Source organism: Erinaceus europaeus, chromosome 3 (assembly GCF_950295315.1).
Source record: "Erinaceus europaeus chromosome 3, mEriEur2.1, whole genome shotgun sequence".
In the NCBI taxonomy this organism is placed as follows: Eukaryota; Metazoa; Chordata; class Mammalia; order Eulipotyphla; family Erinaceidae; genus Erinaceus; species Erinaceus europaeus.
In genome coordinates this window covers 68,999,591-69,054,703 of record NC_080164.1, presented here as the reverse complement: position 1 = coordinate 69,054,703, position 55,113 = coordinate 68,999,591, and the positions used below count along the sequence as shown (strand labels likewise).

Genomic DNA, 55,113 nt, shown 5'->3' with positions numbered 1-55,113 from the left:
CAAAAGTAGAAGAGACACTGCTTCTTTAATACAAGAAATTCCATAAGTGTTTCAGAGTGCCTATGTTCAAATTAACTGGGGAATAAGGGCTTTTCTTTTTATCTGAGTTTTATATTTATAGTTGCTATTTGGGAGTTGGGTGGTAGTGCAGCCGGTTAAACACACGTGGCACGAAGTGCAAGGAGTGGTTTAAGGATCCTGGTTCGAGCCCCTGGCTCCCCACCTGCAGGGGGGGGGGGTGACTCTTCACAGGCAGTGAAGCAGGTCTGCAGGTGTCTATCTTTCTCTCCCCCTCTCTGTCTTCCCCTCCTCTCTCCATTTCTCTCTGTCCTATCTAACAATGACATCATCAACAACAATAACTACAACATCAATAAAAGCAACAAGGGCAACAAAAGGGAAAATAAATAAATATAACAAAATAAAGTTGCTATTTGACTGAAATTTGAAGGCCATATTATATACACTAAACTATATAAGCATTAGCATGTAATCAGTATCACTGATGTCAGGAATAGTATTAAATATTCACTGGAAATCCTGACTGTTCTTTTTTGAAAAGCCTGTGAAACATTATCTGCCCTGCAAGTCATTGGACATTTCTGACTTATTGAAATGTGTTAAAGAGAACAAGCATTTAAAAAAAATTCTTGGGAGTCAGGCCATATCACAGAGGGCTAAGCGCATATGGCACAAAACACAAGGACCGGTGTAAGGATCCTGGTTCGAGCCCCCAGCTCCCCACTGTGGGGGAGTCACTTTACAGGCTGTGAAGCAGGTCTGCAGGTGTCTGTCTTTCTCTTCCCCTCTCTGTCTTCCACTCCTCTCTCCATTTCTCTCTGTCCTATCCAACAACAATGACATCAATAATAACTACAACAATAAAAACAACAAGGACAACAAAAGGTAATAAATAAATATATATACAAATTTAAAAAATTCTTTATTGGGGATTTAAAGTTTTACAGTTAACAGTAAAATAAAATAGTTTGTACATGCATAACATTAATTTTTTTTTTCAGCAACATTCAGAGCCCTTTTGATCTCTTTTTAGTTAAAGGGATTTGAACATCTTTCTTGACATCCAAAAAACAAAACAAAAACAAACAAACAAGCAAAAAACTTGTCACTATTTGATAACTACTTGATGATGGCTTCTTTTATCTGAAACAAGTTGTTGTATTTATAGTATCGCACATTAACACTTAGTGAATGATTCTGTGTCTTAAAGATCTGCAAACATAAGTTTAAGGAAGAAATAATTTTGCATTGCTCAAGATTATAAATGCACTAGTATCCACTGAAAAGGTGTATTGCTTTGTGAATTTTCTCCAATTAAAAATATTTTCTGAAAATAAGTTTTTCATGTGGAAATTTAAAAAATATATTTATTTATTTATTTATTTATTTATTTATTTATTGCCTTCTGTTGCCCTTGCTGTTTTATTGTTGTAGCTATTATTGATGTCGTTGTTGTTGGATAGGACAAAGAGAAGTGGAGAGAGGAGGGGAAGACAGAGTGGGGGGGAGAAAGACAGACACCCGCAGACCTGTTTCACCTCCTGTGAAGCTACTCTCCTGCAGGTGGGGAGCCAGAGGCTGGGATCCTTACGCTTATGCTTTGCACCACGTGCACTTAATCCGCTGCACACTGCCCAACTCCCTTCATGTGGAAAATTTATTTGATTACAATTTCACCTAGATTCAAGGATATTTAAAATACATATATATTTTTACTGCTAATAACAGTTTATATTTATTCTGAACAACTTCATAGATTTTAGATCTTGGATGATTTTTCTTTCCATTGAAGCTCATGGTTTTTAATCACTTGATAGCTGAAACAATATGTGGAGGATTTATTTGAATGACCACTTATGTAGACTGTTTTTTTGTCTTATTTTTCCACATTTATTTATTTATTTTTAAGTTTTATTGTCTATTTACTTATTGGATAGAGACAGTCATAAATTGAGAGGGAGAGAGACAGAAACAGAGACACCTGAGCCCTGCATCACCACTTGTGAAGCTTTCCCCCTGCAGGTGGGGACCAGGTGCTTGAACCTGGATCCTTGTGCACTGTAATGTGTGCGCTTAACCAGGTGCGTCACCACCCGGCCCCTCCACATTTATTTTGATGGTATCTTAAATTTTTTTTTTTTTTAGTAATTTAATAATGATTGATAAGATTGTAAGACAACAGGGATACAATTCCATACAGTTGCCACCACCAGAGTTTTGGGTCCCATCCCCTTCACTGGAAGCTTCCTTATATTTTACCTTTCTGGGAGTATGGACCAAAATTCTTTCTGGGGTTCAGAAGTCTGTAATTGCTTCTCCACTGGACCTGGATGTTGGCAGGTTGGTGCACACCCTTCAGGCTGTTTCTATCTTTCCCTAGTGGGGTAGGGCTCTAAAGAGGTAAAGTTCTGGGACACACTGGTAAGGTCATCTGCCCTGGGAAGTCAGGATGGCACCATGGTAGTGTCTGCAACTTTATGGCTGAAAAGTAGTAATATATAAAGCAGGAAAAATAGTTCAATAAACAGGAAGGAATAGAGTAAATGAAACTAGGGGTCTTCCTTTGGGAAGGAGCTAAGAAGTCTATTTTAGGCATGTTCCAAGAGGCCTATGACTTTAGTAATTTTTGCCTGAATCTGATGCAGGTGGACTAAAAGTATTGTCTGGGAAGATGGTGTCAGAGTTGAGAAGAGGATCAGAAAGTTGGATTAGGACAGAGAGTAGTTCCCAAAGGAAAAGTCAACCATGAACATTATGTACAAGTCTCAAATATTTATTATGTATACTTAAAAATTTCCATCTAAATTTTGTATGAAATCATTAAAAAAACTTGCAAAAAATCAAACCACATTTGTTAGTCATAATGAAATATGAGATGAATGCAAGCAGCTCTAAAACTGGCTCTTCATTACTTTTACTTATTCATTTTCACAGTTCCTGCCTCCACATAGAGCAAATTGTTCTTTTTCCAAAATAAAACTATTCAGAGGCACTTCAGGACAATAATATCTCACAGAAATTGCACTGTTCTCTCTCATTCATTATTCAGGATTTTTCTTTTTTTTAATTTTAAAAATATTTATTTCCTTTTTGTTTTATTGTTGTTATTGATGTCATTGTTGTTGGATAGGACAGAAAGAATACAAGAGAGGAGGGGAAGACAGAGAGGGGGAAAGATAGACACCTGCAGACCTGCTTCACAACCTGTGAAGGGACTCCCCTGCAGGTGGGGAGCCGAGGGCTCGAACCCGGGATTCTTCTGCAGGTCCTTGCGCTTTGTGTCACGTGCGTTTAACCTGCTGTGCTACCGCTTGACTCCCCAGGATTTTTGTAATGCCAGATTATGGGAGCTAGCTATTGAAACTTTGTTTGGAATCTGTAACTTTATATCTATTGGCAAATGTCTTTTATTACATTTCATCTTAAATATGTATATCAAAATTTATAGTAAATTGTTTTAACAAAGTATTTCTTAAAAGTAATACCAACCTTGGAGTAGGGCACCAAAGTACAAACCCTGGGGTGAGGGTAAGGGTGGACATTCGGCTTCCCAGGGCGGTGGGGGTGTGGGGGTGGGTGGGTGGGATGGGACACAGTCTTTTGGTGGTGGGAATGGTGTTTATGTACACTCCTATTAATTTGTAGTCATATAAATCACTATTTAATTAATATGAGAGGGGAAAAATTGATTGTATGTCTCAAACTTTTTAAAGCACAGACTGAATCTTTTTAATACATAGGCTGAGTCTTTGTTATGTTGACTCTTAAAAGCCTAGACCAGGGAGAACAGAAGTAACTGGTGACACAGCTATATACAAGATGTTGGGTATTATACAGCAAATCTTAACAAAGGGACTTTTCAAAGTTAACCCAATTACCAAATAATGTGATGATAACAATAACTATCTATTGACTTCTTGAACCCTAAGACAGCAGGAACCTCAGATTTCCACTATAGAGCCTTTATTTCCCCCAGTCCTGGAACCTTAGGGTGGGGCACAGTTTCCTGCATGCTTCTCTCAATTCATACCAAATAATATTGTATCTGCCGATCCCAACCTAATCAATGCAATGAGTGCCACTTCAGCATGCTTCACTTCAGACTGTGTCCAGAGACTTCAGGTGTGGAATGACAACCCTTCAGCTTCATTACTCGGGTGAGACCTTTCCTTTCATAGTATTTTCTAATTCTGTTTCAGGCGGTTCACTTCTGACAAAGTCCCAAAACCTAGATATAGACCAGGTTCCATGAGATAGAGCATATGTTTACACATATCCATAAACTAGGGCAAAATATATACCTGAAAGCAAAAGCACACAAGAGTCTGCAGTGAGTACCCCTCCAACACTTCATCTGCACTATTCCAGCCTTTAGGTCCATAATTGTTCAACAGTTTGTTTGGTTTTGTATGTTAACTCTCTTTTTAGCCACCAGGTTCCAGATGCCAGCATGATGCCAACCAGACTTTCCTGGACAGACAACCCCACCAACGTGTCCTGGAGCTCTGCTTCCCCAGAGACTCACCCTACTAGGGAAAGAGAGAGGCAGACTGGGAGTATAAACCGACCAGTCAATGCCCATGTTCAGCAGGGAAGCAATTACAGAAGCCAGACCTTCCACCTTCTGCATCCCACAATGGCCTTGGGTCCATACTCCCAGAGGGATAGAGAATAGGAAAGCTATCAGAGGAGGGGATGGGATATGGAGATCTGGTAGCGGGAATTGTATGGAGTTGTACCTCTCTTATCCTACGGTTTTGTTAATGTCTCCTTTTTTAAAAATAAATAAGTAAATTTAAAAAAGTAATACCTCTCCTATTTTTGCTACTTAGACATAAAGGGTCTGGCATAAAGGGTGAAAATTAGTTAATACTGCATGCCTGGTTGAGCGTACCTGTTACAACATACAAGGATCCAGGTTTGAGCCGCCGGTCCCCACCTGCAGGGGGAAAGCTTTGCAAGTGGTGAAGCAGTGTTGCAGGTGTCTCTCTCTCTCTCTCACCCCCTTCACTCACAATTTCTGGCTGTCCATATCCAATAAATAAATAATTAAGAAAATTAATTAATGCTATTTACAAAAAAATCATTGAACTTTACCCCATTTAATTTCATATTACAACAGGAATGTGCTTAACTATTCTACTTTAAGAACCAGATGTTCATTTTGGGTCATGAAACTAGACCTAAATAAGAAAAATAGTCAACATTAAATGACTCAGAAAGACTAAAAATAAAGGATGGACTAAGGTATATCTGATGACTAGAAAAATGAAGAGAAAAAATGCAGAAACGATGAAGACAGAGCTTTATTCTTTATCAATTGTGTTAGCAAAACTTTTGCTTTCTTAATTTGATTTTTAAACTTTTGGGGTGAAATGTTAGTTTTTAATTTATACCATGAGGGATAGCTAGATAGAAGAGCATGAATGGTGCCAGGGATTGAATTCCAGACTTCATGCTTTTAAGTCTAGAGCTCTATCACAGCTCCACCTTTCAGGCTGCAGAACTTTAAAAAAATTTTTTTTTTTTTATGGTGGTGCAGGGGATTGAACCTGGGACTTTGGAGCCTCAGGCTTGAGAATCTCTTTGCATAACTAATATGCCATCTACCCCATCTCTTGTCTGGCTTTCTATAAAACTCAATGCTGATATTATTTATTATTTATTTTTATTTTATTTTTATTTTTTATTTTATTTTTTATTTAAGAAAGGATTAATTAACAAAACCATAGGGTAGGAGGGGTACAACTCCACACAATTCCCACCGCCCAATCTCCATATCCCACCCCCTCCCCAGTAGCTTTCCCATTCTCTATCCCTCTGGGAGCATGGACCCAGGGTCATTGTGGATTGCAGAAGGTAGAAGGTCTGGCTTCTGTAATTGCTTCACCGCTGAACATGGGCGTTGACTGGTCGGTCCATACTCCCAGTCTGCCTCTCTCTTTCCCTAGTAGGGTGTGTCTCTGGGGAAGCGGAGCTCCAGGACACATTGGTGGGGTCTTCAATCCAGGGAAGCCTGGCCGGCATCCTGATGACACCTGGAACCTGGTGACTGAAAAGAGAGTTAACATACAAAGCCAAACAAATTGTTGAGCAATCATGGACCCAAAGCTTGGAATAGTGGAGAGGAAGTGTTAGGTAGGTACTCACTGCAAACTCTAGTGTACTTCTGCTTTCTTACTTTGGTGCCATACTCCAAACTCAGTCAATTTCTGCTTTGCGTTTCTACTTCTTTTTTTGATCTCACTCTCAAGCCGAAATTGAAAAACAAGATTAGAAAAGAAAACACAAGTCGAACCTGAAATGGAATTGGAGTATTACACCAAAGTAAAAGACTCTGGGGTGGGTGGGTGGGTGGGGAGAATACAGGTCCATGAAAAATGATGAATGAAATAGTGGGGGTTGTATTGTTAAATGGGAATCTGGGGAATGTTATGCATGTAAAAAAAAAAAAAAAAGAAGTCCAAACTCACTATTTTATCTTATTTTTTAGACAGGGTGTGGGTTTATTGTGTGATGAAGTAAGGGACATCTCTGAGGCTCTCGGGAGTGCAGGGCCCCCCACTTGTCCAACGGGTCACAGTTGGGGATGTATTTGACCCCACAGTCATCTGGTATGAGGCACTTTTTGGCTACCTAGTCTTCAAATTTATCTACATTAGTTTGGTGAAGGCCTGCCTCTTGGAGATGTGGATCTTCAAGGGAACTTGAATTTAAACTTGTGCAGGGACTCAATCACATGCTCCTTGTTCTGCAACTTAGTATAGATGGACACAATGACCTGGCTAATGTGGAGCCTGGCTACTACGCCCTGGGGTTTCCCAAAGGTACCTGCAAACCTGTCTGTTGTCTAAGACTAGGGATAGCAGGTGATTGGGTATGAAGTGAATATTCAACAGGGTACAGACACTACCCAGGAGGCTACTATTTGCAGCCATTGCACACCAGGCTCCATGGGGACATTATTTTAATTTAGATAGAGGGAAAGACAGAAAAGGCAAGGGACCACAGCACTGCCTCACCATCCATGTAGCTGCCCCTGGTGCCACATTGCTTCTGTGTGGTGCTGAAGCTGGAACCTGGGGCCCTTGCAAGGTAAGACATGTTCCCTACTAGGTGAGCTATTTCCCAGCCCCCAATAAAATTTTCCTGAGGTATTTTAAAAAAATATTGACAGTTGGGGGCCGGGCTGTAGTGCACCAGGTTAAGTGCACATAGTATGAAGTACAAAGACCTGAGCAAGTATCCTAGTTTGAGCCCCCAGCTCTCCACCTGTAGGGGAGTTGCTTCACAAGTGGTGAAGCAGGTCTCCAGGTGTCTATCTTTCTTTCCCTCTCTGTCTTCTCCTCCTCTTTCCATTTCTCTGTCCTATCCAGCAATGACAGCAAAAATAACCGCAACAATGATAAACAACAAGGGCAACAACAACAACAACAAAGCCTCCAGGAGCAGTGGATTTGTAGTGCAGGCACCCAGCCCCAGCAATAACCCTAGAGACAAAAACAAAACAAAACAAAACAAACAAACAAAAAAATCACTGGGATTGAATGATCCCAGGGTCTTATGCAATGATTCATAATAGCATCACTGACTACAGGCCAATTTTTTTTTTTTAAATCACTGTTGCTCAGTGCCAGCACTGCGAAGCCACCTTTCCTGGTGGCCATCCCCCCCGTTTTTTTATAACATTTTATTTATTTATTAATGAGAAACAAAGGAAGAGAGAGAAAGAACCAGTCATCAACCTGGTACATATGCTGCAGGGGATTGAACTCAGGACCTCATGCTTGAGAGTCCAATGCTTTATCCACTGTGCCACCTCCCGGATCATATCCCCCCATTTTTATTGGATAGGACAGAGAGAAATTGAGAGAGGAGAGGAAGACAGAGAGGGGAAGAGAAAGATAGATCTGCTTTACCTCTTGTGAAGTTCCCCTCATCCCCCATGGGGAGTGGGAGGCTTGAACTTGGATCCTTGTGGTTCATACCATGTGCACTTAATTAGGTGTACCACTGCCTGGCCCCAGTTTTTTTTTTACTATTTATGAAAGAGATAGAGATAGAAAGAGATATCACAGCACTACCACTAACAGCCATGGAGCCATGCCATATTCCACCCATGCATGTTGTGGTATTGGGACCTGAACCCAGGGACTTTTGCTCATTAAGGTAAATACTCTACTAGGAGAGCTATTTCCCAGCACACATTCTACATTTTTGATCTGTTGTATATGCCTCACACAACTCTGAAGAGTAATTTAGCTTCCCTGGTGCCTGTACGGAGGGTGGGGGTATCCTGATTATGATGTGCAAACACCTGAATCTGTGGGCACTGCCCTAGTCTCAGCCAGAGGCTTTCAGGACAGACTGCATGTCAGGTAGTCAGGATTTTTATCTCATGGACAAGAAGGAGACTGCAGACCCCAAGGACACTGCATCAAACAAAGAAATAAACACGAAGAGATATGGCTATCAGTGACTTTGGGAGAAGGGAGTTAGGTAAAATTTAAATAAAGAGATGTTTATGATAGCCTTAGAACAAATAAAGTTGTGTGTTAAGGGGACAGCTTTGGATCTAAACTGCAAGACTGGTTCAGAAAGCTGTGTTTGGAAATTAAGAAGTTGATTTCCAATGTCTTGTCTAGAAAATCCTGTCTGGAGCCTGTATCTGGCCAAGAAATTGAGGCTGTTTCATTATGTTAAAGATGATCTTCCAGTGAAAAGTAAAACACTTCATTTTTACTGGTTTTATTTCACAAAAACTGCTGACAACTGTTTTATTATTTATTTTTAGAAAGGGATTTATTATTTATTTTTTGACCAGAGCACTGCTCAGCTCTGGTTTATGGTGGTGCTAGGGATTGAACCTGACACCCCAGAGCCTCAGGCATGAAATCATTTGCATAACCATTATGTTGTCTCCCCAATCCAAGCACTTGTTTTAGAACAAGGGCTCCCAATAACAAAGCAGAAAGCTCTCAAAAGTATATGTGTGTGCATGATATTTTATAGCTGTCATATGTGACCTTAGGAGAAATATTGTTTCCATTTAACTTTGCAGCTGACATTCTGTCTACTATGCCAACCCGATTCAGGACAAGATAAATTTTTCCTTTCTCTAAACTTTTATTATTTATTTATTTATTAACATTTTTATTTATTCCCTTTTGTTGCCCTTGTTGTTTTACTGTTGTAGTTACTATTATTGTTATTGATATCATCATTGTTGGATAGGACAGAGAAAAATGGAGAGAGGAGGGGAAGACAGAGAGGGGAAGAGAAAAACAGACACCTACAGACTTGCTTCACCACCTGTGGAACAACTCCCCTGCAGGTGGGGAGCCTGGGGCTCGAACCCAGATCCTTATGTTGGTCCTTGCATTTTATGCCACATGCACTTAACCCTCTGTGCTACCGCCTGACTCCCTAAACTTTTAATTTTTATAAAAAGGAGAAATCAGCTACTTTGTAGAATGTAGTACACTTAAGTAAATATAATCAAAATACTTGAAATGTTTAAAAACAAAAAGATAATAATACTATTATTATTCCCAAATATTGTATATTTGCTACATGATTCTTTTAAAATATTCTTTTTAAAAAGTGAAATTTTTTTAATAAGTGAAATTAATATAAGATGGGACCAGAGGTGTGTGTCCACACTTAAATAATACATACATTTAATGACACAGAAAAATGTTCAGCATACATTGTAAAGAAAGTAAAAAACTTCTGGAGGTGGGGTTATGGAGCTGCAGCAGCTGTGTTTCTCTCCTCTCCTCTCCTGGGTCAACTAGGAACCAAAGAAAGCACCTGGGTCCACAACAAGGCAGGACTAGAACGACTTTAGGAACCCACCAAACCACCGGTGAGTGCAAACACGTGTGGCTCCTGAACAGGGAGGAGCCTAAGGAAAGATTGAACAGCTGGTAACAGTCCAGAAGATTACCAGTTGAGGCACCACCTCCAGTCTGTTTTACCAACAAAAAAGATTGCTGAAGGAAAGAGAGGACTCCCCTGAGATTCACCAAATGCAACTGTGAGTCTCCATTGCTACTGCCTTCAGAGGCTGGAGCAGCAGGAGGGAGGCCCTGTACTGACATCTGGGAACAGAGAACTGACCTGGAAACTCAAGAGAAGAGCTACACCTCGGTGGCCTAGCAATGGGGCTGTATAGTAGAAGACTTTCCACATTGTTCTCCTGATGAGAACATGGTGAATAATTGCCTCAGAACCTATAAACAGGACTTGTATAGAAACTCACAGTGCCCAGAAGTGCTGCCCAGCTTGGCAGAGAAGCTGAATTGAGCCCTGAGCTTTGGATTCCTGGGGTATGGGAGTCTCTTTGCATAAGCACAGTGGTATCTCTCCCCAACCCTGCTTTATCTCTTGGTCAGGAGTCAGTGATTAAGTTAAGAAGTCTACTTATAGTTTAAAAGCCCTTAGGTTCCCATAGCCTACAGAGAAGAAAGAGAATAAAAGAGGCTTTAACAGCCAATGTAATCCAACTCAGGGACTGAAGTAATATTGAAGCAACCGTTTATGTCCACAACTGTGAACTCTTTAATTACCTTACTTAGACACAAGTCAATCCAGGCAAGAGTGATCAGTAATTTGAAAAGTACTTAGAGAGGGACCTCATAACATACTATATAAAATGGTTAAACCAACAAGAAGAAATATTGGAGAAATGAACCAGGATAAGAATCCAGCTAAAAGCCTCCCAAAGGTTGAACCACAAAATAATGAGGTCAACATCCAAACAATAGTTAAGGAAATAATCACAGGAGTGAGTAAAGAGTTTGAGAGAATTGTCAACAGAAATGCAGAAACAACAAATGAGACTCTGGAAGAAAACACTAATTATCTCAAGATTATTAGAGAGATGAAAGCTGAAATAATTGAGCTAAGAACACAACTAGGTGAACAAGCTAAAACAGTATCAGAACAGGGTAACAAAATAGATGAACTCCAGAAAACAGTAGAGGGGAGAGAGAATAGAATAAATGAGGCTGACGACAGAATTAGAAAGATCGAAGACAAATTAAAAACAACTAAAAAAGAAGTAAGAGATCTCTATCCCCATCAAGATCCCAAGCACATTTTTTAGGAGAATAGAACAAATGCTACAAATGTTTATCTGGAACCAGAAAAGACCTAGAATTGCCAAAACAATCTTGAGAAAAAAGAACAGAACTGGAGGCATCACACTCCCAGATCTCAAACTGTATTATAGGGCCACTGTCATCAAAACTGCTTGGTACTGGAACATGAATAGACACACTGACCAGTGGAATAGAACTGAGAGCCCAGAAATGAGGCCCCACACCTATGGACATCTAATTTTGACAAAGGGGCCCAGACTATTACATGGGGAAAGCAGAGTCTCTTCAACAAATGGTGTTGGAAACAATGGGTTGAAACATGCAGAAGAATGAAACTGAAACACTGTATTTCACCAAACACAAAAGTTAATTCCAAGTGGATTAAGGACTTGGACGTTAGACCACAAACTATCAGATACTTAGAGGAAAATATTGGCAGAACTCTTTTCTGCATAAATTTTAAAGACATCTTCAATGAAACGAATCCAACTACAAAGAAGACTAAGGCAAGTATAAAACTATGGGACTACATAAAATTAAAAAGCTTCTGTACAGCAAAAGAAACCACTACCCAAACCAAGAGACCCCTCACAGAATGGGAGAAGATTTTTACATGCCATATATCAGATAAGAGTTTAATAACCAACATAAATCAAGAGCTTGCCAAACTCAACAATAAGACAACAAATAACCCCATCCAAAAATGGGGGGAGGACTTGGACAGAATATTCACCACAGAAGAGATCCAAAAGGCCGAGAAACACATGAAAAAATGCTCCAATCTCTGATTGTCAGAGAAATGCAAATAAAGACAATAATGAGATATCACTTCACTCCTGTGAGAATGTCATACATCAGAAAAGGTAACAGCAGCAAATGCTGGAGAGGGTGTGGGGTCAAAGAAACCCTCCTACACTGCTGGTGGGAATGTCAATTGGTCCAACCTCTGTGGAGAACAGTCTGGAGAACTCTCAGAAGGCTAGAAATGGACCTACCCTATGATCCTACAATTCCTCTCCTGGGGATATATCCTAAGGAACCCAACACATCCATCCAAAAAGATCTGTGTACACATATGTTCTTGGCAGCACAATTTGTAATAGCCAAAACCTGGAAGCAACCCAGGTGTCCAACAACAGATGAGTGGCTGAGCAAGTTGTGGTATATATACACAATGGAATACTACTCAGCTGTAAAAAATGGTGACTTCACCGTTTTCAGCCGATCTTGGATGGACCTTGAAAAAATCATGTTGAGTGAAATAAGTCAGAAACAGAAGGATGAATATGGGATGATCTCACTCTCAGGCAGAAGTTGAAAAACAAGATCAGAAAAGAAAACACAAGTAGAACTTGAAATGGAATTGGTGTATTGCACCCAAGTAAAAGACTCTGGGGTGGGTGGGTGGGGAGAATACAGGCCCATGAAGGATGATAAATGACATAGTGGGGGTTGTATTGTTAAATGGGAAACTGGGGAATGTTATGCACGTACAAACTATTGTATTTACTGTTGAATATAAAACATTAATTCCCCAATAAAGAAATTAAAAAAAAAAGAAGTAAGAGATCTCAAAAAGAGGTTAAGAGATGCTGAAAACAAGAACAGAGACCTATGGGATGACTTCAAAAGAAACAATATACACACTAGTGGCTTACCAGAGGGAGAAAGAGAGGGAGAGGAAGAAAACATTCTTTAGGACAAAATAGCTGAGAACTTCTCTAGTCTAGACAACATCAAAGACATAAAGGTTCAAGAAGCCCAGAGGGTCCCAAACAGAATTAACTCAGACTTAAAGACACCAAGACACAGCCTATTTAGAATGGAAAGGAATAAGGATAAAGAAAGGATCTTGAAGGCTGCAAGAGAAAAATAAAGAGTCACCTACAGAGGAAATCCCATAAACGCTGCAGCAGACTTCTCCACACAAACACTACAGGCCAGAAGAGAATGGCAAGATATCTATTGAGTGCTCAGTGAGAAAGGCTTTCAATCAAGACTACTGTATACTGCTAGACTGTCATTCAGACTAGATGGAGGCATAAAAAACTTCTTAAGACAATCAACAGTTGAAAGCATCAACTATCACCAGGCCTGCCCTGAAAGACGTTCTGAAAGGTCTCCTATAGACTATCAGACCACCATAAATAGGCCATCTATGAGAACACTCTAAAACTTTACAAGAATGGTGTTAAAATATCTTCAATCTTTGATATCAGTAACTGTCAATGGCCTGAATTCACCTAGTAAAATGCAGAGTCGGAAGCTGGATCAGAAAACACAACCCAACAATATGCTGTCTACAGGAAACTCACCTAACTCAACAAGGCAAACAGACTCAAAGTGAAAGAATGGAAAACTATCATATAAGCCAATGGCCCACAAAAAAGGGCAGGAACAGCTATCCTCATATCTTACAAGATAGACTGTAAAATAAATAAAATTAAAAAAGATAGGGTTGGACATTACTTAATACTCAGAGGGTAAGTCAATCAAGAGGACTTAACAATTATTAACATCTATGCACCCAATGAGAAGCCATCTAAATACATCAAATGTCTACTGAAAAAGCTACAGCAATATAGTAACAGCAACACCATCATAGTAGGGGACTTCAACACCCCACTCTCTCAACAGGACAGATCATCCAGGCAGAAAATCAATAAAGACATAAGGGAGCTAAATGAAGAGATAAACTAGAACTATTGGACATTTTCAGAATCATTCATCCCAAGAAACTGGAATACACATTTTACTCAAGTCCACATGGGTCATTCTCAAGGATAGTCCATATGTTAGGCCACAAAGACAGCACCAGCAAATTCAAGAGCATTCAAATCATCCTAAGCATCTTCTCAGACCACAGTGGCACTAAAATAACACTTAACAATCGACAAAAGATTAGTAATAGTTGGGAGTCAGGCAGTAGCACAGCGGGTTAAGCACACATGGTGCAAAGCTCAAGGACTGGTAAGAATCCCGGTTTGAGCCCCCGGCTCCCCACCTGTAGGGGAATCACTTCACTGGCGGTGAAGCAGATCTGCAGGTGTCTATCTTTCTCTTCCCCTCTCTGTCTTCCCCTCCTCTCTATTTCTCTCTATCCTATCTAACAATGACAACAACAATAATAACTACAACAACAATAAAAACCAACAAGGGCAACAAAAGGGGAAATAAATAAATTTAAAACAAACAAACAAAAGATTAATAATAGTCCCAAAATGTGGACACTCAACAGTACACTACTTAACAACTACTGGGTCAAAGAGGAAATAAAGGAAGAAATAAAAATGTTTTGAGACTTCAATGAAAATGAAAACACAAGCTATCAATATATTTGGGACACAGCTAAGGCAGTACTGAGAGGGAAGTTCATAGCCATACAAGCACATATTAGGAAACAAGAAAAAGCACAAATAAGCAGCCTGATTGCACATCTTAAAGAACTAGAAGGAGAAGAACAAAGGAAACCTAAGGTAACCAGAAGGACAGAAATCACTAAAGTTAGGGCAGAAATCAATAACATTGAAAATAAGAAAACCTAAATGTTGGTTCTTCGAAAGAGTGAACCAAATCAACAAACCTTTAGGCAGACTCACAAAACAAAAAAGGGAGAAGACCCAAATAATTTGGTTTGTAAATGAAAGAGGAGATATCACAACAGACACCTCAGAAATTCAACATATCATGTGAGGCTTCTATGAACAACTATATGCCACCAAGCTAGAGAACCTGGTAGAAATGAATGATTTCCTAGATACTATGAATATCCAAAATTAAATAAAGAGGAACTAGATAATATGAACAGGCCCATCGTTGCTAATGAAATTTAAAGAGTTATCAAAAACCTTCCCAAGAATAAAAGTTCTGGACCAGATGGTTTTACCAATGAATTCTACATAACCTTCAAAGAAGAACTAATACCTCTACTTTTAAGTCTTCCAGAAGATTGAAGACACTGGAATACTCCCTTCCAGAAACTACCAGATACTTAGAGGAAAATATTGGCAGAATATTCTGCATACATTTTAAAGACATCTTCAATGAAACAAATCCAATTACAGGAGAAGCCACTACCCCAGCCAGACCTTGTAAAATGAATCTAATTACAAAGAAGACTAAGTCAAGTATAAACCTATGGGTATACATCAAATTAAAAAAATTCTTCACAGCAAAAGAAACCACTACCCAAACCAAGAGACCCTTCACAGAATGGGAGAGGATATTTACATGCCATACATCAGACAAGAGCTTAATAACCAAAATATATAAAGAGCTTGCCAAACTCAACAACAAGAAAACAAATGACCCCATCCAAAAATGGGGAGAAGACATGGACAGAATATTCATCACAAAAGAGATCCAAAAATCCAAGAAACACATGAAAAAATGCTCCAAGTCTCTGTTTGTCAGAGAAATGCAAATAAAGACAACAATTATATACCCTTTCACTCCTGTGAGAATGTCATACATCAGAAAAGGTAGCAGCAACAAATGCTGAAGAGGTTGTGGGGCCAAAGGAACCCTCCTTTGGTGGGGATGTCAATTGGTCCAACCTCTGTGGAGAACAGTCTGGAGAACTCTCAGAAGGCTAGAAATGGACCTACCCTATGATCCTGCAATTCCTCTCCTGGAGATATATCCTAAGGAACCCAACATATCCATCCAAAAAGATCTGTGTACACATATGTTCTTGGCAGCACAATTTGTAGTATCCAAAACCTGGAAGCAACGCAGGTGTCCAACAACAGATGAGTGGCTGAGCAAGTTGTGGTATATGGTATATATACACAATGGAATACTACTCAGCTATAAAAAATGGTGACTTCACTATTTTCAGTTGATCTTGGATGGAGCTTGGAGAAATCATGTTAAGTGAAATAAGTCAGAAACAGAAGGATGAATATGGGATGATCTCACTCTCAGGCAGAAGTTGAAAAACAAGATCAGAAGAGAAAACACAAGTAGAAGCTGAACTGGAATTGGCGTACTGCACCAAAGTAAGACTCTGTGTTGGGTGAGGGGGAAACTATAGGTCCAAAAAAGGATGACAGATGACCTAGTTGGGGTTGTATTGTTATGTGGAAAACTGAGAAATGCTATGTACAAACTACTGTATTTACAGTTGAATATAAAACATTAATCTCCCCATAAATAAAAGAAAGCAAGTCATCAAGTTCTGCTCAAGGTTATAGACTAATTTATATCTTTTTTTTACCAGAACACTGCTCAGCTGTCGCTTATTGTGGTGTGGGGCATTGAACCTGAGACTTCAGAACTTCAGACATGAGAGTCTCTTTGCATAATCATTATGCTATCTACCCCTGCCTAATTTATATCTTTTCCTTCCATTAAGGTTGCAGTTTAAAAGTACAAAGGAAAATCTGCATGGAAGAATAAATGGTTGAAGAGTCATTAGTGAGCTGTTTCCACTGAAGTCCTGAGAGAAACTGTACCTAGGATGTTGCCAGAGTAGAGTATATATATAGAAAACAGTCCCAAGTGGAAATGGGAGTTAGTCTTCTCAGAAACATTGTGGCAACGCTCTGCTACTTAACTTGGAAGGCCCAAAATGGGTGATGGGGGATAAATATGAGGTTTTTCTAATTCTTTTCTGAAATGAATATACCTCCTGATCTGAATATACCTCCTGATCTTCCTCATCTCATCACACAGGAAGAATTTAGGATTCCTGCCCAGACTGAAAAAAGGAGAGCACCTCTCTAAAGAAGAGCATTGTTTTCAAAGTGATTACAAGGTTTTATGATGAACTTGGGAAATGTGAGATATAATCTTGATGGGGAAAATGCTTTTATTTCTTCCATGAGAAACTAAAGTGAGGGGAAGGGGAAGGGAGAGCAGGTCATGATGTTCTCGCTTAAGAACACAGAGTACTAAGTGCAAGGATCAGTGAAAGCATCCAGGTTGGAGCCCCTGCTCCCCCACCTGCTGCAGGGACATTTTACAAGTGGTGAAGTTGGTCTGCAGGTGTCTCTTCCTCTTTTTCTCCCCTGTCCTCTCAATTTCTCTCTGTCCTATCAAATAAAATAGAAACAAACAAACAAACAAACAAAACCCTGCCATGAGTGGTGGGTTTGTAGTGCTGGCATGGAACCCCAAAGATAAGCCTGAAGGCAGAAAGAAAGAAAGAAAGAAAGAAAGAAAGAAAGAAAGAAAGAAAGAAAGAAAGAAAGAAAGAAATGTTATGAACATTTCTTTTCCCTACTTCTTCCTTCCCTCCCTTACCCCCTCCCTTCTTTCTTCCCTTCCTTCCTTCCTTCCTCCCGCCCTCCTTTCTCTCCCCTATGTCTGTCCTTTCCTCCCTTCCTTCCTTCCTCCCTCTCTCCCTTCCTTCCTTCCTTCCTTCCTTCCTTCCTTCCTTCCTTCCTTCCTTCCTTCCTTCCTTCCTTCTGGAGTACTGATTTATGGTGGTACTGGGAACTGAACTTGTTACCTCTGGGACCTCAGGCATAAAAGTTTGTTGTGTAAACTACTGTACTATATTCCTGGCATGAATTTTTTTTTTTTAAATGTAAACTATGAGTCAGTGTCTCACAGGGAAAACAGAAACAGTCTAGATAAGTTAAATAAATGAAGAGAATGATCCACAAAGGGAGTGGGAAGGCTTAAGAGCCAAAGATCCGGGGAAAAAGTAACAGGGAGGTGGGGGGAGGGGAGGTGTTCAAGGAGGACCTGGAGGTTGTGAGTCCACAGTTGCATTATTGTTCTTGTAAATGCTATTGAATTGAGTCTTGGATCACTATTTGATACTGAAAAATATTTAAATAAGCTTGTTGCTTGGTGGTTCAGAGCCTGACCTTGGAAGTCTGGAGTACCACAAGCTGCCACTGACTGCTTGCTATGTGACCTAGCAGGTTTTTTTTTTTTTTTTGGTTTGGCAAGTAGAATAAGAGGATCTACCCCCCAGGGTCACTGCAGGGGTTAAACAAGGTACATTTTGTGAAATTCTCCTCTGACTTATGGTCCTTGCACTTGCTGGAGCCAGCACCTGACTAAGTCTGAGGTCATGCCAGAGCTTTTCTCTGTATAATCATTTTGGTCAGCTTTCTGTACAATTCTGCTGCAATCACCTTCATGTGCTTGCATTGATAAGAAAGTCCTTCTACCCAGCTTCAAAACAATTTCATTAAAGTAAGTTATTAAAAACATTCCCAAACAAGTTCTCAGTTTTGGGGCTTGAAATCATGACAACAGAACACAACAGAGCACTTGCCAAACTGTAGTTCTCCTATGATGAATATGGATTATTCATATTATTTCTTGGATGGAGATAGATAGCCTGATGGTTATGCAAAGAGACTCTCATGCCCAAGGCTCTGAAGTCCCAGGTTCAATATCCCACACCACCATAAGCCAGAGCTGCACAGTGTTCTGAAAAGAACAATTTCATTCTTGTAGAGAGAGTGTGAAAAATAAGATAAACAGAGAAATGAAATACCTAGCTCATAGTAGAAATTTAGTTATACTAACTTCTGTAAACAAATAAAATTAATTTTCTGTATTTATTTGTATACATATTGAAAATAAAAAGAACTAGACAGTTGCATATAATTAAAATAGTCTGGTACTTAATTCTAAATAGTGCCATGAAATGTCATGAAGTATTTGTTTCTGTCCTATCATCAAGTATAGGAAAATATTTACCTGTGTGTTTGCAAAGGGAAGAGCTTGGTGTGCATGTGTCACCAGGGAGACATCATTGAAGGCGGCTCCAGGCTTCTAGTCTAAGGATTCTTTTTCACCAGGATGTGGGGCATTAGAAAGGCGAAATCCGGCAGCTGGGAGGTAGCGCAGCGGGTTAAGCACAAGTGGCACAAAGCGCAAGGACCAGCATAAGGATTCCGGTTCAAGCCCCCGGTTCCTTACCTGCAGGGGCGTCACTTCACAAGCGGTGAAGCAGGTCTACAGGTGTCTTTCCCTCCTCTCTCCATTTCTCTCTGTCCTATCTAACAATGACATCAATAACTACAACAACAATAAAAACAAGGGCAACAAAAGGGAATATATATATATATATATATATATATGAAGGGGAACTCCCTTTATCTAGCCACCAGATGGCACTATCGTTCTTTGCTAGGGCTGTAGTACAATTTCACCACGTTTTTACCAGGAAACACTTGAAGATCTAGTAATTCATCTGGAAGTGATCAAGTATATGGGTGACCTCACTGGGGGACAAGAAGGCTTGGGAGGAGAGTCACAACAAGAGGAGAAAAGAGATGTGATAGGAAGAGGTACACTGAGACCTATGAAGCGGCTCGGGTTGAAAGGCCACCTGTGCATTCTGCAACCATTTGCCAAACACTCTAAGCTGAAAACAGCAGTGCGTGTGAGGTCAGTCCCCTCAGGCCATCCAGTCTTGCTATGGAGACTGACCCAGGCACAGATGACTAAAATACAGACACCACTCTGGTACATGTGCTGCCAGGGCTTGAGAGAGTCAAGCGCTTTATCCATTGCGCCACCTCCTGGACCACACAGCATTTGATTAAAAAAAAAATTTGTTGTGTACAAAAACTTAAATCAGATAAACATTTCAAGTCCATTTTGCTTATTCATTTTATAAATATAGTAGAAATTCTGTATATAACCTAGCAAACTGCATTATACATAGGTGTGTATACAAAAGTATGTGGGCACCTGTATAAACACCTTTAAGTCTGAATGAATGACTAAACCAAGGTGAAGTCAAAATGCTCATCTAAATAGGTATGTAGATTATCACCCACTGAAAATTTCATTCTAAGAAAAGTTTATTTTTAACAAATCGGAAACACTAGCTGCTGAAAATTCTGAGACCAAGTGCAATATAGTTTGGCTTACTATTCCCCCCAAAAATCTGAAGTTGTCAACTTTCCATCAGAGACACTTTTAACATTTCCTTCTAATAGCCAAAAAGAATTATCTTTACAATAAGCTTTCAACTTGAGAGTATTAACAAAACTTCACTAGTCTTCAAAAATACTAAACATTATATAAAAGCAATTTTTACAGTTGAATTACTCAGCTAGCATCTATCTGTATTTTCAACGCTTCCTTTGGATTGTGTCATTTAACACTTCAAGTCTCCATTCTATAACTCTAGTAACTGGCTCAGATTTCTTAAGTTAATAGCAATCACATCTTTCAGAATTTGTTCCTGTGTGTTAACTGTGTACAAACAGCAATGGGAAGAACTGCACCAAATTCCAAATGCAAAGTAAGAACAAAACCAGGACTATGCCTTATAAAAGATAATGTACAACACAGGCTCCCTTTTCACATCAATGAAAAAACAATCCTCTCAATGCTTTCAAAGACAGTTTAATTTATCAAGATGATATAGCTTTTTGATGGCCCACCTTTATTTTTCAATTAAAAACTAAAACAATAGACTGAATTACTTTTATTAATATACAAATCAAGTTACTGAAACGGCAGCGGCTTCATGTAGCTTTCCCTAAGAGATGGCACTTGTAGGTATGAAGACAGAGATGTCTTCGAGCCTTTAGATATTTACTTGAAAAGATTCTTCAACAGCAGTTTGATACTGGGTTTCCTCATCTAGTTGAAGATTCACAAATTCTCCATAATCAAACTGATGTCTTTGATTTAGATGACTAATGAAATGTCTAGTGATCTAGCTCGGATCTCCCCAAGGAAGAGATACACAGATAGGACACTGTCACAGGAACTATCTGAAGTAGGTGGTTAGTGTTACAGTGATCCAGTAAGCACTGGCTGGTAAAATTTGACTCTTGACATAAGGGACACTTAAAGGTGGGATGCCCAGAACTTGTACTCTCTTGGTAAGTTTCTGTGTTATCTGATGATAGGTTTCACTCCTATTACTGTTCTCTATTAAATTGAGAGATCTGAAAGTTTAGAATGATAGAGGAAACACCATATTCATCTTGATACTTCTTACAAGATTTGTAATGATGTCTCATGGGATAGAATTTAATACATGCTGATAGGCCGCAGTCCGCACCGGTGTTTTGAGCACCTCCTGACACACGGCGCAGTAGAAATCATCTCCCGTGTAGGACGTGGCCGTGGAGAGCTCCTCCGCCATGGCGGGTGAGAAGGAATCAGGATGTAGGCGGCAGCGGCAGCGGCAGCCCAGGCCAGGCTCCCTGCGAGGAGTCAGTCATAATTTGCCACACGGTGAAGCCTTAAGAATGTTTGCTCAGGGGGTCGGGCGGTGGCGCAGTGGGTTAAGCGCATGTGGCACAAAGCGCAAGGACCGGCGTAAGGATCCCAGTTCGAGCCCTCGGCTCCTCACCTGTAGGGGAGTCGCTTCACAGGCGTTGATGCAGGTCTGCAGGTGTCTATCTTTCTCTCCCCCTCTCTGTCTTCCCCTCCTCTCTCCATTTCTCTGTCCTATCCAACAACAAACAACTTCAACAATGGCAATAATAATAACCACAACGAGGCTACAACAACAAGGGCAACAAAAAGGGGGAAAAATGGCCTCCAGGAGCGGTGGATTCATGGTGTAGGCACTGAGCCCAGCAATAACCCTGGAGGAAAAAAAAAAAAAAAGAATGTTTGTTCATCAGTGAAATATGGCACTTTTTTTTTTTTTTGCCTCCACTGGGGCTCGGTGCCTACACTATGAATCCACGGCTCCTAGTGGCCATCTTTTCCCATTGTTGTTGTTGCTGTTATTGTTTGCTAGGACAGAGAGAAATGGAGAGAGGAGGGGAAGACAAGGAGAGAGAAAGACACCTGCAGACTTGCTTCATTGATTATGAAGCGACCTCCTCTCCCCGCTCCACAGGTGGGGAGCTGGGGACTTGAACCTGGATCCTTAAGCCAATCCTTGCGCTTCACACTATGTGCACTTAATCTGCTGCACTACTGCCTGACCCCTGGCACTTTTTTTTTTTAGCTCTGAATTCAAGGAGTGACAGCTGTAGTAAAAATGGCGGATGTGTCCAAGTGTAGCTACATCACATTTTCTTTTCTTTTTCTTTTTGTTTTTTTTGTTATCACTGGAGCTCAGTGGCAGCACTGAGAATCCACTGCTCCCAGAGGCCATTTTTCCGCTTTTTGTTTTCCTTCCTGCTTCACCACTCATGAAATGTCCGCCTTCTAGGCGGGGAGTAGGGGCCTGAACCCTGGTCATTGTACAGTTTGTGGGGTTAACTGGATATATCACGGCCCAGCCCTCTACATCAGCACTTTCAAGTCTGTAAACTAAATACACCACCGTACTTTAATCCTAACACAATGTCACTAGGATAATTCTTTTCTTTCTATTGGAAATTTGACATCGAATCCCCTATAATAGTAATTATTGGGATGTTGGGTAAGTCATGACATATTTTTCAATGCAAAAATGCATCATGACTTTTCTTCTTTCTTTCTTTCTTTCTTTCTTTCTTTCTTTCTTTCTTTCTTTCTTTCTTTCTTTTTTTTTACCAGAGCACTGCTCAGCTCTGGTTTATGGTGGTGCAGGGGATTGAATTTGGGACTTTGGAGTCTCAGGCATGAGAGTCTGTTTGCATAACCATTATGCTCTCTACCCCTGCCCCCATCATGACTTTTGCAACTGCCCAATAATTTTTTCCTGGAAATATAATAATGTAAATTTGCATTACTACATAAAGGACTATATGCAAACATCATAATTTTATGTAACTGAACATGGAACTCCTATAAGAAAATGATTTTTATTTAGACAAATCTATGTTTGAAAAATAGATTTTATTCTTTGCACATGCATTACATGGCGCAGGCAAACTAGTTTCATTACAACTTAAATAGAATACTTGATGTGCTATGACAGCAATCAAATAAGCATCAATAAATTACTCCAGAGAAATTTTGTTTTCAGAACAGTATTTGATGGTTCAGTTATTAAAATGGGATTCAGACTTTCTAGAAATATTTTAGTAATACATTCCAACTCAAGACAATCATTTTGTAGTGAGTCAATATATACAAGACTTTGAAATAGTCAGAATTATAATAGATGTCAACACCACTAATATGTACACTCACTGTAAACAGAATCTGTGGTTTAGGATACAGATTATTCACACAAAATATGAATCACCCCTAGAATATTTAGATGAAGGTCACTGGAAATATAATTCTTTGCTATAAAGATAAGTAGAGAATCTTTATGCAATAAATATGCAATCTTTTCTATGTACATCTATCACTTAGCAAATTTACCTCAGAAAATTAAAAAGAATTCTCTCATCATTAAGTGTCTCTTCTAAACATCAATATAGAAGGTGCCAGGTGGTTCAGTGGGTTTATTTTGATAACTCTCTTTCTTATTAAGTGGATCAAATGTCACTCTCTTATAACTATAAAATACATAGCCTTTGGGGATTCACTTTTATGTACTCCCAAGCAGTTGTCAGTATCAGAAATTTATTTCTTTTTATTGCTGAGTACCATCCTATGCATGTTTGTACCACAATTTGTTTCAGTAGTCACTCATTTCAAAACAGCTGACTGATCAGTTGTTGAACGGTATGAACCAAACTACTATGAATGATCATGTAGAGGTTTTTGTGTGAGCCTACGTTTCCATTATATCATTATATTGGAGCAATTTAGTAGGTATATAGTGAAAACTCTCATAGCAGTTTTATTTTATTTTTCATTATCAGGTACTTTGATTTAAGATTTCAGGAAAGCAAAATTTTTTTTTATTTTATTTTAAGATCCTAGTATCTTAAAAAAAAAAGAGAGAGAACGAAAAAGAAAGCCTCCTTTCTTCCTGGAAAGTGCTCTTTGTTTTTTGTTGTTTTTTTTTTCACTTTTTTATTTTAACCAGAGCAAGCATAGCTCTGGCTTCTGGTGGTGCTGGGAGATGAATCGGCAACACTGGAGCGTCGGTCTTCTAGCTGTTTCAATTTACAGTTCCTAATGACTAGTAGTGGTAAATATCTTTTCACGTGGCTATTGGCTCTTTTTACATCCTCTTCAGTGAAATGTCTGCGAATGTTCTCTACTTTCTAATTAGCTTTTTAAAAAAACATTGAGTTTTATACTTAGCATATTTACTAAATAGACTAACCCCTATTAAATTACTTTTGGGCCTCTATAGTAAACTGAGTATATTTGTATAGGTATATTCCTAGATTCTCCAATTTGTTCTAGTGTTGTATGTGTTTACACCTTCACTAATACTACACTGTTCTGAGTATGTGGCTATATCATAAATTCTTAGGTTGGGTAAGTGATCTCTCTTATTCTTTTAAAAAAATATTTATTTACTCATGAGAGAGAAGGAGAGAGCGAGAACTAAAGTGTCACTCTTGCATATGTGATGCCAGGAACTGAACTTGGGAACTCATGTTTGAAAGTCCAGTATTCTGTCCACTGCACCATATTCTGGGTCACCATCTCCTAGTGTCTAGCTACTACAAAGTCTGTGTTTTGGAACTTTTAAAACAAAATTGAATTTGTTATACAAATCTTGTTAGAACTTTTGATAGAAATTACATCAAATCTGAGAGCTAACATCTTTCCTATGTTATGTCTTCCAATTCACAATCATGGTTGTCCTTTTTATTTATTTAGGTCTCTAATTTCTTTTTTTTTAATTTTTTTTAATTTTCTTTCTTTCTTTTTTATTTTATTTATTCCCTTTTGTTGTCCTTGTTGTTTTTTTTTATTGTTGTAACTGATGTCATTGTTGTTGGATAGGACAGAGAGAAAGGGAGAGAGGAGGGGAAGACAGAGAGGGGAGAGAAAGATAGGCACCTGCAAACCTGCTTCACCACCTGTGAAGCGACTCCCTTGCAGGTGGGGAGCCAGGGGCTCGAACCGGATTCCTTAAGCCAGTTCTTATGCTTTACGCCACATGCACTTAGCCGCTGCGCTACTGCCCGGCTCCCTCTAATTTCTTTTATTACCTACCATCTTTCAATTTTCAGCATCTGATTAGTTGACACATTTTGTTAAATGTATACCTACATATTTTCTCTGGAGTGTTTCTAAATGGGATTGTGTTTCTTATTTTGGTTTCTGCCCCTTCATTGGTGATATGTAGAAATGAAATTATATTCGTGTGCTGCTCTTGTGTCCTGAGCTCTTACTGCAGTCACATATGTTATAGTAGTTTTAGAAAACTGATTCTTGGGGGGCAGGGGTAGATAGCATAGTGATTATACAAAGAGACTCTCGTGCCTGAGGCTCCAGAGTCCCAGGTTCAATAACCCGCAACACCATAAGCCAGAGCTGAACAGTGCTCTGGTTTAAAAAAAAAAAAAAGTTTCGGAGAACTTTTTGTGTAGACAGTCATGTCACTGGAAAAATTATTAATGGGGAAATTGTTATTTTCTTTCCAATCATAGTCATTTCATTTTGGGATGGCCTTACTTAGTCTACAACTTACCCTACAGCCATAAACATTTTAGTCTGTGTAAATTTCTAGACCTTTTCCTGACACTAACCTAGATGGAGTCCATCAGACTTAAACCTATGCATTTCTGACAATGATAATGCTCATCAGTGACTATGAGGGACACCCATATTGCCAAGTACTTGGAGGCAGGCATCACAGTAAACTTCAACGAGCCAACCTGAACAACAGCCAACGGAAGCAAAACTGGGTTAGGAACATTACCCAGAGGACAGGATCTGAGAAAGCGTCCTCAGAGAACTCAGGTTGGAGGTGATGTATGATGTCTACCTTTAAATCGGGGCTAGCAATAGTTCTAAACTCTAAAACTAAAAAAAAAAAAATTCCCTCAGTTTTACCTTTCTGATCACATACTAGAAATTGCCATTGTGGGAGTCGGGCTGTAGCACAGTGGGTTAAGCGCACGTGGTGCGAAGCACAAGGACCGACGCAAGGATCCCGGTTCCAGTCCTGGCTCCCCACCTGCAGGGGAGTCGCTTCAAAAGCAGTGAAGCAGGTCTGCAGGTGTCTGTCTTTCTCTCCCCCTGTCTTCCCCTCCTCTCTCCATTTCTCTCTGTTCTATCCAACAACAACGACAACAATAATAACTACAATAAAACAACAAGGGCAACAAAAGGGAATAAATAAATAACTAAATATATATATATATGAAATTGCCATTGTTGGGTGCTCTTTTGAGAATCGACTTCTGAAAAAATAATTCTGAGCATCTTGCTATACTCTTACTAGCAGGTGCTTAAAATATCATTTTACAATTTAAACACTCTATATCTTATATTTTTTTTAAAAACAGAAGTGTGACACTACTAATACTGATTTATTTGTTTTAAATGTGTATTTCCTGTATGTGGCGATGCAGTTTTATGTCATACAGCACATCTAGTTCACCTAAGAGAGCTTCTATCCACTACAAAAGGACAGAACACTGGGTCTTGCTAGATTATTGATACTGAGTAGACCTCAACATGAACGTTCTTGGGTGTTTACGCATATAGATCTATGCAGGCCATCGGTGTAGATAATGGAATTTCTTGCAAACAGGAGCTCCTGAAAACACTCTATAGAGAGATTTTAATCTGTAGTAAGAATAGGATTTTAGATACTTTTTTTTTTTTTTGGTAGAAACCAACGGCAAATCATCTAGAGGTAGGTTAGTCGTCACTTTTACTGAATGTCCTGGTTCAGTGACTACTTGTGCATTTTGCCTTAATCCTAAAAGTAGAAAATTTCAAGGTACCACTTCACCTGTGATATGTGGTCTTTTGAATTTACACCTTGGGTTACTGATTTTGCCTCTCTGAGTCTTGGTTTTCATGTCTGTCAGCAGAAAATTCAAGGTACCTTTCACTGGCTGTGTGATTTCCATGACACCACCCTGTCAAGAGCCTGGCCCATGACCTGGTAGAAAACATACCTTCACTTATTGATTTTGTTTCTTTTCTTCTCTTATGTCTTTACTTTCTCAGTTCTCACCTCTCCTCTCTTTCTCTCTTCTCTAGATTCCATAAAAGGAGTTGCTTTTTTTTTTTTTTAATGTGTCATCTCCTCAGGTCTAAGAGAAGGGAACCCTCAATCAGAAACACTAGCAGTTGCGGCAGGGGTGGGGGGTGTCACAAACTTGATTCTCTAATGTTTCTACCTCATTAATGTTCATTCCTGGCCTGCTTATACACAATTAAACTGTGCACAAAAGTGTGTCTTCACAGGATTCATCACAAGTGACCAACATATTGTAGCAATTATAATTGAATACACTTGCAATCAGCAGCATGATGAATAACCCATGCACAAAGATTCTTGCACCCTTACCCTAAACAGTGGTAGGAGTCATATTTAGTTCCTTTATGGGCTCAATGAGCTTAGAATCAAGGCTTTGTTTTTGGCACAGCAAGACACAAAAAATACAGAGCAATCACACTGTATATACAGTCATACAGTTATTAGTAATATTATTTTTGTCTTAATGAAACAGCAACTGTCCTAACATACCATCTTGACAACCAACAATGATTCCCAAATGGGTGAGGATGGGAACACAACATCCACAGACACCATTCATGTGAAATACCTATATGAATGGGGATTTGCAAACACCCACTCTGACCTCCAGTCTAGCACAGAGTTCCTCACTCACCTTCTCTTTTCTTGCTGTGAGGATGACATGGCTGTTATGGGCCCTTCAACAAAAAGACAGCAAGAGCTATATGGCAGTATCACTTAAGAGGTTTTCATTTTATGCAAAACACTGAGGACTTTCCTTTTACTCCTTCAGGCCTTTCTTGGAGCTGCTTTGAAATATTCCTCTGCTGAAATATCAGATACTCCTCCATACCATTTCTGAAGCCAGATATGTTCTATCCTCATCTTCATAAAGAACCATTCATACTGACGAGGCCACTTCCTCATAACCGGATGTCTGCAGGTAGAAAGGAGCAGCCACTGTGAAGAGTGCTGGTCAGAGGACACACACACATACACACACACACACACACACACACACACACACACACCTATATTTCTCTGTGTACTGAAAATCACAAATTCATGTAGATAGATCCAATCCCAACACAGTTCCAGAGTTAACCTAGTTGCTTTCCTATTAGTATATATATGATCTTTTCCATGGAAGCAAGAAACTGGGTTTTCCCCTCTCCTTGCTACATTTATTTATGTAGATTACATAGATTCTCATATATATATATATAATCTGGGAGTCAGGTGGTAGTGCAGCGGGTTAAGCGTGAAGCACAAGGATCTCGGTTCGAGCCCCCGGTTTCCCACCTGCAGGGGAGTCGCTTCACAGGTGGTGAAGCAGGTCTGCAGGTGTCTATCTTTCTTTCCCCCTTTCTGTCTTCCCCTCCTCTCTCATTTCTCTCTCCTATCCAACAACAAATATATCAATAACAACAATAATAACTACAACCATAAAACAATAAGGGCAACAAAAGGGAATAAATAAATAAATAAATATTTTTTTTAAAAAATTCTGTTTTTGCAGGTTTGAGGATGGCACACCTGACTTACTGCTTTTGCGAAAGTCTTTGACTGATTTAGACAAATGTCCACTTGCCTGTTTTTGGTCCATAAGCCAGTGTAGCTGCCTGCTTCTCCAGATACTTCCTACAAGGCAACTGTCTCCACAGATGCCCTCTTCACCCAGGAACAGACTTCAACACTCACTTCTCCATGCACACACCCTCCTCACGTTGGGAGCTCTGACCCCCACACAGGTCACCTCTCTCACTGTGACCCACTCAGTGAGAGAGGTGACCTGTGCATACTTATGTCCTGGACCTGCTGATAAAACTTTAGGGCTGTGGCCTGGGAGGTGCTACAGTGAGTAAAACACTGGGCTCTCAGGCATGAGGTCCTGTGCCAGAGTGATGCTCTGATTCTCTCTCTCCCTCATACCTCTTAGACAGATCTAAAACAAACAAGCAAGCAAACAAACAAACAAAAAACAGGGCCACTGAGGTGGTAAAACTTGGAAGACAGAGGCCCTAGTTTTAGCCCTAGCACTATTTATGCTAAAAATGAGTGGTGTTCTGGTCTGTGCCTTATAAAAATACAGAAATTTTAGACTATTGAATCTTATCTCCAGGAAACTTAGTTGGTAAGTATGTCAGGTGGATCCAGAAAGCTGTATCCATCAGCCTCCTCAGTGGCCTAGATGCAGGGCTGCGAGGTCCACTCTGGGGAGTTTTCTCTTACTCTTGGCACTCTGCTTAGCAGGATCATTTGGAGTTGTTCATGTTGACATGATGACAAAGGCTCCGTAATCTCCATTTCAAGGTAGAGTATCATACAAGCAAAGCATACAAGGAACTGTGCTGGGATCCTCTCGGTATGGGGCGCTTTTGTGAGACCCACTAGAACCCTTTGACTTGGTCTCTGCTGCCACCACAAATAGCCAAGACAAGCTTATGCTTTGTTCTTTTCTTTTTTTGAAAGTTATCTCTATGTGTTGGAGAAGGTGGCTCAAAGATAGGGATCAAGATTGGTGCTGCTTCAGAATCTCTGCTTTGCTTTTTCCTTTTGTCATCAGGGCTTTGTATCTGCATGATTGCACCATGATCTCAGTGGACTTTTTTTCCTTCTGTTTTTCCAGATAAAGAGGGAGATACAGTGAGAGAGAGGCAGAGACACCACAGCACTGCTCTACTGCCCGCGAAGCTTCTCCTTTACATGGTACTCCCATGTGATAGTCTGGGGCTCAGAACCAAGTGCTCAAACATGGTAAAGTGTGTACTCTATCAGATGAGCGGTCTGGGTTCCAAACCTCTATGTTTTCTTATTTATCAATAAGGGAGAGAACCAGAGCATTACTCTGGCCTATGTGATGCCAAGGATCACACATACCTCTTGCGTACACCTTCTGCACTCTACCACCTCGTGGGCAAATCAACTTAAAAGCACATACAAACCTTGAAAACATAGCTTGCTTGGCAAATTCTAGTTCTTCTGGGGGCACTGCCATCATCTTCCCAGTGAGCGTCAACCGTGCACACCGGGGATCTTCTGGGTCAACGATACTTTTTCTGTGTGTGAAGAACATTTTTCTTATATTAAAAATTATCATGAAACATTCACGGGAACAAAACTCTAAGGTTCACATTAATAATTTTTTAAAAGACTTTTTTTTTTTCTTTTTTCATTTATTGGGTAGGGACAGCCCGAAATTGAGAGAGAAGGGGGTGATAGGAAGAGAGAGAGAGACAGAGAGACACCTGCAGCCCTGCTTCACCACTCACAAAGCTTTCCCCTTGCAGGTGGAGACCACACATTAATAATTTTAAGAGGATGTACACCTACATTCACAGAAGTACAACTTGTATTTGCCCAAACTTGAACACAACCCAGATGTACTATAGCAACAGATGAGTGGCTACGAAGGTTGCCATATATATATCATCTTCAAGAAATGATGAAATTGGGGCTCAGGTGGTGACGCATCAGGTTAAGTGTACACATTATAGTGCACAAGGATCCAGGTTCAAGCCCCTGGTCCCCAGCTGCAGAGGGGAAGCTTCACAAATGGTGAAGCAGTACTGCAGGTGTCTCTTTGTCTCTCCCCCATCTGTCTCTTCCCTGCCCTCTCAATTTCTCTCTATCTCTAGCCAATAATAAATAAATAAATTAAATTAAATAAAAAAGAGATAATAGTCAATATTAAAAAAATAAATGATAAAATCATCTTCTTTGCCTCATCTTAGATATAACTTGAAAGAATTATGACATGTAAGTTAAGTCAGAAGGAGAAGGACAAATACTGGGTCATCTCATTTATATTGATGTTTAAGAAGAAAAGCAAGAGAGAGACTGGGTGGTGGTGCACCTGATAAGCACACATGTTACCATGTGCAAGGGTCCCGGTTAGAGCCCCCCCCCAACTGCAGGGGGAGGAGCATCATGAGCAGTGAAGCAGGTCTTCAGGTGTCTTTCTCTTTCCCTCTCTGTCTACTCTCCCCTCTCAATTTATTTCTGTCCTAGCAAGTATAATAGAAAGAAAGGAAAAGAAAGAAGAAAAAGAAATGGAAAATAAAAGGAGGAAAATGGACTGGAGGTAGCATATTGTAGCAAGCAAAGAACTTTGAAACCCTAAGAGAAAAAACCCTTTGGTCACAAGCTTACACTTGTTTTTTTTTAAGTTACCTTGATATGTTGGGGAAGATGGCTCAAGGGTGGGGAAACATAACAATAATGTCAGTCACGTGCATTCATATATTGTTTTTGGCATTTCTTTTTTTTTTCTTTTTTTCTTTATTTCTTTATTGGGGAATTAATGTTTTACATTCAACAGTAAATACAATAGTTTGTACATGCATAACATTCCCCAGTTTCCCATTTAACAATACAACCCCCACTATGTCATTTATCATCCTTCATGGACTTGTATTCTCCCCACCCACCCACCCCAGAGTCTTTTACTTTGGTGCAATACGTTTTTTGGCATTTCTACGACACTTCTGTATAAATGCTGTCTGTCATTTGCTGTTATAATATTTATTAACATTTACACCAAGAGCATTTGTACGTTATGGACATATCAGTTCTAGGAAACAGGTGTTCTTATTAACCTTGTTTTAAAAGTAAGGGCCATGAGATGAGATATGTTAAATGACTTGTTCAGGCTTCTGGGTGAAGCGACTTCCCTGCAGGTGGGGAGCCGGGGGCGGGGGGGGGGGGCTCGAACCGGGATCCTTATGCCAGTCCTTGTGCTTTGTGCCACATACACTTAACCTGCTGCGCTACCACTGGGCTCCCTATAAATCATAACTTTAAAAAAAAAGAGTAAGGTATGTCCAAAGAGATGGTGCAATGGCTTGAGTACTGGAATGTTAAAATGCACGAAGTCCTGAGTTTGGTCCCCAGAATCACATGATCCAGAGTGATGCTCTGGCTCTTTCTTTTTTAAAAAAATATTTTATTTAGAGATCTGTTTCTCTCCTCTCCTCTCCTCTCCTCTCCTGGATCAACAAGGAATACCAAAGGAGACCACTTAGGAACTAAACAAGACAGGACTAGAAAACTTCAGGAACCCACCAAATCACTGGTGAGTGCAAACACATGTGGCTGGTAGTCAGAGAGGAGCCTAGGGAGAGATTAAGTGGCTGGTAACAGTCTGGCGGTTTATCAGTTGAGACACCACCTCCAGCCTGTTCCAACAACAAGGGGACAGCTGAAGGGATAAGAGGACTCCCCTGAGATTTACCAAGTGCAACTCTGAGTCTCCATTGCTACTGCCCTCAGAATCTGGAGCAGTGGCAGGGAGGCCCTGGGCTGACGCCAGAGGACAGAAATCTAACCAGGAAACTCAAGAGAAGACCTATACCTCAGTGGCATAGCGGTATGGCTGTGAAAGTCTCTTTGCATAACCACTGGCTTATCTCTGCCCCACCCTGCTTTATCTCTTGGTCAGGAGTCAGTGATTAAGCTAAGAATCCTACTTAAAGTTTAAAAACCCTCAGGCTCCCATAGCCTACAGGGAAGAAAAAGCACAAAGGAGGCTTTTAAGCCACTGAGCTCCAAATCAGGGATTAAAATACTATTGAAACAACTGTTAACTTCCACCACTGTGAACCCTTTAATTACCTTACTTAGACACAAGTCAATCCAGGCAAGAGCGATCAGTAATTTGAAAAGTACTGAGAGAGGGAACTGATAACATAATATATATAAAATGGTTAAATCAACCAGAAGAAATATTGGAGAAATGAACCAAGACAAGGGTCCAGCTACAAGCCCCCAAAAGGGTGAAGCACAAAATAATGATGGTAACATCCAAACAATAGTTAAGGAAATAATCACAGGAGTGAGTAAAGAGTTTGAAAGGATTGTCACCAGAAATACAGAAACAACAAATGAGACTTTGGAAGAAAACACTAATTATCTCAAGGTTATTAGAGAGCTGAAAGCTGAAATAGCTGAGCTAAGAACACAATTAGCTGAACAAGCTAAAACAGTATCAAAACAGGGTAACAAAATAGATGAACTCCAGAAAATAGTAGAGGGGAGAGAGAATAGAATCAATGAGGTTGAAGACAGACTTAGCAAGATTGAGGATGAATTAGAGACAACTAAAAAAGAAGTAAGAGATCTCAAAAAGAGATTAAGAGATACTGAAAACAACAACAGAGGCCTATGAGATGACTTCAAAAGAAACAATATATGTATTACTGGCTTACCAGAGGAAGAAAGAGAGGGAGAGGAAGAAAGCATTCTTCCGGCCACAATAGCCAAAAACTTCTCTAGTCTAAACAACATCAAAGACATAAAGGTTCAAGAAGCCCAGAGGGTCCCAAACAGAATTAACCCAGACTTAAAGACACCAAGACACATCATATTTAGAATGGAAAGGAATAAGGATCCTGAAGGCTGCAAGAGAAAAACAAAGAGTCACCTACAGAGGAAAACCCATAAGATTACCAGCAGACTTCTCCACACAAACACTGCAGGCTAGAAGAGAATGGCAAGATATCTATCGAGTGCTCAATGAGAAAGGTTTTCAACCAAGACTACTGTATCCTACTAGACTGTCAATTAGACTAGGTGGAGGCATAAAAACCTTCTCAGACAAGCAACAGTTGAAAGAATCAACTATCACCCGGCCTGCCCTGAAAGAAGTTCTGAAAGGTCTCCTATAGACCACCATAAATCAGACCACCATAAATATGCCATCTATCAGAACACTCTAAAACTCTACAAGAATGGTATTAAAATATCTTCAAACTTTGATATCAATAAATGTCAATGGCCTGAATTCACCTATTAAAAGACACAGTCAGAAGTTGGATCAGAAAACACAACCCAACAATATGCTGTTTACAGGAAACCCACCTAACTCAACAAGGCAAACAGACTCAAAGTGAAAGGATGAGAAACTATCATACAGGCCAGTGGCCCACAAAAAAGGGCAGAAACAGCTATTCTTTTTTTTTTTTAATTTTTTTATTTCTTTTTTTATTATTTTATTTATTCCCTTTTGTTTCCCTTGTTGTTTTATTATTGTAGTTATCGTTGTTGTTATTGATGTCATTGTTGTTGGATAGGACAGAGAGAAATGGAGAGAGGAGGGGAAGATAGAGGGGGGAGAGAAAGATAGACACCTGCAGACCTGCTTCACCACCTATGAAGCGACTCCCCTGCAGGCGGGGAGCTGGGGGCTCGAACTGGGATCCTTACGTTGGTCCATCTAACACAATAGATTTTAAAATAGATAAGATTAAAAAGATAGGAATGGACACTACTTAATGCTCAGAAGATAAGTCAATCAAGAGGACTTAACAATTATTAACATCTATGCACCCAATGAGAAGTCATCTAAATACATCAAATGTCTACTGAAAGAGCTACAGCAATATATTAACAGCAACACAATCATAGTAGGGGACTTCAACACCCACTTGCTCAACTGGACAGATCATCCAGGCAGAAAATCAATAAAGACATAAGGGAACTAAATGAGGAGATAGATAAACTACAAATATTGGACATTTTCAGAGTCATTATCCCAAGAAACTGGAAAACACATTTTACTCAAGTCCACATGGGTCATTCTCAAGGATAGACCATATGTTAGGCCACAAAGACAGCATCAGCAAATTCAAGAGCATTGAAATCATCCCAACCATCTTCTCAGACCACAGTGGAATGAAACTAACACTTAACAATCAACAACAGATTAGTAATAGTCCCAAAATGTGGAAGCTCAACAGTACACTACTTAACAACTATTGGGTCAAAGAGGAAATAAAGGAAGAAATCAAAATGTTTTGAGACTTCAATGAAAATGAAAACACAAGCTATCAAAATATTTGGGACACAGCTAAGGCAGTACTGAGAGGGAAGTTCTTAGCCATACAAGCACATATTAGGAAACAAGAAAAAGCACAAATAAGCAGCCTGATTGCACATCTTAAAGACGAAGAAGGAGAAGGAAAAGGAGAAGGAGAAGGGGAAGGGGAAGGGGAAGGGGAAGGGGAAGGGGAAGGGGAAGAAGAAGAAGAAGAAGAAGAAGAAGAAGAAGAAGAAGAAGAAGAAGAAGAAGAAGAAGAAGAAGAAGAAGAAGAAGAAGAGGAGGAAGAACAGAGGAACCCTAAAGAAACCAGAGGACAGAAATCACTAAAGTGAGGGCAGAAATAACTAACACTGAAAATAAGAAAACCATAAAAAAGATCAACGAAAGTAAATGTTGGTTCTTCGAAAGAGTGAACAAAATCAACAAACCTTTAGGCAGACTCACAAAACAGAAAAGGAGAAGACCCAAGTAATTTGGATTGTAAATGAAAGAGGAGATATCACAAGAGACACCGCAGAAATTCAACATATCATGCGAGGCTTCTATGAACAACTATATGCCACCAAGCTAGAGAACCTGGTAGAAATGAATGATTTCCTAGATACTACGAATATCCAAAATTAAATAAAGAGGAACTAGATAATATGAACAGGCCCATCATTGCTAATGAAATTTAAAGAATTATCAAAAACCTTCCCAAGAATAAAAGTTCTGGACCAGATGGTTTTACGAATGAATTCTATATAACCATCAAAGAAGAACTAATACCTCTACTTTTAAAAGTATTCCAGAAGATTGAAGACACTGGAATACTCCCTCCTAGTTTCTATGAAGCCAACATCACTTTGATACCAAAAGCAGACAGGGACACAACCAAAAAAGAAAACTACAGACCAATATCTCTGATACATTTAGATGCTAAAATATTGAACAAAATTCGAGCCAACCGGATACAACAGTATATTAAAAAGATTGTTCATCATGACCAAGTAGGGTTTATCTCAGGCATGCAAGGTTGGTTTAATATACACAATCAATGTCTAATATACATAATCAATGTGATCCACCACATTAACAAAAGCCAGATCAAAAACCCCAAGGTCATATCAATAAATACAGAGAAAGCCTTTGACAAAATGTAACATCCATATTATCAAAACACTACAAAAAATGGGAATAGAAGGAAAACTCCTCAAGATAGTGAAATATATATATATATATATATAGCAAACCTACAGCCAATATCATACTTAATGATGAAAAACTGGAAGCATTTCCCCTCAGATCACGTACTAGACAGGGATGTTCACTATCACTATTACTATTAAACACAGTGTTGGAAGTTCTTGCCATAGCAATCAGGCAGGAGCAAGGAATTAAAGGCATACAGATTGGAAGAGAAGAAGTCAAACTCTCCCTATTTGCAGATGACATGATAGTATACGTAGAAAAACCTAAGGAATACAGCAAGAAGTTTTGGAAATCATCAGGCAATATAGTAAGGTGTCAGGCTACAAAATTAACATTCTAAAGTCAGTGGCATTCCTCTATGCAAACACTAAGCTAGAAGAAGTTGAAATCCAGAAATCAATTCCTTTTACTATAGCAACTAAAACAATAAAATATCTAGGAGTAAATCTAACCAAAGAAGTGAAAGAGTTGTATACTGAAAATTATGAGTCACTACTCAAGGAAATTGAAAAAGACACAAAGAAGTGGAAAGATATTCCATGTTCATGGATGGGTTGGAAGAATTAACATCATCAAAATGAATATATTACCCAGAGCCATCTACAAATTTAATGCTATCCCCATCAAGATCCCAACCACATTTTTTGGAGAATAGAACAAATGCTACAAATGTTTATCTGGAACCAGAAAAGACCTAGAATTGCCAAAATAATCCTGAGAAGAAAGAACAGAACCGGAGGCATCACACTCCCAGATCTCAAATTGTACTAGAGGGCCACTGTCATCAAAACTGCTTGGTACTGGAACATGAATAGACACACTGACCAGTGGAATAGATCTGAGAGCCCAGAAATGAGCCCCCACACCTATGGACATCTAATCTTTGACAAAGGGGCCCAGACTATTAAATGGGGAAAGCAGAGTCTCTTCAACATATAGTGTTGGAAACAATGTGTTAAAACATGCAGAAGAATGAAACAGAACCACTATATTTCACCAAATGCAAAAGTAAATTCCAAGTGGGTCAAGGACTTGGATGTTAGACCACAAACTATCAGATACTTAGAGGAAAATATTAGCAGAACCCTTTTCCACATAAATTTTAAAGCCATCTTCAATGAAACAAATCCAATTACAAAGAAGACTAAGGCAAGTATAAACCTATGGGCCTATACCAAATTAAAAAGCTTATGCACAGCTAAAGAAACTACTACCCAAACCAAGAGACCCCTTATAGAATGGGAGAAGATCTTTACATGCAATACATCAGACAAGAGGCTAATAACCAGAATATATGAAAAATTTACAAATCTCAACAACAAGACAACAAATAACCCCATCCAAAAATGGGGGGGAGGACATGGACAGAATATTCACCACAGAAGAGATCCAAAAGGCCAAGAAACTCATGCAAAATGCTCCAAGTCTCTGATTGTCAGAGAAATGTAAATAAAGACAACAATGAGATATCACTTCACTCCTGTAAGAATGTCATACATCAGAAAAGGTAACAGCAGCAAATGCTGGAGAGGTTGTGGGGTCTCCTACACTGCTGGTGGGATTGTCATTTGGTCCACCCTCTGTGGAGAACAGTCTGAAGAACTCTCAGAAGGCTAGAAATGGACCTACCCTATGATCTGCAATTCTGCTTCTGGGGATATATCCTAAGGAACCCAACACACCCATCAAAAAGATCTGTGTACACATATGTTCTTAGCAGCACAATTTGTAATAGCCAAAACCTGGAAGCAACCCAGGTGTCCAACAGATGAGTGGCTGAGCAAGTTATGGTATATATACACAATGGACTACTACTCAGCTATAAAAAAATGGTGACTTCACCATTTTCAGCTGATCTTGGATGGACCTTGAAAAATTCATGTTAAGTGAAATAAGTCAGAAACAGCAGAATGAATATGGGATGATCTCACTCTCAGGCAGAAATTGAAAAACAAGATCAGAAAAGAAAACACAGTAGAACCTGAACTGGAATTGGCATATTGCACCAAAGTAAAAGACTCTGAGGTGGAGTTGGGTGGGTGGGGAGAATACAGATCCAAGAAGGATGACAGAGGACCTAGTGGGGGTTGTATTGTTATATGGGAAACTGGGAAATGTTATGCATGTACAAACTACTGTATTTACTGTTGAATGTAAAACATTAATTCCCCAATAAAAAAAGAAAAAAAATTATTTATTTTATTTTAATGAGAGAGATACACAGAGAGATAACAGAGCACTGTTCAGTTCTGGCTTATGGTGGACCTTAGAGCCTCAGGCACGAGAATCTTTCGTGTAACCATCATGCTATCTATCTCCCTAGCCTGTTCTGACTCTTTCTTTTCTTTTTTCTTTTTTTTTTAAGCTTTTTTTTTTTTTTGCTTTATCTTTATTTATTTTTTTATTGGATAGAGACAGCCAGAAATTGAGAGGCAAGGGAGTGATAGAGAGGGAGAGAAACAGAAAGACATCTGTAGCACTGCTTCACCACTTGCAAAGCTTTCCCTCTATAGGTAGGGACCAGGGGCTTGAACCTGGGTCCTTGAGCACTGTAACACGTGCACTTGGGTGCACAACCACCCAGCTCCTTCTAGAACTTTCTTTCTCTCCTTGTACCTCTATCATGTTAATAAGTAAAACTTAAAAAATGAGTAAGGTAGATATATTTAAAGGTGTCCATGGTAAAGATAGGCGCAAAATAATCTGATTAAAGAACAGATCAAAGGCCTTAACAGACACCTCATAAAAGAAGATACAGATGGCAGATAAGCATTGAAAAGCTGCTCCACACCAAAAGTCACTAAGGGTGGGCAAATTAAAACCATTTTAAAGCCACTGGTATTTTAGGAGGCCCCAGCCCCAGAAGAACACTGACAACACCAAATGCTGGCAAGAATGTAGAACAACAGGATCTTTCAGCTGGTGCATCTTGGTGGGGATGCAAAATTGTACAGCTGCACTGGAAGAGTGTGGCAATTTCTTACAAAACTAGGCATCCCCTTACTGTCTGATCCAAACCTGTGCTCCTTGGAATTTATGCAGAGGAGTTAAAAACTTATGTTCATAACAAAACCTGTATTTGGATGTTTAGAGTAGCTCCATTCACAATTGCCAAAACCTAGAAGCAACCAAGATGTGTAAATTCAGACAAGGGAATATTATCTAGCACAAAAAAAGAAATGAGCTATAAAACCATGAAAAAACATGGATGAACCTCAAACACCTGTGAAAGAAGCCAACTTGAGAGGGTTACAAAAGTAAAATGTCAAATGCGTGACATTCTGGGAAAGGCAAAACTAGAGTCCCCATAAAGAGATGTGTGGTTGCCAGCAGTTGGGCAGTGTTGGGCAGTGTGTGTGTGTGTGTGTGTGTGTGTGTGTGTGTGTGTGTGTGTGTGTGTGTGTGTGTGAAGACATGACTGAATTATAGCTTAAGGCCTGGGTACAAGGCTCAGGTGAATGTCCCTGGTTGACTGTCCCTTGCATATGTAGACATGCCTCACTGCTGGAGAACTGAGTGCATCCCATGTGATTCCTCTGGTAAGGGACACTAGAAGGCTCATGCCTGGTTTCTCTGACTTTGTCCCATGCGACTTTGACTTTTGCTGATCTCAAACTGTGTCCTGTCATTGTAATACACTGTGAACTCCTAGTCTTTCTAGTGAATTTTTGAGTCTGAGAGCAATCTTGGGGGACTCGTGACACAACTAAACAGACTTTGAAAGATCCTTATTTCACATATGGTTCATCTTTTTCAAATGACTGCATTGAGGCATGATTCATTAAGGGTCATCCTCATTCATTTGTATGACATAAGAATCTTGAGAAATTTGCACTTGTTAAATTGGGGCTTTGTTTTGTTTATGCTTAAGGAACTTGTCTTCACCTGCTCGGGAATTTTTCTTTATTACACATCCTGTTGAGAAACAGTGGACATACCCATCTCGTCGGGCAAATTGCTTCATGTGAGAACACTGTACCATTAAAGAGTGTTATCATTTCAATGATTTTACCACTGCAAAAACGCAACTGCTGTATTGTGAGGGATTTTTTTTCTTTTTGCCACCAGGATTATTGCTGGGACTTGGTGCCTGCACAAAGAAACCACCACTCTCAGCGGTCATTTTCTCCCTTTTCATTGGCTTTTATGCAATAGGACAGAGAGAAATTGAGAGGGGAGGAAAGTCAGAGAGGGAGAGGGAAAGAGAGACAGCTACAGCACCACTTCACTGCTCGTGATGCTTCCCCCCTGAAGGTGAAGAACAGGGGCTTGATCCTGAGTCCTTGTGCCTGGTAACATGTGCACCCAACCGGGTATGCCCCTGCCAAACCAAGTTTTCACTTATTTATTTATTTATTCCCTTTGGTTGTCCTTGTTGTTTTATTGTTGTAATTATTGTTGTAGTTATTGATGTCGTCATTGTTGGATAGGACAGAAAGAAATAGAGAGAGGAGTGGAAGACAGAGAGGAGGAGAGAAAGGTAGACACCTGCAGACCTGCTTCACTGCTTGTGAAGTGACTCCCCTGTAGGTGGGGACCCCGGGGCTTGAACCAGGATCCTTACGTTGGTCCTTGCGCTTTGTGCCACCTGCGCTTTACCCGATGCGCTACTGCCCGACTCCCATCCAAGTTTCTCTTATGAGTTGAAATTCACATGGTAACTATAAAAACTGCATATGCATTGCATTTGGTAAACAAACAAATAAAATACTTAGCTTGCCAGTAGTTTTACTGCTCCTCAAAAATAGTGAACAAAAGCAATGGTATTAAAGAGTAGGGCTTAGTGTGTAGCCTGGCATCCCTGATCAGTGGTTTATAATTTATGAGAGCCTACTTGGTTCTGGGGGTGACATTCCCCACTCCTCTTAGTAACAGACTCTGAACATTCTCTCACACACAGCTTTAGGAATTCCTGGGCCACCCCCACAGCTGAGGGTTGGAATTGCCTAAGTCAACTAGAATATTCCATGCTGGGTCATGGCAATGGATTCATGGATTGATACAGAGCCTGGCAGAGTGGTACAAACTGTCCTGGAGCTGCCCTTCCTCTTGTGGTGTCTCCACTATATTCCTTACATTGCTGGCTCTGGAGCGCACCCCCTGCACTGTTTGTTACCTCTGCTGGCTGAAGGACTTGTACTTCTTCTTCTTTTTTTGTTTTAATTTATTTCTTTATTGGGGAATTAATGTTTTACCTTCAACAGTAAATACAATAGTTTGTACATGCATAACATTCCCCAGTTTCCCATTTAACAATACAACCCCCACTATGTCATTTATCATCTTTCATGGACCTGTATTCTCCCCCCTACCCAACCCACCCCAGAGTCTTTTACTTTGGTGCAATACGCCAATTCCATTTCAGGTTCTACTTGTGTTTTCTTTTCTGATCTTGTTTTTCAACTTCTGCCTGAGAGTGAGATCATCCAGGACTTGCACTTCTTTTAACTTTTTCTTACTGGCCTTACTATTACCAAAAGCAGAGCCTAATATGATATTTAATAGTTTACTCCAGGAGAGTCAGGGACTAAAACATTCAAAAGTCTGCTCTTAATGGAGCAGGTGTCATGTCCACAGGGATACCCCCACAAGGCAATACTGTTTCAAGGCATGGACCCCATAATCTGGGGGCTCCAGAATATGACTAAACAGGGACAATGGTCAGTTAAGCACTATGTGTGTGAAAAAGTGAAGTAGATGACTGGAGAGTTATAAATGAATGAGAAGACTGTGACTGCACTCACATTGCATCCAATTAAAAGACAAGACTGCCTTCCAGATATTTAGCCTCTGTTGAGATAAGCAATCATCCTCTTGCTCCGTCCTTTTAGACTCACTAATTATATTTTGGTTTTTGCCACTAGGATTATTGCTGGGTCTCAGCACCTGCACTATTGCATTGCTCCTGGTGGCTGTTTATTTAAAACAAATTTTTTTTTAGTAGAAGCTGATGGACATAGAAAGAGAGGGGGAAACAGACAAAGAGATGAAGAGATACCTCCAGCAGTGGCTCACTGTTTCTGAAGTTTTTTCTCCTGTAGGTGGGTACCAGGTATTTGAACCTGGGTCTTTGCATGTGGTAACATGTGTGCATGTGGTCATGTGTGGTAATGGGTGAGCAACCACGTGGCTCCTATAGTCACAATTTAATGAGCTACACTTTTTTAAAAATAATTTTTTGTTTCCTTTTCTATTCTTTTATTTCCTTCCTTCCTTCCTCCCTCCCTCCCTCCTTCCTTTCTTTCTTTCCAGAGCACTATTCAGCTCTGGCTTATGGTGGTATGGGGAATTGAACCTGAGACTTTGGAGCCTCAGCATGAGAGACTCTTTGCATAACCATCATGCTATCTACCTCCGCCCACTTTTTTTCTTTATTGGGGGGGATTAATGGTTTATAATCAACAGTAAAATAGTAGTATAAACAGTAGTTTATACATGTGTAACATTTCTCAGTTTTCCACATAACAATTCAATCCCCACAATTCAACCTCTGCCATCACGTTCTAGGATGAACCCTCCACCTCACCCCAGAGTCTATTACTTTGGTGCAATACACCAACTCCATCCCAAGTACTAAGAGAGGGAACTCATAACATAATATATAAAATGGGTAAACCAACAAGAAGAAATATTGGAGAAACTAACCAGGACAACAGTCCAGCTAAAAGCCCCCCAAAGGGTGAAGCACAAAATAATGAGTTCAACATCCAAACATTACCTAAGGAAATAATCACAGGAGTGAGTAAAGAGTTTGAAAGAATTGTAATCAGACATACAGGAACAACAAATGAGACTCTGGAAGAAAACACTATCTCAAGGTTATTAGAGAGCTGAAAGCTGAAATAACTGAGCTAAGAACACAACTAGTTGAACAAGTTAAAACAATATCAGAACAGGGTAACAAAATAGATGAACTCCAGAAAACAGCAGAGGGCAGAGAGAATAGAATCTATGAGGCTGAAGACAGACATAGCAAGATCGAGGATGAATCAGAGACAACTAAAAAAGAAGTAAGAGATCTCAAAAAGAGGTTAAGAGATGCTGAAAACAACAACAGAGACCTATGGGATGACTTCAAAAGAAACAATATACACACTAGTGGCTTACCAGAGGAAGAAAGAGAGGGAGAGGAAGAAAGCATTCTTCAGGACATAATAGCTGAATACTTCTCTAGTCTACACAACATCAAAGACATAAAGATTCAAGAAGCCCAGAGGGTCCCAAACAGAATTAACCCAGACTTAAAGACACCAAGACACATCATATTTAGAATGGAAAGGAATAAGGATCCTGAAGGCTGCAAGAGAAAAACAAAGAGTCCCCTACAGAGGGAAAACCCATAAGATTAGCAGCAGACTTCTCCACACAAACACTACAGGCCTGAAGAGAATGGCAAGATATCTATCGAGTGCTCAATGAGAAAGGCTTTCAACCAAGACTACTGTATCCTACTAGACTGTCATTCAGACTAGATGGAGGCATCAAAACCTTCTCAGACAAGGAACAGTTGAAGGAATCAACTATCACCAAGCCTGCCCTGAAAGAAGTTCTGAAAGGTCTTCTATAAACAGTCAGACCATCATAAATAGGACATATATCAGAACACTCTAAAACTCTACAAGAATGGCATTAAAATATCTTCAATCTTTGATATCAATAAATGTCAATGGCCTGAATTCACCTATTAAAAGACACAGAGTAGGAAGATGGATCAGAAAATACAACCCGAGATCACTTTCTCTCCTCTCCTCGCCTCTCCTCTCCCGAATCAACTAGGAATACCAAAGGAGACCACCCAAGACCAAAACAAGACAGGACTAGAATGACCACAGGAACCCACTAAATCACTGGTGAGTACAAACACATGTGACTGGTGACAGAGAGGAGAGAGGAGCCTAGGGAGAGATTAAGTGACTGCTAACAGTTCAGCAGTTTATCAATTGAGACATCACCTCCAGTCTACTCCACCAACAAGGGGACAGCTTAAGGGAGGAGAGGACTCTCCAGAGACTCACCAAGTGCAACTCTGAGTCTCCATTACTACTACCCTCAGAATCTGGAGCAGCAACAGGGAGGGACACCAGGGGACAGAGATCTAACCAGGAAACTCAGGAGAAGACCTATACCTCGGTGGCATAGCTGAGGGGTTGTGAAAGTCTCTTTGCATAACCACTGGATTATCTCTGCCACACCCTGCTTTATCTCTTGGTCAGGAGTCAGTGATTAAGCTAAGAAGCCTATTGATAGTTTAAAAGCTCTCAGGCTCCCATAGCCTACAGGGAAGAAAAAAAAAAGAGGCTTTTAAACCACTGAGCTCCAACTCAGGGATTGAGACAACTGTTAACTTCCACTACTGTGAACCCTTTAATTAACTTACTTAGACACAAGTCATTCCAGGCAATAGTGATCAATAATTTGAAAAGTACTGATAAAGGGAACTCATAACATAATATATAAAATGGTTAAAACAACAAGAAAAAATATTGGAGAATCGAACCAGGACAAGAGTCCAGCTAAAAGTCCTCCAGAGGGTGAAGCAAAAAATAATGAGTTCAACATCCAAACATTAGCTAAGGAAATAATAACAGGAGTGAGTAAAGAATTTGAAATAATTGTAATCAGAAATACAGGAACAACAAATGAGAATATGGAAGAAAATACTAATTATCTCATGGTTATTAGAGAGCTGAAAGCTGAAATAGCTGAGCTAAGAATGCAACAAGCTGAACAAGCTAAAACAGTATCAGAGAAGGCAACAAAATAGATGAACTCCAGAAAACAGTAGAGGGCAGAGAGAATAGCATCTATGAGGCTGAAAACAGATTTAGCAAGATTGAGGATGAATTAGAGACAACTAAAAAAGAAGTAAGAGATCTCAAAAAGAGATTAAGAGATGCTGAAAACAACAACAGAGACCTATGGGATGACTTCAAAAGAAACAATATATGCATTATTGGCATACCAGAGGAAGAAAGAGAAGGAGGAGAAGAAAGCATTTTCGAGGCCATAATAGCTGAAAACTTCTCTAGTCTAGACAACATCAAAGACATAAAGATTCAAGAAGCCCAGAGGGTCCCAAACAGAATTAACCCAGACTTAAAGACCCCAAGACATATCATACTTAGAACGGAAAGGAATAAGGATAAAGAAAGGATCCTCAAGGCTGCAAGAGAAAAACAAAGAGTCACCTACAGAGGAAAACCCATAAGATTAGCAGCAGACTTCTCCACAAAAACACTACAGGCCAGAAGAGAATGGCAAGATATCTATCGAGTGCTCAATGAGAAAGGCTTTCAGCCAAGAATACTATATCCTGCTAGACTGTCATTCAGATTAGATGGAGACATCAAAACCTTCTCAGACAAGGAACAGTTGAAGGAATCAACTATCACCAAGCCTGCCCTGAAAGAAGTTCTGAAAGGTGTCCTATAAACAACCAGACCACCACAAATAGGACATATATCAGAACACTCTAAAACTCTATAAGAATGAGGTAAAAATATCTTCAATCTTTGATATCAATAAATGTCAATGGCCTGAATTCACCTATTAAAAGACACAGAGTAGGAAGATGGATCAGAAAACACAACCCAACAATATGCTGTCTACAGGAAACCCACCTAACTCAACAAGACAAACACAGACTTAAAGTGAAAGGATGGAAAACTATCATACAAGCCAATGGCCCACAAAAAAGGGCAGGAACAGCTATTCTCATATCTGACATGATAGAATTTAAAATAGATAAGATTAAAAAAGATAGGAATGGACACTACTTAATGCTCAGAGGATCAGTCAATCAAGAGGACTTAACAATTATTAACATCTATGCACCCAATGAGAAGCCATCTAAATACATCAAACTTCTTTTTTTTTTTTTTTAAATTTTATTTTATTTATTCCCTTTTGTTGCCCTTGTTGTTTTATTGTTGTAGTTATTATTGTTGTTGTCATTGTTGGATAGGACAGAGAGAAATGGAGAGAGGAGGGGAAGACAGAGAGGGGGAGAGAAAGATAGACACCTGCAGACCTGCTTCACCGCCTGTGAAGGGACTCCCCTGCAGGTGGGGAGCCGGGGTTCGAACCGGGATCCTTATGCCGGTCCTTGTGCTTTAAATACATCAAACTTCTACTGAAAGAGCTACAGCAATATATTAACAGTAAGACAATCATAGTAAGGGACTTCAACACCCCACTCTCTCAACTTGACAGATCATCCAGGCAGAAAATCAATAAAGACATAACGGATCTAAATGAAGAGATAGATAAACTAGAACTATTGGACATTTTCAGAGTCATTCATCCCATGAAACTGGAATACACATTTTACTCAAGTCCACATGAGTCATTCTCAAGGATAGACCATATGTTAGGCCACAAAGACAGCATCAGCAAATTCAAGAGCATTGAAATCATCCCAAGCATCTTCTCAGACCACAGTGGAATGAAACTAACACTTAACAATGAACAAAAGATTAGTAACAGTCCCAAAATGTGGAAGCTCAACAGTACACTTCTTAATAACTTCTAGGTCAAAGAGGAAATCAAGGAAGAAATCAAAATGTTTCGAGAATTCAATGAAAACGAAGACACAAGCTATCAAAATATTTGGGACACAGCTAAGGCAGTACTGAGAGGGAAGTTCTTAGCTATACAAGCACACATTAGGAAACAAGAAAAAGGACAAATAAACAGCCTGATTGCACATCTTAAAGACCTAGAAGAAGAAGAACAAAGGAACCCTAAAGCAACCAGAAGGACAGGAATCACTAAAGTTAGGGCAGAAATCAATAACATTGAGAATAGAAAAACCATACAAAAGATGAACGAAAGTAAATATTGGTTCTTTGAAAGAGTAAACAAAATCGACAAACCTTTAGCCAGACTCACAAAACAAAAAAGGGAGAAGACCCAAATTAATCGGATAGTAAATGAAAGAGGAGATATCACAACAGACACCTCAGAAATTCAACATATCATGCGAGGCTTCTATGAACAACTATATGCCACCAAGCTAGAGAACCTGGAAGAAATGGACGATTTCCTAGATACCTACCAACTTCCAAAACTAAGTAAAGAGGAAGTGGATAACATGAACAGGCCCATCACAGCCAATGAAGTTGAAACAGTTATCAAAAATCTCCCCAAAAATAAAAGTTCTGGACCAGATGGTTTTACAAATGAATTCTACATAACCTTCAAAGAAGAACTAATACCTCTACTTTTAAAAGTCTTCCAGAAGATTGAAGACACTGGAATACTCCCTGCCAGCTTCTATGAAGCCAACATCACTTTGATACCAAAAGCAGACAGGGACACAACCAAAAAAGAAAACTACAGACCAATATCTCTGATGAACATAGATGTAAAAATATTGAACAAAATTCTAGCCAACCGGATACAACAGTATATTAAAAAGATTGTTCATCATGACCAAGTGGGGTTTATCCCAGGCATGCAAGGTTGGTTTAATATATGTAAATCTATCAATGTGATCCACCACATCAACAAAAGCAAGACCAAAAACCACATGGTCATATCAATAGATGCAGAGAAAGCCTTTGACAAAATACAACATCCCTTTATGATCAAAACACTACAAAAAATGGGAATAGATGGAAAATTCCTGAAGATAGTGGAGTCTATATATAGCAAACCTACAGCCAACATCATACTCAATGGTGAAAAACTGGAAGCATTTCCCCTCAGATCAGGTACTAGACAGGGCTGCCCACTATCACCATTACTATTCAACATAGTGTTGGAAGTTCTTGCCATAGCAATCAGGCAGGAGCAAGGAATTAAAGGCATACAGATTGGAAGAGAAGAAGTCAAACTCTCCTTATTTGCAGATGACATGATAGTATACACGGAAAAATCTAAGGAATCCAGCAAGTTTTGGAAATCATCAGGCAATATAATAAGGTGTCAGGCTACAAAATTAACATTCAAATCCAGAAATCAATTCCTTTTACTATAGCAACTAAAACAATAAAATATCTAGGAGTAAACCTAATCAAGGAAGGGAAAGAGTTGTATACTGAAAATTATGAGTCACTACTACTCAAGGAAATTGAAAAAGACACAAAGAAGTGGAAAGATATTCCACGTTCATGGGTCGGTAGAATTAACATCATCAAAATGAATATACTACCCAGAGCCATCTACAAATTTAATGCTATCCCCATCAAGATCCCAAGCAAATTTTTTTGGAGAATAGAACAAATGCTACAAATGTTTATCTGGAACCAGAAAAGACCTAGAATTGCCAAAACAATCTTGAGAAAAAAGAACAGAACTGAAGGCATCACACTCCCAGATCTCAAATTGTATTATAGGGCCATTGTCATCAAAACTGCTTGGTACTGGAACATGAATAGACACACTGACCAGTGGAATAGAACTGAGAGCTCAGAAATGAGCCCCCACACCTATGGACATCTATAATCTTTGACAAAGGTGCTCCCACTATTAAATGGGGAAAGCAGAGTCTCTTCAACAAATGGTGTTGGAAACAATGGGTTGAAACATGCAGAAGAATGAAACTGAAACACTGTATTTCACCAAATACAAAAGTTAATTCCAAGTGGATCAAGGACTTGGATGTTAGACCACAAACTATCAGATACTTAGAAGAAAATATTGGCAGAACTCTTTTCCGCAGAAATTTCAAAGACATCTTCAATGAAAAGAATCCAATTACAAAGAAGACTAAGGCAAGTATAAAACTATGGGACTACATCAAATTAAAAGGCTTCTTCACAGCAAAAGAAACCACTACCCAAACCAAGAGAATGGGAGATCTTTACATGCCATACATCAGAGAAGAGGTTAATAACCAACATATATAAAGAGCTTGCCAAACTCAACAACAAGACAACAAATAACCCCATCCAAAAATGGGGAGAAGACATGGGCAGAATATTCACCACAGAAGAGATCCAAAAGGCCGAGAAACACATGAAAAAATGCTCCAAGTTTCTGATTGTCAAAGAAATGCAAATAAAGACAACAACGAGATACCACTTCACTCCTGTGAGAATATCATACATCAGAAAAGGTAACAGCAGCAAATGCTAGAGAGGGTGTGGGGTCAAAGGAACCCTCCTACACTGCTGGGTGGGAATGTCAATTGGTCCAACCTCTGTGGAGAAGAGTCTGGAGAACTCTCAGAAGCCTAGAAATGGACCTACCCTATGACCCTGCAATTCTTCTCCTAGAGATATATCCTAAGGAACCCAACATATCCATCCAAAAAGATCTGTGTGCACATATGTTCTTGGCAGCACAATTTGTAATAGCCAAAACCTGGAAGCAACCCAGGTGTCCAACAACAGATGAGTGGCTGAGCAAGCTGTGGTATATATACCCAATGGAACACTACTCAGCTGTAAAAAATGGTGACTTCACCGTTTTCAGCCCATCTTGGATGGACCTTGAAAAAATCATGTTGAGTGAAATAAGTCAGAAACAGAAGGATGAATATGGGATGATCTCACTCTCAGGCAGAAGTTGAAAAACAAGATCAGAAAAGAAAACACAAGTCGAACCTGAAATGTAATTGGCATATTGCACCAAAGTAAAAGACTCTGGGTTGGGGGTGGGGAGAATATAGGTCCAAGAAGGATTCAGAGGACCTAGCGGGGGTTGTATTGTTATATTGGAAACTGGGGAATGTTATGCATGTACAAACTATTATACTTACTGTTGAATGTAAAACATCAATTCCCCCCCAAAAAAAAATCAGAGTAAAAAAAAAAAAAAGAGTACACAGTATAGTGCTCAAGGATCTGGGTTCACGCCCCTGGTCCCCCACCTGTAGGGGGAAAGTTTCATGAGTTGTGAAGTAGAGCTGCAGAAGTCTCTCTGTCTCCCTCCCTCTCCTCTCAATTTTTCTGTCTTTATTCAATAATAAATAAAAATTTTAAAAAAAGGTAAGAGCACATTCTCCTAGACAGAAATCAGTACATTCCACCCACAATTAAGCCATCCTCTTATTTCAGTGAGGTAGTTTCTTATTCTCATTTTACACATGAGGAAACTGAGGCTCCTAAAGGTTAAGTCACTTGTCCCCAGCCACAAAGCATGAGGAGCGGTAGAGCTCTCTCTGATTGTAAGTGTACGCTCACGCCACTTCAAGACATCACTATGCATCCCAGGATCCGGTGAAAGGCAACCTCCCAGAGACAACACAGAGAGAGGACCTGAAGTAAATCCTTGTCTACCTGCAGAACTCTCCTTCTGATTCTGGCAGCAGGAGTGAGGCCATGGGGTTCTTCATCAGATCAGCTACCACGGGGTCCTTGGGTGTCATGTAGAAGAAAGGAATTCCAGTGCTGTTGTTCAAGGGACCATCACTGATAGGCAGGCAACTCCCAAATGGCAGTCCTGAGATCTAACAAACACCAAGAAAGACTTTTCAATGAAGTGTTGAAGATGGACTCGAATGGAGAGTTTAGCTTGTGTCTCTGACCAGGAAAAATTGCGGAGGGCTGGGGATGTGAAGGGAAGGAGACACATCATAAGAAGATATGAGTCACACCAAAGCAAAGGACTCTTGCAGCGGGGTGGGGAGGGAGGCTTTCAGGTCCTGGTGCATGATGGTGGAGGAGGGCCTAGGCTGGGGTGCTTTGCAAAAAATTGAAACATTTTACACATGTGCCAACAACTGTATTTACTACAAACCATTAATCCCCAATAAAAACACATTAAAAAAGAATTTAAACACATGAACTTGCAAAAAATAAAAAAGAAAGTAGATATGAACCTTAAATACCAAGTAGTCCAGAAGGTGACACAGTGAATAAAATGTTGGACTCTTAAGCATGAGGTTCAAGTTGGATACCTGGTTTTGCATGCGCTAGAGTGATGCTCTGATTTTCTCTCCCCCACCCCCACTGATTTGTCAGTAAATGATCACCCCCCCCCCCCCGGTTTATAGTTGAAGCTAAGTGCTGGCATGATGAATCCACCACTCCTGGCAGCCATTTTTTTCCTTTCTGTCTCTCTTTCTATATTATTAGATAGGACAAAGAGAAATTGAGAAGAGAGGGGGATAAAGAGAGGAAGAAGGAAAGACAGACACACCTGCAGACCTGCTTCACCATTTGTGAAGTGTCCCCCTTGCAGGTGGGGAGCAGGGGGCTGGAACGTGGTCCTTGCGGTTGGTAACGTGTACTCAACCGGGTGTGCCAGTGCCTGGCCCCCTCAGTAAATAATTTTTAAAACATCATTTTGAGTAATTGAATGTCTAGTGTCAATGTTGTGAGGATATTTTTTCTAACATCTCTTTTCTTAGAACTGTTTCCTTTTCTAATACTTTTTCCTTTTCTAATATTGATTTTTACTCCAAACTCCATTAACTCAGAGAATATTCACATGTACCTGCCCTGGATACAAAGCACAATACTAAGAAGTTTATGACAAACTGAAAAACAGAATCTGAATAAATTTGTACTACCATTTGAAGGACTCCTTAATATTGTGTTTTCTTGGAAGGCTGAAGCCATCCGTACTCCCAGCTCTGCACACCATGCTGTCATGTAACACTTCTAAGACAAAGACAACCCTGAGTTCATATCTTTTCAAGGTGTGCCTCAGGAGATAGAGTGGTGAAAAAACTATTTTGGTGCTCTGATATCCAAGCAGACTCTGAATCTCGCCTGAAAAGGTTTAAGACTGTTTCTGTAATCAGAGTAAAGTCTTTTACATATTTATTTACCTTAAAAAGGCCCTTCAAAACTACCCACTCCACCACTTCCTTTCACTGATGTAAAACATAAAATGGAGAGTCCTAAGTAGTCTGGGAGCTGGAGTCAGAGCCTAAGCACTGGTAAATGACTCACATGACCTGTGGAATATATATATACAGGAGTTCAAACTATTGCCCTTGCATCTACTCTTAACAGCCAGTAACATTTTCTGGAAGATGTATACTTAGGGATGTTACAATTTCATCATCTATCCATGTCATTTTGGTTCAAGGTGGAATCACATCTAGTAAGGGAGTAAAATGTGTCAGCCTATGAATAGTAAGAACTGCAGCTAGAAACTCGTTCCAGCAAGTATGCACAATGGACAAGAAATCTTTGCTGAAGAGTTCTTGAATTTTGCTTCACCGCCCTCCCTCTCAGTTTTCTACACCCGCTCTATTCACCAGTTCGATGTCAGTGACCCAGAAGTTGGTCTACTCTGTAATGTCAATGGTAACTCTGGCTTCTGGTGTCCAGCAGGTCTCTGGTCCAGGCACTGGTTACCTGTTTGTTGTCTCTTTGCCTATCTCCACAATGGGCTTCAATCCCATCTACCTGGCAGGAAGCCCGGCTCTCAGCCATTCCCTTTCCACCACCAGCACCACCACTTTGCTAGGCTGACCAAGCACAAGCTGGTTGCACTCTGCAAGATGCTCAGGCTCAGTGCTCAGTCCAGCGTGCGTGCCAGGCAGGTCTGAGGGCGGGAGCGGCCCGCGGCGTCCCCCTGCTTCTCGGGCGCCGCCTACACCTGCACCTGCACCTGCACCTGCACCTGCAGCGCGCAGGCGGGCTTACCTTCAGGTGTGAGGACGCGGTGGCCAGACAGCCCCAGGCGCTGGCGTGGGCCAGGAAACGGGCTGTGCCGGGGCGCAGCCGGGGGCCGCTCTCCCGGGGGTAGGAGAACATCCCGGGGGGCGCGGGGGGCGGCCTGGCGCGGGCAGCACCCGCGGGGGGCGGCAGGTGGGCGCTCTCCTTGTGCGCCGAGGCCGGGAAGCGCTGCTGCCAGAGGCTGCCCGAGTCCTCCAGCAGCGCGGGCAGCGCCTCCTCCGTAGACGCGCCGTCCAGGTCCTCGTCCACCTCGTTGGTGACGGCCCAGGACACCGAGCTCACGATCACGTAGCCCGCGGCCGGGGCCAGGAGGACGCCGCAGTACAGCAGCCAGCAGAGGCTGCTCGGGCCGTAGCGCACAGACATCTTGCGGGCGGGCACGTCCTGCCTCGGGGGTCGCTCGCAGCGCCACGGCCCCGCACACGGCGCAGCGCCCCCTTGCGGTGACGAGGGAAGCGGCGTCGGGTCCCCCCTGCTGGTGGGTCCTCCTCCCGGCGTCAGCGCCCCCAGCCTCTTCCAACAGGCCGGATTCCACGCAATTGCACCCACCGCAGGGCGCGGTGGCTCCGGGGTGGGTCCCTCTCCTCCTAGAAAGCGCAGGCGCTTCAAGTGCTGGCTCAACACCTCCTCCACTCAATAGCTGGGTCACCCTGCGGAGTCATTTAACAGCTTTGTGTCCCAGTCCTGCCTTAGAAAACCAAGAGCGCAGTAGAACCTCGTAGGGAGTAAGGAGTGAGAGGGTTAAGGGAATTCGTGTCTGAAGAGGCTTACAACAGCCTTTACTTATTTATTTATTTAGATACTTTCTCTACTGGGGGATTAATGGTTTACAGTCAACAATAAAACACAGTAGTTGGTACATGTGTAGCATTTCTGAGTTTTCCGCATAACACTCTAACCTCCCACCTAGGTCCTCCTCAAGTGCTGCTTTGTGTTTTTCCTTCTGTAGCACAGTCTTCTATTCTCTCTCTCTCTTGCCTTTTATTCTCTTACATGAAGGTACAGATTGCTATTTCGTAGAGGAATCTGCATAAAGATAAAAAAAAACAACAACAACAAAACAGGAGCTTGGCCCACTCGAGGAAGCTTCTGCACTATGGTGTCTTTCCTGAGGTCTCTATCTAAAAATGTTGGCCTGGCAACAACAACAATAAGTAATATGGGGGTTGGGAGGGGATGAATGGCAGACACTTCTCACAGTTCTGAAAGCTATGAAGTTCCAGGATCAAGGTGCTAGGAGACTCAATGCATAGTGAGGGCTTTCTGGTCTTGAAGTATCCAGGCTGTGCTTTTTTTTTTTTTTTTTTTTTGCCTGCTGGGTTATCACTGGGGATCAGTGCTCCCACTATGAATCCACTGCTCCTGTGTTGGTATGCTTCTAAAAACCCCTTCTGTTTCATTTGATTTAAATCCCCCCTGCTTAACACTATTCTATTTACATAACCACTGCATTCTATTTACATAACCACTGTTAACAAGCACCACCCTCCCTCCAGGGCATTGGTGGTTCAGTGATAGGATTCTCGCCTGCTCCGCCCCCTCCTTGTCACACTCTGATTTTCACCAGTCACTTTTCTCTCCACCCTCTCTATGTCACATCCTGTTTCCACCCTACTTGGCAAGTATATATAAAGACAGCATTGTGAGTTTTAGGGTACCTTGAGTTTAGCTTAGCTCGGCTTAGATTGTGCTGCGTCCTGCATGAATAAAGAGATACTGCCTACAGCTCAACCATGAGTCCCTGGTTGTCAGTTACCCGCCCGTGAAGCCAGCCCGGGGAAAACAACACTCCTGGAGGCCATTTTTCCCCCCGTTTTGTTGCCCTTGTTGTTGTATTGATTGTTATTGTTGTCACTGCTGTTGTTTTTGGATAAGACAGAGAGAAATGGATAGAAGAGAGGAAAATAGAGGAGGAAAGATAGATAACTGCAGACCTGCTTCTCTGCTTGTGAAGCGACCCCCCTGCAGGTGGGGAGCTGGGAGCTTGAACCAGGATCCTTATGCTAGTCCAGGCCCCCACTCTCCTCTTTTTTAAGGTGCTGTATAACCTCAGAAAGAAGGTCCCCAGCTTCTCATACTTATTGAACCCTAACTACCTCTCAAAGGCCTCATCTTTAATACCACCATCTCACTGGGGTCAGGGTCTTTAACATGAGAATCTGTGGGGACACAAACCTTAAAGGGATATTATAATGCCAAGTAGTAGAATGTAAGAATCACACAGCACTTGGAAGTGTTTTACCAAAAGAAAAAAAATTAAATCTAGCCTGAGTCTACTCAAGCCTCTCAATCAGAATGCCAAGTTTTCTAGGAGCCTCCCCACTCCCCCAGTTGAAAACTGTACTTGGTTTTGAAGCCTGTGGTGAGGTAGGGGGTTGTTGCTGGATTCTGGGTCTCCCCACTCAGTCTCCTGCTTCAGCTCATGAACGAGCCAAGTAGGAGGAAGACAACTGTAGCAATTATAGGTCCAGGTAGAGCTCCATCCCCAAACACAATTCCCAATACTTTTTAGTATTCAATACC

At 40.5% G+C, this 55,113-nt stretch overlaps 1 protein-coding gene and 1 pseudogene across 1 annotated transcript; both read right to left on the bottom strand.

Annotated features, from left to right (window-relative positions):
- Positions 1-19,902: 19,902 nt before the first annotated feature.
- Positions 19,903-21,204, bottom strand: LOC103112438 (E3 ubiquitin-protein ligase RNF138-like; annotated as a pseudogene).
- A 4,956-nt stretch (positions 21,205-26,160) lies between these two features.
- On the bottom strand, positions 26,161-53,257 carry CREG2 (cellular repressor of E1A stimulated genes 2). The gene is made up of 4 exons (XM_007521884.3): positions 52,558-53,257; positions 50,236-50,405; positions 29,946-30,059; positions 26,161-27,937 (listed from the first exon to the last, which is right to left on the bottom strand). Exons 1-4 carry the CDS (start codon positions 52,954-52,956, stop codon positions 27,790-27,792), a joined length of 831 nt encoding a protein of 276 aa, XP_007521946.1. The 5' UTR covers positions 52,957-53,257; the 3' UTR covers positions 26,161-27,789.
- Between the last annotated feature and the right edge of the window lie 1,856 nt (positions 53,258-55,113).

Coding starts and splice junctions, on each gene's coding strand:
- CREG2 (XM_007521884.3), bottom strand. CDS start 52,956: ATGTCTGTGCGCTACGGCCCGAGCAGCCTCTGCTGGCTGCTGTACTGC. Junction 50,406..52,557: donor CCGCGTCCTCACACCTGAAG/GTAAGCCCGCCT, acceptor GGTGTTTGTTAG/ATCTCAGGACTGCCATTTGG. Junction 30,060..50,235: donor TCAGAAGGAGAGTTCTGCAG/GTAGACAAGGAT, acceptor CTTCACACACAG/AAAAAGTATCGTTGACCCAG.